The sequence below is a fragment of the Equus caballus genome, chromosome 13, assembly GCF_041296265.1.
Source record: "Equus caballus isolate H_3958 breed thoroughbred chromosome 13, TB-T2T, whole genome shotgun sequence".
In the NCBI taxonomy this organism is placed as follows: Eukaryota; Metazoa; Chordata; class Mammalia; order Perissodactyla; family Equidae; genus Equus; species Equus caballus.
This window is the reverse complement of record NC_091696.1, coordinates 4034136-4105071: the sequence shown is the minus strand read 5'-3', so window position 1 is coordinate 4105071 and position 70936 is coordinate 4034136. Positions and strand designations below refer to the sequence as shown.

Genomic DNA, 70936 nt, shown 5'->3' with positions numbered 1-70936 from the left:
CTTGAGCTGGCTCCAGCACCCCGCTGACCCCGACAGATACACACAGACACTCATGAGAACACACACACACACACACACACTCTCTCTCTCTCTGTACCTGCTGGAGTGGAGGCAGTCCTGGATTCAAACCTTGGCTCTGCTGTGTGCCTTTGATCACATTTCTCAACCTCTCTGAGCCTCAGCTTTCTTGTAAAATGGGAAAAACCCATGCCGTGCTGTTGTGGGGATCAGTGGTTGTTTGGGAACGCCCCCACTGGAGCCTGTACATGGTGGCTGCTTGGTAAAAATGGGGCTTGGCCTCGGAGGAAGAATGCGCTCTCTTGTGAGGTCCACATGCTCCTGGAGCCCATGGCTCTGTGCCGATGCAGATGTCCGTCCCGCTGCCAGCGTCCCAGGGCCACACCCGGCGTGTGCCTGTGTTGGCCCCTCGATGCCTAGGACTGTGGATCTCAGCTGCTCTTGAACAGGACTCGGGGTACATCCAGGGGTGCAACTTAGGGTCGTGCTGGCCTCTGAGCCTTGTCTCCTCCCTCACCGTGCCTTCCGCTCCCCAGAGCTCCCAACACACAATGCGATTTGTGCCCCGGGCCTTTGCACAGGCTGTGCCTCTGCCTGCCTGCTCTCCGCTCCGACCATCGAGGCCCAGCTGTCGTCTCCTCGTGGACGTTTTCTTGACGCCCGCCTGCTGGCCTCAGAGCAGGACCTGGGGGTGTGCTCACAAATGTCCCCAGCTGGGCTGGGGTGTCTCTGTCTGTCTGTCTTCCCACAAAACCGCCAGCCCCAGGGGACAGAGGCGGGGCCTGGCTCCCGGCCCCAGAGCCTGACACTGCGCTCAGCATGCGGCAGGAGGACACTGTGGTCAGGTTGGATCAAATGGGATCAGCGACTCAGTGACCCAAGAAGATGCAGGACACCACTTTGGAGGTGACACCGGGCGGGCGTGGGGCGGCTGTGGACCGTGATGGCCCAGCACACGGCGCCTGGCTCCGAGCAGGCCAGCCACAGACAAAAGCAACGCCATGTGCTGCTGTCATGATGCCCCAAGCCAAAACGTGAGGTCGCAGGGGTGCCGGGGTCCCAGGTCCTGAATTCCCCGTGGAGATGTCCATTGCTCGTGACCCGGTTCTGCTGGCTGCACCCCCAGAATTTGGGGGAGTCCTGCACTAGGCCCCAGCTCTGGCATGGCGGCCCAAGGGGGCTCCAGACCTCTTGGCAGCGCCATCTCCGGCACCACCACGAGACCCCGACACTGAGTCCCCTGCTGATGGAGGATTTCACGCGAAGGCCTCATGTTCCGGAAACACACGGCCATTTTACTCAAACCGACTGGCACGCCTGCCAAACTGGCCGCGGGCCGAGGCATTAAATGGGCCAGGAGTGACCAACCTGACCTCCGGATGAGTAACTTTAGTGAATTTTGACCAGGAAAAAAAATCAGCAAGCCGGATGCAAAGTGGTGCAGCCACTTGGAAGACAATTTGGTGGTTTCTCAGAAAACTAAATTTCCTCTTACTGCTCGATCCCACAATGGCGCTCCTTGGCGTTTACCCAAAGGAGCTGACAACTTCCGTCCCACAAAAACCTGCCAGGGGATATTTACAGCAGCTTTACTCATCATTGCCCAAACCTGGAAGCCACCGAGACGTCCTTGAGTGTGGGATGGATTAATAAACTGCGGGCCATGCAGACAGTGGAATATTACTCAGCCCTAAAAAGGAATGAGCTACCAAGCCGTGAAAAGACACGGAGGAACCTTACATGCATATGACTAAGGGAAAGGTGACATCCTGTGTGATTCCAGCTATGCGACATCCTGGAAAAGGCACAACTATGGAGACAATGAAATATCAGTGGTGGCCGGGGATGAGGGGAGGCAGGAATGGAGAGGGGGGCACAGGGGGTCTTTAGGGCAGTGGAACTGCTCTGTGTGGGACCATAATGGTGGACACATGTCCTTCTACGTTTGTCCAAACCCATAGAACGTCCATCACCGAGAGTGAACTAATGTTGGGGGATGCTGATGTGTCAGCGTAAGTTCACCAATGGTAACAAATGTCCCCCTCTGGTGGGGGACGTTGACAAAGGCTGTGGGCGCTTGGAGGCAGAGGGTATACGGGAAATCTCCGTGTCTTATTCTCTGTTTTGCTGCGAACCCAAAACTGCTCTAAAAAGTAAAGTCTTAAAAAAAAGATCGGCACGTCGGTCTTTCTGCTGATCCAGCCACTGAGCAGATGTTTATTGCCTGAAGCCCTGGTCTCCGTGGAGGTTCCTTTTTTTTTTTTTTTTAGGAAGATTAGCCCTGAGCTAATATCTGCTGCCAATCCTCCTCTTTTTGCTGAGGAAGACTGGCCCTGAGCTCACATCCGTGCCCATCTTCCTCTACTTTATATGTGGGAGGCCTGCCACAGCATGGCTTGCCAAGTGGTGCCATGCCTGCGCTCGGGATCCGAACTGTCGAACTCCAGGCCGCCAAAGCATAACGTGCAAGCTTAATAGCTGTGCCACTGGGCCGGCCCTCAAACTCTCTGACACCCTCCCCAGCAGGTCCACGTCCCCTGGCCTTGAACGTGCATGGGCCAGCGGCCTGTGGAGGATGGGATGCTGATGACATCTGAGGCTGGCTCCGCCCACCTGTGTCTCTCGCTGGGACCCTTGCTCTGGGGCTGCCAGCTGCCATGTGAGGTGTCCGACTATCCTGAGACCACCATGCTGGAGAGGCCCCGTGTGGGCGCCCTGGGACCACCCCTGCTCCCTGCTGATGGCGGCGTCACCTGCCAGCCTGGACGTCCAGCCGTGTGGAGCCCTCAGAGGATGCAGCACCTGGGGGACATCTGACTGCAACATCATGAGACCCCAGGTGGGGAACCGGTCGGGCTCGTCCTGCCCTGTCCTGCCAGGGTCCTGGAGGACCGTAGTCTGAGGGACATCAACTAAGGCTGCCACCTTCCCTAACAGTGATGGGCAGCTCACTGTCCAGGACCCAGGCCTCAGAGACGCCAGCTGTGCCCAGAGTCCCACAAGGTGGCGTTTCCCAGGAGGGCCTGGCGGGACAAGGCCCTGCGGCCGCTGTTCCACATCTATCAGTCAGAAGGGGCGCCACCTGCTGTGCTCCTTGTCCTGAGAGCAGCTCCCATCTCCCCCGAAGAGGCTGGTGCCCCCCGAGTGAGTCCGGGGGAGAGAGGGAGCCTCAGGCAGAAGGGAAGGATGGGGTGAGAACGTGGGCCGCAGGTGGGGGCGGGGGGCTCCCCTCCTCTGAGGGCCCTCCTCTCTGGAGATAGGTGTTGAAGGGTCTACGCTGGTGGTCCCCGATACTTTAGCCTGTGGTCATCCTTGAGCCTCGAGGTCACTCTGGTTCAGAAGGCCCCGGCCGTGTCACAGCCGCTCTGGGCTGGCGATCCCAAGGGCAGTAATGGGGGACACACAGGAAGGTGCAGCCGCCTGGACCCTAGGCCACAGCCTCTGAAGCCAGGTGACCTCAGCCTCCTGTGGGGACCTGGGGAGTCCCCTTAGGAAGGCAGTGGTGCCCAGAATAGGAGCCGTTTCAATAAATGGAAGAGTCTGGACAGAAACCAGGCACAGGGAGTGGCGGTGCATTTGTCTGAGGCCGGATGGCGCGCTCAGAGTCAGCAGCGCCGTGAACACCAGACCCGAGGGCAGCTGCCAGCCTCTCCCTCACCCCACATTCCACCAGCAGGACCCCTGCAGCCCCTCAAGGCCAGGGCGGGGCTCACCGCGGCTCTTGAAAGCCCACTGTTAAAGTTTTAGAAATGTCGAAGTCCGTCGTGAAACAAGTCACTGTTAAGAATTAAATTACGTAAACATCTGATTAAATAAATGATACTAAAGATAAGATGAGAACTAGGTTGGCTAGGCCCTGGTGGGACGAAGGTGCCGGTGGTGGTGTCACCAGCTGCTTCCTGTGCTCCCCTCACCCTAGCTTCCGGCCTGGGAGCATCTGGCCGCCCCCCTCGTGTCCCTCACGTGGTTTCCAGCTGCTTTCAGCCGGAAATGCCGGGGAGGAAGCAATGTCTTCTGAGATTTTAGAGGCAAAAGAGAATTCTCACCTCTTGGAGGAAGGACAGAGGAGGAGGGGTGTCTCAGGCCGGGGGAGGCCCAGTGGGAGGCACAGGTGGCCCCAGGTCCCCAGGTGACAGGGCACAGCAGGGCTCCGGGGAGGGGCGGAGGTTCCGGTCTCAGAGGGGTGTGGCCAGGTCCCCTGTCCCGGGGCGGGCGACCCCCCACCAGACTCTCCTGGTCTGCCCCCATAATGGGGGACCAGAAACGGCTCTCTCACTTTCCAGCGCAGCCAGGAGCCGTGGTGGGTGGGTGGGGAGTGGGGTCAGTCCTCCCCAGACACCTCCTGCTGCGGCAAGCTGGGACTCCCGGGGTGCAGGCCACGCGGCTGGACCGGCGAGGGGGGGGGGTCAGAGGTAAGTGGCTCCCAGGGGCTCTCTGAGGGGTCCCTGCCCTCCAGCAAAGGCCCAGCAGCTCCGCTCAGAGGGAGAAAGGGCCTCCTGAGCAGGGATGAAGACAGCCCCCGGCTGCAGCGCACAGGCGCAGGGCCGCCTGCCCTGCCGAGGGTACCTGGGGGGACCCGGGGGTGCAGGGGCGCCTGGGCGACGGGGAGCCCGATGCGGCATTTGCTGGGCATTTTAGCCCCCCAGACCCTGCAGCCCCCGAGAAGAAGCCCCGCGCTCACCCCTGGGTGGAGTCGCTGTCCAGCTATGCCAGGGCAGGGACAGCAGGCGGGAGTGGAGGGCGGTGGCCGGCCGGGTGACCTCTTCCCATCTCGGACTCCAGGAAGCAGAACCGTGTCCTGGTTGCCGGTGACCAGGGCGTGACAGGAGAGCAGGGCGCTGCATCTGAGCCAGGATGGAGCTGGGAGCCCGAGGGTACGTCCCCTCTGCTTGTCTCTCTCTCTCCTCACACCCACCCCATCCCTTCTCCCTCCCGCCCCCCACTGCCCCATCTTGCCCCTACAGCCAGGACGAAATCCCAGTGTCCCACCTACCTGTCCTACCTGCAACCTCCACCTGGGGGCGCTCCCGGCCAGGCACCCAGAAGAGGCTGACCGTCCTGGGAGCTAATGGCCCTGGGAGTGGCCCTGGCCCACGACAGGTGGCAGCTGGTGGATCATTCTCCCAGCTTCCTTGTCCCTGGGGTGGGGTGTCTCAGAGGCCTCCCCGGGCTGGGTTCCAGCTGCCCACTGTGCGCTGGCACCATAATGAGCTTGTCTGGCTCCCTCAGACTTATCCCCGGGAGCATCCTTCTTTCAGGTTCTGCTTCTGGGGCCCACCCAGCTGAAGGTGAGCACCTCCATGTGCCTTCTGGGGCTCCCCGCTCCTGGGTCATTCCTGCTACAAAGAGTCTCAGAGAGTGGCTCTGTTTTGCCCCTCATGTGCCCTGATGAGGACCAAATGTCGTGCAAGGATGGGGACAAAGCACAATGACAGCAGCCTCTGCACCTGTTGGGTGAGCCCGAGGCTCAGGGGCCCGCTTTGCCCACCTTGTTCTGCAGGAGAGAAAACAGAAGCTGGGACAGGAGATGGCCCAGTGGGGAGGGGACAGGAGGTCTGAGCCTGCCTGGCCCTAGCCCTGGGAGGCAAGGGGGTGGCAGGAAGCTGGCTGGCTCTTCCCTGGGAAGCATAGCAACTGAATGCCCAGGGCGTTCAGGAAGAAGCTCCAGGACACGGGCCGCTGTGGAGCCGGGCGCAGCCACACTGATGAGGGGGCTGCTGGCACCCCTCGGGGCCGCGATTGGCCCCTGTGCACAACTAGGCATTTTTGCATCTTACACAATCAACGGCAGGAGCAAGGGAGAGGCCCCTGGGTGGGCTTCCTGGTCACCCGCTGGTCAGGACTCCTTTCATTCAACATATGTGAGCACTCACGGTGTGCCGGGACCCGTGCTGGGCACCAGGACAGCGAGACAAAGCAGACAGGATCTCCGTCCTCTGGGTGGAAGAGGGGTGCTCCCTGGCTACTGGGAGGGCCTGTGATGGGCCAGGTGGAGGGCCAGCAGACCTGGGAGCCGAAGGCTCTGGGGGAGACTGCCCGGGGCTGCATCTGGGATCTCCCACTCTCTTGCAGTTTTTTCTTCTCTCTGTGCCTCAGTTTCCTCATCTGCAAACGGGCACGTAAGAGCACCCCCACAAAGGGCCGTGGTGAGGATAAACAATTCACTTTGTGTAAAGCACTTGAAACGGTGCCTGGCACGTGGTCAGGGCTCCATCACTTCGAGCCATCTGTTTTAGGAACAGAGCATGGGGAGGGAGGCAGGCTAGCTCTGTTGGGGACCCCAGGGAAGGCTGCAGGTGGCCCCGGAGCGGACAAAGATACCGAGAGTGGGTCCGCCAGGCGGACGGCTGGGCATGCAAATGTGAACAGAGCCCCCTGTTGCAGGGCCCTGCTTCCAAGTGGGGCTCACCAGGTTCTTGGTGGTGAGACAGGAAAGCCTGTTAGAAAGAAATATTTTTGATAAAAGGAGTTCCTCCCTCTCCCCCATGCAGACCTATCAAGAGCTCCGATTGGCTCCACGGTTTTCTGCAGAATGTGCTATTCTTGCGTATGTTTATTTCTGGGCTCTCTGTTCTGTTCCATGGATCTACTTGCCTTTTTTTTTCACCTTACCACCCTGTCTTGATTACTGTAGCTTTCCAGTAAGTCTTGACGTTGGATAGTGTCAGTTGTTCAGCTTTGTTCTCCTCCTTCAAGATTGCGTTGACCGTTCTGGTCCTTTTGCCTCTCACATAAACGTCAGAATCACTTTGTTGACATCCACAAGATAACTGGCTGGGATTTTCATTGGGATTGCCCTGAACCTAAAGATCCAGATGGGAAGAACTGACGTCTTGACAAGATTGAGTCTTCCTGTCCATGAACATGGTCTCTCTCTCCATTTATTTGGATCTTCTTTGCTTTCTTTCATCAGAGGGTCCTCATGTAGGGCTTGTACATATTTTATTAGCTTTATATCTAAGTATTTCATTTTTGGGGGTGCTAACACAAATGGCATTGTGTTTTTAATTTCAAATTCCAATTGCTCATTGTTGGTATATCGGAAAGCAATAGTCTTTTGTATATTTACTGTGTATCCTAAAACCTTGCTAACATCATTTATTAGTTCCAGGAGGCTTTTGAGTTGATTCTTTGGGATTTTCTGCATAGATAATCATGTCATCTGCGACCAAAAACAAAGTCATTGACTTTAAAAATCTTCTTATTGTGGGAAAATTCAAATATATACAAAAATCAAAAGGACAACATAATGAACCCCCATGTGCCCATCACCCAGCTTCAGCCATTGTCAGCTCACGGCCAATCTTATTTCATCTGCACATAAACCTATGCACCTTTCCCTTCTCGCCCATCCCAGACTTTGAAAATTCCTGATGCCATATCATGTGACCCCAATATGCTTCAGGATATACTTCTAAAAGAGAAGGACACTTTGGAAAACTGTCACCATAATACCATTATCACACTGGAAAAAATTAACAATGTTTCCTCGAGACCATTGGATGTCCAATCGATGCTCAAATTTTCCAACTGTTTCATAAATTTTCCGACTTTTAATTTTGAAAAATGTCCATCTCACAAATGGTTGAAAGAATAGGACAATGAACACCTATCGATCCTACACCTAGATTCACTCATTAAGATGGTTGTCTTTGATTACTGATGACCCGTGTTTTATTATTAGATACACATCATTTTTAACCATCCCAAACAAGTCATTATTACTGTTTTTATTTTTTGGTATAGTTACTATATTCAACCAACAGGCTTATCAATTTCTTTGCTTTTTGTTTTTTTTCTTTTTAAACAGGGTACATCTTGTTTCTTTTATCTCCCTCTGAAAAAATTTCTAATTATTCATTCATTCAGCAAGTATTTCTTGGGCAGCTCCAGCCATTGTGACCCTTTCATATGAATCCCACTCATTTCACTAAGTGACTTACTCAGGGTTTTAGATCTTTGCTACTATTGTGAGTGACACCCTGAATTGTTACAGTGGCTTCCCTTCACCATTGTGTTTTCTAACTAAGAATTGCTGAGACGTAGAAAACTATTGATTTATGAGTGCTGCTTTCATAACCACACACCTAACCGAGCATCCTTATTGGTCCTAACACCTCCCTATTTTGTTCTTGGGTTTCCCAGGTAGACGTTATTTTCCATAATTTCCAAATTTCCATAATTCCAGTCACATCATTTGCAGAGAATGATAATTCTGCCTCCTCCTTTCCGATATCTTTTGTTTTTAATTGCGGTAAAATATACATACCATGAAATTTCCTATTTTAACCATTTTTTAAGTGGATAGTTCAGTGGCATTAAGTACGTTCACATGTTGTTTGACCATCTCCACTATCTATTTCCAGAAACTTTTTATCATTCCCAACAGAACCTCTGTCCCCATTACATAATTACTCCCCTCTCCGCCTCCCCTGGCCCCCGGCCCGCACCCCAGGCTCCTGGACATAGCGTGTCCTGAGTCTTCTTCAGGGCTGGTGGCCATGGCTGCCTTGTCCCTTGTTGCTGGGCTGCTCTTCAGCGATTCGTGTTGGGAGCAGTCTCTGTTCTTGCTTTCCATCTCAAACAGATTCCAGATCCAGCCCCAAGCTGGGGTCCGCATCTGGGGTCCACACCCTAAGCGCCCGTATTGGAAGCCCAGTTTCACTGCTCTGCCCTAAGTTCCCCAAATCTGAGAATTTCTCCTTTTTTCTTTTGAGCCCCTTAGGCATTTCGTTTACAGCCGAGAGGTGGGATCTGTGTCCACCCAGTTCATTCCTGTTGCCAAACCGCTCCCCGTTCCCCCGGCAGCCCACACGGCCTCCCATGGCAGCCTCTCCATTGACGTGACAGAAACCACGGTGCCTGCTTCCCGGTCCAGGAGCTGACACCCTGGGCGTCTCTTTTGGAAAGTGGACACCGTATCCATTCAATGCCCAGTTGAGATGGAAAGTCGGGTAAACGACATCAGATTTGAGGGCTGAACACGAATTTTAAATGACGCTGGTTAACCACATCTTCTCTTAACTGGCCCTGTTTCTTCACCAGGTTCTATTTTAAGCGCTTCAGAACATTTGTGTTGCTATTGCGAACCTTTGCTCTGAGCTCTTTCGCAGCCAAGCCCTCCCCCGGCTTATGCAAATATAAACCCCCCCCAGAAGGCAGCCCCCACGCGACTGCCAGTGACAGGGACAACGTTCTGGAGCCATCAGGCCTGGAGCTCGGGCCGGGGTGGGGCGGGCAGCCTCTCCACTGCCCACCGGACCCTAGCTCAGCTCTCCTGCAGTGGACTGGGCACATCCCTTTGGACATAGGGCTTCTGTGGTGCTCTCCTGTTCTTGCATTTTAAAAATATGAGTGTATTAAAGATGTTCAGTGTAGCACGGGGCTGGGGAAGACGTGAATCAATTAAAACTCTCCCAGGCTGCAAGTGGGAGTGAACATTGGGACAATCCCAGGGTGGTCTCCAAAATGGCGGCCAGCACTCCCCTTCCCGCAGGTGGCTGCTGGTCCACATCGTGGCGGGGAGTCGATTTCCCTCCCTTAAATCTGCCCTGACCTTCTGACTCGTTTTGGCCAAAAGAATGAAGTCAACGTGACACTGTTCTTTTTTTTTCTTTTCTCAAGAAACCCGGCAGCTTCCACTTTCAGTCTTTGGATGTGAGCCGCCATGCATGGAGTCTGACTGCTCAGGTGCCGCCATGCTGCGAGGAAGCCCAAGCAGCTACGTCAAGAGGGGGATGCCTGGGCGTCTCGTAGCAATTCCAGCCCAGTGAGTAAAGAAGCCTTTCTGGCTGCTCGGGATGGAGAGCAGCTGGGTCCAGCGAGATTGCAGAGTCGTGAGAAATAATTAAGTGTTTTCAGCCAAGTTTGGGGTGATCTGTTACGTGGCAGAAGATCTCTGCAACAACCGTTTTGGAAAAGAGTTTGCTGCTATCTTCTAAAGCTGGATGCTTGCAAACCTCATGCCCCAGGAGCCCCGCTTCTAGGTATTAACCCCACAGGAATGCCCCCAAATATGCATACAAGAATATTCACAGTGCGACTGCTTGTCATGGCCCCAAACGGAAAATAACCCACCAGTCCACGAGCAGGAGACCGGGGAGACGGGCAAGGCTGCTTCCACACAGCGCAGAGCTGCGCTGTCGCGAGAACACTCGGACTCCAGCGTCACGCCAGGATGAGTCTGAGTGAAAGAATGGGACGCAGAAGAGCATGTGGCTGGGGCTCAGTTTCTAGAACCCAATGCAATTCCTCACGGACAAGGGGCAGCCAGAGGCGGGAGGTGGGCCAGGAGGCCTTGGCAATACCCAGGACAGCCGAGAGGACAGTTTGCCAGGATGAGCCTGTTCATCGCTCCCCACGGGCAGAACCTCCTGGTCACTGATCCCGCCCCCCATTGCGGACACTGGGCACGAGCATGCAGGTGTCCATCCTGAACGGTTAGAGGGGCCGCGAGCTCTGTGCTGGGCACCACCAGAGCCCGACTGCTGAGTGTGTCCAAAAGATCGCCTGCTCCCCCCCTTTTTTGTGGGGTGTGTTCAAGCCTCTCTTTTGCTCTCAGGACAGTGGTTATCCAAGTGTGGCCCCCCACACCCACAGCGTCAGCATCACTGGGGAACTTATAGAAACGCAAATGCTCCCCGCTCTGCACCCCCCAAGGTCAGAATCTCTTGGGTGGGCTCTGATGGGCCCTCCACATGGCTCCGATTCATGCTCACCTTTTGGAGCCAGTCTTAGGGGTCACACAGAGAGAAGAGAAAATAGAACCAGCTTCTGCCCTGTTCATGGCTTTGTCCGGCAAGCTTCCGTGGGAAAGCACAGTAACATTTATGGGAAGCCGCGGGCCGAGGGCCGGGCCAGGGCCCTCCCTACATTATTTCGCCCGGCGGATGAGCTAGCCGGGTGAAGTGGGAGGGCTGCCCCCAGGTCACCTGTGGGGAAGCTGAGGCTGAACTGACTGCCTCCACCCGTCCATGGCTGGCGCAGGGGTCTGAACAGTATCCTCCCCAAAGCCCTGTCTGTCTGGAACCTCAGAGCGTGACCTTATTTGGAGAAAGGGTCATTGCGGATCTCATTAATTAAGGATCTTGAGATCCTCCTGGATTTAGGGTGGGTCCTAAACCCAATGACAGGTGTCCTTGTAAGAAGAGGAGACGACAGAGACACACAGAGAGGGAAGGCTGTGTGGCCAGGGAGGCAGAGATGGGGGCATGCAGCCACAAGCCCAGGAACCCCAGGGGCCACCAGGACCGGAAGGGTCGGAGCCTCTGGAGGGGCTGCGATCCCGCTGACCCCTGAGTTTGGACTTCTGGCCTCCAGACGGTGAGGGAATAAATGTCTGTTGCTTAAGCAGCCCCGTCTGTGGTGCTTAGTTCTGGCCGCCCCGCGACGCTGACCCACTTGGTAAGTGGTGGGGTTGGGATTTGAACCCGGGTTTGCTACATCGGAATGGACAAAAGAACTGCCAGACGCCTGCCGCCTCGCGACTTCCTGCGAAATGCTCCCGCCAAACCAGCGCCCAGCCCCTCCTCTCGCAGGCCAGCGAGGGAAGGCGCAGGGCGCATGCGCGTAGGGGGCGGAGGGGCCTGCCCGGGACGTCTGCGCCACCCATCGTAACCAGGACCCGGCGTGGACAGACGCGCAGGGAGGCCCCGGTGGTGGTTGGCTTTTCCATGCAATTCAGACCAAATCTGGATTCACTGTGGCTGCAGCCCGCGGTGCTTTCTGCACCAAGCCACGTGCCAAGCGGGTCCAGGGGGCTCCCAGGAGACCCCGTCTAGGTAGCGCTTACGTGAAGGATAACTTGGCGAGGACGCGTTTTTGTGCATCCTGCCTGTGGCCTTACGGAGTGGGAGTGGTCTGATGCTGGACGCATGGGGTGCTGTCGCCTGCCTGGAGGGGGGTGTCCTGTCCCAGGACGGCGACTTGGTCACCTCCCCTGGGAGCAGCTGTCCTCCGGCTGGTGTGGGGAGGCTGTGGGGGCTGCAGGATGGCCCTCCTCCACCTGAAAGCCCGCCGAGGTCGTCCCCGCCCCGGGCGTCTTCTGCAGCCTCAGAGCGCAGATCCAGCGGCCCTGCCGTGCCCGGCTCTAGGACAGCCCTCTCCAAGCGGGACCCACCGGGAAACGCACCCCTGTGCTTCTCCCTTCCCGCGTCAGTCCAGAGGCGCCATCCAGTGGCTTGCAGTGTGTGCACGGATGTGTGCAGCCATCACGGCAGCGGAGCATTCTGATCATCTCAGAAAGAAGCCCTGCCCTCTTTAGCTGTCACCCCATCTCCCTACCCCTAGCAACCACGGTGTGCTTCCTGTCTGCGGATTTGCGTCTCCTGGGCCTTCCTATAAATGGAATCATACAACTCATGGCCTTTTGTGTCTGGCTGTGTTTAGTGTCTTGTTCCTCAGGTTTGTCCACGTTGTAGTGTGGATCAGTACTCTGTTCCTTTTCAGGGCTGAGTAGTACTCCACTGTATGGATGGGCCACGTCTTGTTTATCCATCTGTCCACGATGGACACTGGGGAGTGCGTTTCTTTACTTCTGGCTGTTGCCAGCCCCCTCCATCCTCGTGGGGTGCCAGAGCTGGCCTGAGGTTTGTCCTCATGAGTGATGGGGCCACGCTGAATTTGTCTGGCTCCTTTTCGTCATTTACTAGTCTGAGTTTAGCAAGGCTCAGCCTTCCCGTGGGGAGTGTTATTTTATAGGAGAAACACGAGAAGGGACCAGTTCATGGGAATCTGAGGGACGCTGTGGAGCAGGGCCGTGGGCCACCTTCGGAGACCTTGCATTTCTCATTTAGAGTCACACTGGGCCTTGGCTGCTCTCTGCTAGGATGGAAATATAATCGTAGTCACCATTTATTTAACAATCACCTCCCCGCACGGGTGTCCCCAGGCTCCGCCAGGTTAGGGGGCACAGGTGGGGCGGGGTGGGGTGGGCAGGGGGCAGGTCCAGCTTCCCTGGGCTGGACTCTCTGCTCCATCCACTCCCAGACGGGACCCTCCATGTCCCAACCTTGTCCTTCGGCTCCTACACACAGCTGAGTCTCATTACTCCCAGGTGTTCCGTTCTATCAAGTCACCTGGGACACTGAGCAAATTCGGATCCACCGCTCCCAGGAAACATGGGGCTCGGTTCCTGGGAGCCTCTGGTCACAGCATTTTCATCAACCGATCAATACACAGCCTCATTTTGCATGTGCTTCTGTTAAGGACTCCTGACTTACTGAACACACGCTGTCGCTTCATCAGGACTGAACTCAGGACCGATAGTGCTGCGATTTGCACCGGATGAAGCCGGCCTCCCACACGTGCTGGGTGAGGGCATCGCTGCCTTCCCACGTCAGGAACACGGACGGCCCCCGCGCTGCGCTCGGGGCCATTTTAAACAGTGAACTCATCAACGGAAAGCACAAAGCCGCAAAAAAAATGTGGCCCTAAGTGGACCATAAAAATGACACTTGTTGACAGTCCGAGCTGAAATGACAAGGCGGACGCGGCCTGCTCCCCCTCGTCTGGGAACACACGTGTCAGGCGACTCCGCTCTGCGTGCGGCCACAGATGAGCACGAACGCACGGGGAGTGTTGATTTGGGGTTACAAATAAATTTTCAGGAGTAGGCAAATTCGGACATAGGGGATCCACAAATACTGAGGATCAACCAGATTTTTCCTCAGAGCGGGTTTCTCCACCCGGACACCACGGGCTCCCGGGGCTGCACCATTCTCTGCCGTGGGGCCATCCCGTGTGTTGTGGGATATGGAGCAACATCCTTGGCTTCTACCCACGAGGTGCCAGTAGCACCTTCTTCCCCCAGGTGTGCCAACCAATAGCATCACCTGGCATTGCCACCTGTCCCCTGGGGGATCAGGAACTCTTCCCGTCCCCTGGGCCGCACTGACCCGTTCTCACTAGAGCTCCGGGAATCCTTGTCGACCTCTTGAACAGATTACCGGGTGAGGTCTAGAAGCGGCCAAATTCCCAGTCTTGGCGTTTTCACTCCTGTCCTCTTTGCCACCTCTCCTCGGTCAGCCTTGGGGATTTGCATGCAGAACAGAGAAGCCGACGCTTTCTTCTTCACTCACACGCTCTCCTCATCTGTTGGCAGCAGGCCGCGAATTCGGAGGCGCTAACTGATAAGAGAGAAGACGGAAATCACATGAAGATGCTCGAATCACATATGGTCCCTGATGATTTGGCTATTTGAACAGTGAGACCGCAGGGGCTGGGAGGGGCCCCATGGGATCCAGCATCCCCCTATTCCTGCAATAAGGAAGGTGTCGGCCCAAAGTAAGATGCAGAAAATTGCCAGGTTCTCCAGGAAAGGACTGTGTTCAAAATAAAACAAACAACCCCGGTCAGAAAAGAAGAGAGAGTAACGGATAAGATGGGGCTTTGAGAAGCAAGGAGGAAAGCAAATTCAGAGTGTGCATGAGCAAACTGCCTTTCGAGTTTATAGGCAAATTGAGCTTATACCATTCTATATGGCAGATCACAGGAATTTCTGAAAAACCCAAGAGAAAAATGTATTTAGATGTTATGTTCTAAATACTTCCTCTGGGATAACATGACTGTGTCTGCAAAACTCGACAAAAAGCCTTTAAATTCCTTCCACCCATTCACAGAAGCGACTGAATATTTATGGGTCATAAATAAAGGAGGAAGTCACCTGCTTGACTTCCACGTCCAACTGCCCAGGGCCACACGGCCACTGAAAGCCCAGACCAGAATCCTGCTAGCTGAGACGACAGTGGTGATCTTTCCACCACACACACAAATGCACACACATGTGCACAGACAAATCGCACACTGAGATGGACTGAATGGCTGTGCCCCCAAATTCGTATGTTATATCCTAACCCCCTGTGTGATGGCGTTAGGAGATGGGGCCTTTGGGAGGTGACTAGGCCATGGGGGTGGAGCCCTCATGAATGGGATCAGTGTTTTTATCAAAGGGACCCCAGAGAGCTCCCTTGCTCCTTCCACTATTTGAGGACACAGGGAAAAGATGCTGTCTGTGAACCAGGAAGCTGGTCCTCGCCAGACACCAAATCTGTTGGCCACTTGATCTTGGACTTCCCAGCCTCCGGAACTACAAGAAAATAAATTTCTGTTGTTTATAAGCCACTTAGTGTATTTTTGTTATAGCAGCCTGAATGGACTGAGACACACACATGCATAGACACACACGAATCACACACGCACACACACCCCTGCCATCCTCCATACATTCTGGCTGTCTTCCTACAGGCTTGGTTTCAAACCCTCTGCACTGTGGCCTCGAACCTTTCAAATGCCCTCACGTGCCCACGGCTCAGCAGCCACCATTTCTGGGCGGCCTCTGCACCCAACACGAAAACTCCTCCGTCAGAGAGCCGGTTCCAGTTTGGGGACTGGAAAGTAAGATCCCCATGAATGGCGCAGGGAGAGAACACGACGTGGGTGCAGAGCTGCATGCTAACTCAATGAAAGCAACTTAGGAAATGACCTCTCTGTTAGACGAGCTGGAAGGGAACACACTGAAGCATTAACCCTGCCTTAGCTGGGGTCGGGGGCGGGGTTAATCCCAGGGCGGGATTAGTGTCCTCGTTGGGAGGACACCCAGGCCGTGGTGGTCAGTTATGTCGGGCAGAGCCAACAATTGTCCCCACCAGGGTCATCCTGCCTGGCTTGACCCCTCCGGCAACAGGGGCCTCATCATCCCCGAACTTCGCCTGTTATTTATTTATTTTCATTGAGATGAAATTCATGTAACATAAAATTAACCCCTTTAAAATTGACGATTTAGTACATTCACAGTGTTGTGCAACCACCGTCTCTATCTAGTCCTAAACATCCTCACCGCCCCCAAAGGAAACGCCATCCCCATTAGCAGTTACTCCCCACCCCCTCCCAGACCCTGGCAGCCCTGACCCTCCTGCCTGTTTCTAAGGCTTGACGTGTTCTGGACGTTTCATATGAACAGAATCATCAGCACGTGCCCTTCTGTGTCTGGCCTCTTACACTCAGCGCAATGTTTTTGAGGTTCATCGATGTTGTAGCAGGAAACGGTACTTCATTCCTTTCTTTTTTTAACAATTTTTTATTGAGTTAATGATAGGTTACAATCTGGTGAAATTTCAATTGTACATTATTGTCTGTCAGTCGTGTTGTAGGTGCACCCCTTCACCCTCTGTGCCCCCCCCGCCACCCCACCTTTCCCCTGGTAGCCAGTAATCTTTTCTCTTTGTCCACAGGTTTAAATTCCTCATCTGAGTGGAGTCATACAGAGATTGTCATTTTCTATCTGGCTTATTTCACTTAACATAATTCCCTCAAGGTCCATCCATGTTGTTGCAAATGGGACGATTTTGTTCTTTTTTTACGGCTGAGTAGTATTCCATTGTATATATATACCACGTCTTTATCCAATCATCTGTTGATGGGCACTTAGGTTGCTTCCACATCTTGGTGATTGTAAATAATGCTGCAATGAACATTGGGGTGCATAGGGCTTTTGGAATTGCTGACTTCAAGCTCTCTGGATAGATACCCAGTAGTGGGATGGCTGGATCACATGGTAGTTCTACTTTTAATTTTTTGAGGACTCTCCATACTGTTTTCCATAGTGGCTGCACCAGTTTGCATTCCCACCAGCAGTGTATGAGGGTTCCTTTTTCTCCACAACTTCTCCAACATTTGTTACTATTAGTTTTAGTTATTTTTGTCCTTCTAATGGGTGTAAGGTGATATCTTAATGTAGTTTTGATTTGCATTTCCCTGATGATCAGCGATGATGAACATCTTTTCATGTGCCTATTGGCCATCCGTGTATCTTCTTTGGAGAAATGTCTGTTCATGTCTCCTGCCCATTTTTTGATCGGGTTGTTTAATTTTTTGTTGTTGAGTTGTGTGAGTTCTTTATATATTATGGATATTAAGCCTTTTTCGGATGTATTACTTGCAAATATTTTTTCCCAGTTAGTGGGTTTTTAGTTTAAATCCTGTTTTCCCTTGCCTTGGAGACGCTCTTTAGTCTGATGAAGTCCCATTTGTTTATTCTTTCTATTGTTTCCCTTGTCTGAGAAGACATGGTGTCCGAAAAGATCCTTTTAATACTGATGTCAAAGAGCGTACTGCCTACAATTTCTTCTAGAAGCCTTATGGTTTCAGGTCTCAGCTTTAGGTCTTTGATCCATTTTGAGTTTATTTTGGTGAATGGTGAAAAAGAATGGTCAATTTTCATTCTTTTACATGTGGCTTTCCAGTTTTCCCAGCACCATTGGTTGAAGAGACTTTCTTTTCTCCATTGGATGCCCTCAGCTCCTTTGTCGAAGATTAGTTGTCCATAGATGTGTGGTTTTATTTCTGGGCTTTCAATTCTGTTCCATTGATCTGTGCACCTGTTTTTGTACCAGTACCATGCTGTTTTGATTACTGTAGCTTTGTAGTATGTTTTGAAGTCAGGGATTGTGATGCCTCCAGCTGTGTTCTTTTTTCTCAGGATTGCTTTAGCAATTCGGGGTCTTTTGTTGCCCCATATGAATTTTAGGATTCTTTGTTCTATTTCTGTAAAGAATGTCATTGGGATTCTGATTGGGATGGCATTGAATCTGTAGATTGCTTTAGGTAGAATGGACATTTTAACTATGTTTATTCTTCCAATCCATGTGCATGGAATGTCTTTCCATCTCCTTATGTCGTCATCCAATTCTCTCAGAAAGGCCTTGTAATTTTCATTGTATAGGTCTTTCACTTCCTTAGTTAAATTCACCCCGAGGTATTTTATTCTTTTTGTTGCGATTGTGAATGGTATTGTGTTCTTGAGTTCTTTTTCTGTTAGTTCGTTATTAGAGTATAGAAATGCTACTGATTTATGCAAATTGATTTTGTACCCTGCAACTTTGCTGTAGTTGTTGATTACTTCTAAAAGTTTTCCAAAGGATTCTTTGGGGTTTTCTGTATATAAGATCATGTTATCTGCAAACAGTGAGAGTTTCACTTCTCCCCCCCCCCCCCCATTTGGATTCCTTTTATTCCTTTTTCTTGCCTGATTGCTCCGGCCAGGACCTCCAGTACTATGTTAAATAAGAGTGGTGATAGAGGGCATCCTTGTCTCGTTCCTGTTCTCAGGGGGATGACGCTCAGTTTTTGCCCATTGAGTATGATGTTGGCTATGGGTTTGTCATCTACGCCCTTTATTATGTTGAGGTAGTTCCCTTCTATCCGCATTTTCTTCAGAGTTTTTATCATAAATGGCTGTTGGATCTTGCCAAATGCCTTCTCTGCATCTATTGAGATGATCATGTGGTTTTTATTCCTCAGTTTGTTGATGTGGCGTATCACGTTGATTGATTTGCAGATGTTGAACCATCCCTGCGTCCCTGGTATGAATCCCACCTGATCATGATGTATGATCCTTTTGATAAATTGCTGAATTCTGGTTGCCAAAATTTTGTTGAGAATTTTTGCATCTATGTTCATCAGCGATATTGGCCTGTAGTTCTCTTTTTTCGTGGCGTCCTTGTCAGGTTTTGGTATCAGCGTGATGTTGGCCTCACAGAATGTGTTAGGAAGTGTTCCGTCCTCCCTAATTTTTTGGAATAGCTTGAAAAGGATTGGTATTAAATCCTCTCTGAAAGTTTGGTAGAATTCCCCAGGAAAGCCATCTGGTCTGGGGTTTTATTCTTTGGGATGTTTTTGATTGCAGTTTCAATCTCTTTCTTTGTGATTGGCCTGTTCAAATTGTCTGCTTCTTCTTGACTAAGCTTTGGGAGATTGTAGGAGTCCAAGAATTTATTCATTTCCTCTAGGTTATCCATTTTGCTGGCATACAGTTTTTCGTAGTATTCTCTTATAATCCGTTGTATTTCTGCAGAGTCTGTTGTTATTTCTTCTCTTTCATTTCTGATTTTGTTTATTTGAGCTTTCTCTTTTTTTTTCTTTGTAAGTCTGGCTAGGGGTGTGTCAATTTTATTTATCTTCTCAAAGAACCAGCTCTTTGTTTCATTGATCCTTTCTACTGGCTTTTTTGTTTCAATAGCATTTATTTCTGCTCTGATTTTTATTCTCTCTCTCCTGCTGACTTTGGGCTTTGTTCTTCTTTCTCTAATTCAGTTAGTTGTAGTTTAAGATTGCTTATTTGGGATTTTTCTTGTTTGTTAAGATGTGCCTGATTGCGATGAATTTTCCTGTTAATATAGCTTTTGCTGTATCCCATATGAGTTGGTATGGCATGTTATCATTTTCATTTGTCTCCAGGTATTTTTTGATTTCTTCTTTAATTTCTTCAATGATCCATTGCTTGTTCAATAGCGTATTGTTTAGTCTCCACATCCTTGTGCCTTTCTCAGCTTTTTTCTTGTAATTAATTTCTAGCTTTATAGCATTATGATCGGAGAAGATGCTTGTTATTATTTCAATTTTTTTAAATTTGTAGAGGCTTGCCTTGTTTCCCAGCATATGGTCTATCCTTGAGAATGTTCCATACGCACTTGAGAAGAATGTGTATTCTGCTGTTTTTGGATGGAGCGTTCTATATATGTCTATTAAGTCCAATTGTTTTAGTTTTTCATTTAATTCCAGTTTCCTTGTTGATTTTCTGTCTGGATGATCTGTCCATTGATGTGAGTGGGGTGTTGAGGTCCCCTACTATTATTGTGTTATTTTTAACATCTTCCTTTAGGTCTGTTAATAGTTGCTTTATGAACTTTGGTACTCCTGTGTTGGGTGCATAGATATTTATAAGCGTTATTTCTTCTTGATGAAGTGTCCCTTTGATCATTATATGTTGTCCCTCTGTGTCTCTATTTATCTGTCTTATCTTGAAGTCTGTTTTGTCTGATATAAGTATTGCGACACCTGCTTTCTTTTGTTTGCTATTAGCTTGAAGTATTGTCCTCCACCCCTTCACTCTGAGCCTGTGTTTGTCCTTGGAGGTGAGGTGTGTTTCCTGGAGGCAACAAATTGTTGGATCTTGTTCTTTAATCCATTTTGCCACTCTGTGTCTTTTTATTGGAGAGTTCAATCCGTTCACATTGAGAGTGATTATTGATGCATGTGGACTTAATGCTGTCATTCTGTTGCTCGTTTTCTGGTTTTCCTGTGTGTCCTTTGTTTCTTGTCCTGTGTGCTTTAGCCTACCCATTGACTTCTGCAATTTCTTATTTTGGTTTCTTAGATTTTTCCTTATTTATGTTTTGTGTCTCTGTTCTGTTTTTTAGTTTAGTGGCTACCCTGAAGTTTGTATTCACAATCTCGTGTATAACAGTCCATTTTCTGGCGGTCTCTTACTTCCTTAGCCTAGACTGATTCAGGCCCTTTCCTCCTCCCCTCCTAAATTATTATTTTCATCTCTTATTCCAACTTGTGTTGTGAGTTTGTGGTGAGAGTGATAAGATCGTCTTTGCTTTGGTGATTTCCTTCCCTTTATCCTAATGCTATAGTTGAATATTTGCTATCCTATTCAGATTCTATCTATTTGTCTCCCTACTCTTTGTTTTGTGACCCCTTTCTCCCTTTTTTTCTGTTTTCAGGTATGAGAGCCTTCTTGAGGATTTCTTGTAGTGGAGGTCTTTTAGTTGCAAATTCCCTTAACTTTTGTTTGTCTGGAAAATATTTAATTTCTCCCTCATATCTGGAGGATAGTTTTGCTGGATAGAGTATTCTTGGCTGAAGATTTTTATCCTTTAAAGTTTTGAATATGTCACTCCAATCTCTCCTAGCTTGTAAGGTTTCTGTAGAGAAATCCGCTGAAAGTCTGATGGGGGTTCCTTTGTAGGTTATTTTCTTCTGTCTTGCTGCCCTGAGTATTCTTTGTCATTCATTTTTGCCATTTTTACTACTATGTGCCTTGCAGTAGGTCTTTTTACATTGACAAATCTAGGAGATCTGAAAGCTTCCTCTGCACACATTTCTCTCTCAATCCCTAGATTTGGGAAGTTCTCTTCTATTATTTCGTTGAACACACTTTCTGGTCCATTTTCCTTTCCCACGCCCTCAGGAATTCCAATGATTCTTAAGTTGCATTTTCTCATTGAGTCAGCTATTCTCTGAGATTTTCTTCAGTTTTTTTTTAATTCTTAGTTCTCTTTCTTCCTCTGGAGCCATTCAGCCTGTCTATCTTCGATTATGCTAATTTGCTCCTCTATGGTGTCTACACGAGCATTCAGGGAATCCGTTTTCTGTTTTATCTGATCCATTGTATTTTTCATCTCTAGTATTTCTAATAGATTCTTCTTTATAATTTCAATCTCTCTTGTGAAGTAACTCCAGAACTCGTTCACTTGTTTCTCTATATTTCCCTTTACCCTCATTGAATATTTTGAGCATAGCAATTTTGAACTCATCCTCACTTAGTTTACCCATTTCCAAGCCCTCAGGACCTACTTTTGTATTTTTACTGTTTTCCTTGTGGACTGGAGCTTTTATAAATTGCTGGATGGTAGAGGAGCGGTTTTTGCGCATGATGCTATTATTCGGTTGCAGTCACAGCCTGTTGCCACTAGATGGGGGTCGAGAAGCTTGTTTTCTTAGCCCTCCGCCTTCAGCTGCGATGGTAGCACGCAGCGCAGGTTGGGGGAGGAGGGGCACCTTCACTCACGCCGATCTGTATTGGATCAGCTCTTGCTTTCTGGTCTCCTGGGGCCCTGGCTTGCTGGGGTTCCCCCGCGTGAAAGCTTTGCCCTGTTAGAGGGTTTCCGCTGCATGGGCGGTGGGAGTCCCGGATGATCCCCCGACGTGCGGCCCCTCACCCACTCCTTCCCGCACCCGCGGCAGTGATCCCAGTCTCTAGGGGCGGGAGCGAAGTTCTTTCCTACCCGGTTCCAGCTCCTCCGAGGGCGGCTCCAGCCTCTCCGCCTTCTGTCTTTTGACTGCTGTGGGTCTCTGATGATTTCTGTTGTTAGGATTTTTTTTTTTGGTTGGAAAGCAGTTGCTCTTTTTGGTTGTAATTTGGAGGGGAGAGAGTCCCGGGTGAGCTCATGCCGCCATGTTGCTGACGTCACCCTCATTGTCCGTTTTTTGATGATCCTCTCCCAGTGGGTGTGAAGGGTTTGCTCATTGTTTTCAGATTGGGTCAGATTATTAGAATCCCAGAACTGACGAGAAAAATGATGTTTTGTTGAGTCTTATTCTGCCAAGGGGCTAACAGGGCGGAGTCTCATTCTTCCCCCAGGACAGCCATGTGGGTCTGCAAGGGGAGGGTGCAGGTTGCCCCCAAGTTGCCTCCACCTTCCTGGGCCAGTTCCAGGTTCCCCCCCTTCTCGGGGCTGCCATTTCATTTGAGTAGCCCATGCAGGTACAGGGTCTGACCAGCTTGGTGGCTCCGGTCAGCGCCACCGATCTGCCCTGACCTGGCAGCTCATCCCCTCAGCTGGCCACAAGGCATAGCTGACTCACAACTCACAAACGAGGCAGGCCCTTATCCACCATGTTTCCCATCGGACATGGCCAACATTCCAGTGACTACCTTGGGGGATGCTGGCCCCAGGACCCAGTCAGGCACAGACTTCCCCAAGGACCCCAGCTCGTGCCCTCTGCTGTTGAAAAGCCCTGGAAATTGTGTCCCAGGGGGACCACTCAGCTGGAGCCCCCACCCCACCCCCAGCTCCCTTGTTGGCGGCCTCAGGCTGGGATGCCCCTGACCTCCCTCCTCCAGGGTGACTCAAGGACAGAGGCCACATGGAGTGGGACGCAGAGCCCCTTGGCCTGGTCCTGAGGGGCTCTAAGCCCAGGTCACAGAACCCTATTTCCTCCCCCAGCGATGACGCCTCCCTTCTATCGCCCCTCCCCGCCGCGGGGGTCCTCCTTCTCCTCCCACTGGGGCTGTGGGCCACGGTGGACAAATGGGGAGCTGAGGGGTCCTTCCCTACCCCCCATCATCCCTGTCGATGACACAGGAGCCTCCGGGAGCAGGGAGGGCCCCAAGCAGACCTCTGAGTCCCCACTGCTGCCTGATCCAGGGGCTAAGTGGGAAGGGGAGGGTCTTCCCAGAGAGACCCCCAGGTAGCACCCCCTCCCCCGGGCCAGGCCGGGCTGGGTTCTGCCCTGGGGGATTGTGAATGAAGGGGCAGCAGGGGCTGGGGGCGGGAGGGGGTTCCCAGGGTGAGGCCCGGCCCTACGGTCTGACTGGATCTGCAATCCCACTGAGCACGTACTGGCTCCGTGTCCCCACACAGGTTACTGAACCTCTCTGGGTCTGTTTCCACATCCATGGACGATGACACTCCCACCTCATGATAGATGAATGAGGAAATGCACCCGGTGCTGGCACAAGATGTCCTGCACACAGTAGGTGCTCAATAACTGGAGGCCACTGTCACCAGGTCCCCGGTTATCCAGGGCGTGGCCTTTGTCCCTTCAGCCCAGGCTTAGTCCTTGATCTTGCCACCGCCCTGTCAGGAGCAGGAAGGGTCCTGGGACCAGCCAGCCAGGGGCTGGGCTGGGGGGCCCACGGTTGAGGGGCACACGCCCCCTGCCCAGGCTGCATTTGGGGTGCTCCTGATGCAGAGCCCGTCCACCCTGGGAGAGGACGCCGTGTTCCCACCCTGTCCGTGTGCTTGTGGGTGGGACACTGTGCCAGAGAACCAGCTCTGAGCAAATGGATCGAAGCGGCCCTTGGAGCCCGAGGGCCCCCCGGGCTGGGCCCACCCCCATTCCGCATGAGAATGGACCTGGGGACCCCCAGAGCAAAACGATGGGCTCATCCTCCAAATCCTCAAAGGCCTCCATGACGGGAATTGTTCAATTATGTAAAACACTGTGTCTTCATCTCCCCCAGGAGCCCAGCGGCTTCTACAGATGAGGAACCCTTCCTCCTGCCCACCAGGCCCCTCCTTCCCTACGTGGGACCCCAGAACCCTCAGAGCCCCACCTGCCCCCTGGAGACGGAGGAAGGGGGCGAGGGAGGGGCTGACCTCTCAAACTTCACCCGTGGTCCCAAGGAGCAGAACACCAAAACGAACCAGAAAAGACATCGCCCAGACCCTTCAAGAAGGGGGCCTGTGGGGGTGAGGTAGGTGCAGCTTCTGTCCCCAGGGCCCTGTAGCATCACCGCTCACAGCCAGCCTGCTGCGCCCATGTAAGAGACAAAGGGACTGCCGGTCACAGCGACACGCTGCTCTTCTGGAGCTTGGGGGATGGAACGGAGTTTCCCAGAGTGCACCTGCACAGAGAAGCCAGGAGGTAAATAACCTCAGTGCTGCGAGAAGAGAAGCCTGCAACATGGGGCCGGGGTCAGGCTCCATGGGGCCAAGCTGTCTCCTGGGAGGCAGCGCCCTGGACCGTGGCCATGCCGAGGACTCACCCCGGGCAAGGGTGCAGAGTCTGAGGTGGTGGCATGGGGACAATCACAGCCCCTGGGAGGTGTCTGCATCTTGGAAGGTGCTCAGGGAGGCCAGGGTGGGGTGGGGGCCAGGAAGGGTGCCCCAAATAGGGGCCGGCTTCCTTCTCCAGCCCCTGCACCCCATCAACCCAAGATGCCCAGCCCCGGGATGGCAGCGGGGACAGAGGGAGCCAAGGCTGGGCCCACCTCCCTGGAAGTCACATTCGCTTCCTGGCTGGGTACGTGCTTGAGGGTTTTCCCCTATCCCCTTGTGAGCGGCTCTCTCCTGTAGAGAAGAGTCACTGGCCACCGTCCCTCCAGGGGACACTGCACACGGCATTTGCTGGTGGGACCGCACTGGGCAGGGAGCACGGCTGTCTTTCTCAAGTCTGAGGTTGCGCGCTCCAAGTCACAGCAGCCAGCCAGAGGTGACAGTTGGACGGATGTGTCCTCCTTTGTCCGACAGGCTGAGACATGGGCACCACATTCCATTTTGAAGTGGGGACACATCAGATGTCCCTCCGCGAATGGCACGATGGGAGACAAGAGCATTGTGATGGGAGGGGAGCCAGTAAGAAGGCAAGCTTTCATGTGGCGGCCACCACTGCGGAGACAAAAGGGGACAAGTGGAATGAGGTTCCAACATCACCTTCTGTCAATGGCCCCGAGGAGGGATGCCCCTGGAGACACAGTGGGGTGCACACGAGAGAGGCGGCACAAGAAGCAGTTTCCGTTAGGAGAAGGCGTGCTTCTGCACAGTGTAATGAAACTGGTCACTCGTGCATTTTCTCACTGGCAGTTCTTTCAAATGAGTGCACTGGCCAAGCTCCTGGGGTTTGACCGCTCAGCCCCAAGGACAGCAGCCTGGCCAGGGCCCCAGCCCGGGGTGTCACCCCTGCTAGCCCCGCAGACACCTGCACATCCTAGTGGCTAAGAGAAGACACCGGAGGCACTCCTCCTGCCCAGCAGAGCCCTAGCTCCCGGCCTGACAGCCAGGTTCTCGCACAGTGAGCGTCTGCAGACGCAGAAAACTGAGGGTCGAGGGGCCGGGGGGGGCATCTCCGGCCCAACCTCACCGGAGGGATGAGGAGAGGGACCCACAGCGCATCAGAGGTGTGGCATCTCCTGCCTGACAACCGTCTGATAATGGTCCACCCCATAAGGAAAAGCTGACCCCGGAGAACTCCGAGGAAGCGTCTGTAACCGCAGCAGAACTGCAAACAGAAGGAGACTTTTCTATTTTCACAGAGACTCACGCATTTTAGTTAGAAATGAGCACTGCAGCTGTGGCACAAGAGGACTTCTCACCCCGCTGTCCAGGACGAGCGAAGCGAGCTCGAGAGTCGGGGGTCTAGTCAACTCGAAGCACAAGTGGACATACTGAGTGCAGAACCAGCAGGCAAGCGATGACCTTTGCACCTCCCGGGGCCCCGCCCAGCTCCTGACAGAAGGGGCGCGAAGGCAGGTGCCCCAGGAAAGCACACGGGCCGTGACAGCCCCGTCGTATGGTTTGCCCCACTAGTCGCTCCTTCTACTCCTTCTCCTACTGCCTACCCTTGGAGGGGTCACGACCTCCAAACCCCTTCCCCTTCAGGAGCCTGGCTAGTGACGACGCCACCATGCCCTGACATTTCCTCCTGGGTAAGGCCACCGAGCAGCAAGAACAAGTCCAAGGAGAGTGGGTGACCAGCAGTGGCGAGGAACTCATCCATGGGGGAGGCGAGTGCTCTTACAGCCGCCTACATCTCGGGTCGGGTTACCCGGGCATCGTGATGATGGCAAGGGCAGGCAGGGGGCCTTCCAAGGCCTCCTTTGTGACATCTCACTTACTTTACCTCAGGCCTCATTGTAGGGCGCTCGCTCTGGAAGACTGGTTTGAACAGGGCATGCCAAAGGCATTTGGAAATGATTTTCAAAAGATGGTCAGCGTCTCTAACCTTCTCTACCTGATCAGCATTCTGCCTCGTTACGTCCAGTTCCTTAATCCCTCCAGGGTTGGATCCCTGACAGCTGCAGCTCAGCACGTGCCAACGAGCTCAGTCCCCACCTGGGCGTCACCGCCCTCGTGGACTGCAGGCTGACCCCTCCCGCGGCCCGGGCTCTGGGGAGACCAGGCACTGACTAGACGGGGCAAGGCCAGTGGTGAGGAAGCATGGGGCTGGGGGTGGCGAGGGGGGCCCTCCAGGGAGAAAGAGGTGGCAGGAAACCACACTGCTCTTCTCTGTCAACCGCCTTCACGTGCCCTTGAGGAAAAACGCCTGGCTGTCCTAAAGGAACTCAAGTACCTCCTCATCTTCACCCACTCAAAAAAAAAAAAAACAGTAGAAAAGAAAAATCACAAATGCTCTCTTCAACCAACAACCCAAACCAGCACATAGAAAGATTCGTGGATCCTCACGTGCGTTTCCCTGCAGAAGGAAATGTGGCACCAGCGTCCCCTCAAACAGGCTGGAGGCTCCGAGAAACACAGACTCCACAAGTCAGCTTTGGATCTCAAGGAGGGAGGCGAGTGACCGCCATGACTGGCACCCGGTCAGGGACTCACCGGCTGCGGTCGCTGCACGCCTTCGGTAGCAGGAGCACACACAGCACACGCTTCTCCGCCTCTGAAACAGAAGGAACAAGTTCTCCATCCCAGAGGGAAATCTGTCACAAAGCAGCTCAGTCTACAGGAGGACATGCTTCTGAAAGACGCCGCCAAGCTAGCGCTACCTTTCGAGTGGCACTTGGCTCGCAACACGACAGCAAGCGGAGTGAGTTCACGCGGCCCCCGTCACAGGCAGGCCGCCCCTGGCCCCCTGCGAAGCCGGGCTGCTCAGGGAAACGAGCGTGCCACCGGCCGCGTCCTACCCGTGCCTCGATCTCTCACGTGAGGCCAAGATTCTAGTGGAGAGAAGGGCGCAATCTATCTCACGGAGGACAAAAACCAATTCTGGATGAAAACCTTTCTAAGAGTTTCGTCAGGCTGCAGGATTCTGACATTTTGCTATAATATTCTAGGGAGAATTACAGTGTGTTTAAATACGGTACAAAGGAGATGCATGGGCCTATGAGAGGCAATGAGTCAATGAAAAAAACAATAACACAGGTTTTAATTTCCTAATGCAGTTATAAAATGCTGACAGCAAAGGGCTTTCTGGTCTGATTAGGTCCGGAGGGTAACAGTAAGCACATTCACCTGGGGCTTACACACACACACACACACACACTCACACTCTCTCTCCCCCCCTACATACTGGCAGCACACACAGCAGATTCACCTAAAAAGGAAATGTAAGGAGTTAAATTACAACTCAGCAAAGAACGGAAGTACAGGAATTAAGAATCGAAACAGCCCCTTTAAATCCTGAGCTTTAAAACAATCTACTTTTTCCAAATTAAAGACCTTCCTGGTCAGATACCAGCGCAGGAAAGAAAGGCTGGCCACGCCTCCAAAGCTCGTTTGTTTCATGCTTCACAAAATCCGCAGAAGGACGCGGGAGGCCCCGGGCCAAGGATCACGACCCGGTAAACCCCTGAGCGGCCCCGGCTGCTGCGCCCGACCTATCCGCCTACGCTTGCCGTCAGAATAAGTTACTCCCGACGGAGAACTGTGTAAAGCACTCTCCCCAAACAGAAACCAAGGGCTCGAGTGTATCTGCTTTTCACAACTCTGACCACAGACCAACCAGAAGTCTTCCGCCCGTCCATCTGGAGTTCCAGAAGGATCCAGCACACCTGTCAAACGATGGATTTGGATTTCCAGCTGTGCGGGCTGCTGTGTCACGCAGACAGCTGAAACGAGGGATTCCGTCACGCCCTGCCTGCACATGTTGGATCCAGGGAGACGCAGGCTGGGGGCGGCCCGGCTCACGTGTAGCTTCTTGCCGACGCCATCACCAAACCCTGAACGACGGTGGGAATCAGCCAGGAACACGCTCTCATCACTGAGTGTCCCACTGCGCTTTGCTAAGCCGTGACCTAGGCACCCGTTGTCTTGTCTACACATGGCCCAGTGCTGGCTGCGGGGAAGACAAGAGGATTCTTTCTCTTCTCTCCTCCCCAAATGAACCTGTGCCCCCCTCTCCCCCGCCCCCAAGCCCCACTCACATGTCTGCTCCCTGTTCCTGGAATTGGGGGCAGACAGGCAGGGACGACCGGAGCCACACACACCTCCTCCTTATACCCGTTTCACCTTCCCCACCAGCTCTGGATTCAGGAACCAGAACGCGGTAAGAAGGGTCGGCTCAATTCTAGAAGAGCGGCCCGTTTCAAGGTTTACTGGGGGCCCCCACAAGCCAGGGCTGGGCGCCTGCAGGACACATGTCATGCGACACTTCACACCACCCCGTGAGGCAGGAGCAGCCCACTGTCCAGGCCAGGAAACCAAGGCTCCCGGGTGACGGCCCCAGGCCCCACCACCAGTGAGGCGACTGAATCCAGTCCTTTTAACTCCAGGTTCAATCCCACTCTTGGTTCCACTGGATCAGAAAATACAAAGGTTTGGCCCCGACTGGCACGACTCCATTAGGCGAGTTTCCGGGTTTTGTTTCCTAGGCCCCTGCCCCCATAGCTTTTCTCAAGTTTGGAAAAATATGACACAAGAAGAAGTTAACATTGGTGTGTAGTTTGGAGCACGGCCGTCAGTGCGTGGTCCTGTGGGGCCCGTTTGAGTCCCTAGCACGGAAGCAAGGGCCCCCTGCGCCCATGGCAGCTTCGACTTCTCTCCTCTCCCCAGCTCTCTGCACAGGCCTCAACCTGGGGACAGTTGGCACAAGGAGGAGGTGCCCGGCAATGAAAGCAAGGAGAGCTGGAGGCCGGCTAGTCCTCAACAGTGGTCAGTCGGCGCACACAGCCGCTGAGGCTCTCAGCCAGGGATCGCGGGCTCTCCTTGCTGGGCTGGACACCTGGGGCAAGGCCTTTCACGGCTGGGGAGAGAAGCCCTGGCAGGGCCGCTGTCATCCCACCTGCCAGCCCTGCCCGGGCCCCCTGAGGGGGCAGGGGTCACAGCACTCGAGACACCTTTCCCATGTGCCCACCTTGAAGTCGAGGCAACTGAGGCAGAAAGAGGGAAGAGGACCCCGGCATCTTCTGGGACGACCAGAGAAAGACGAACCACATGCCTTCGACCACGAGAAACCCGTGGTCTCTCCACTCTCCCTTTTACCAGCTGCTCAACTGCCACAACCGAGATACAAACACGACCCGCCACGCACCCCTCTGACCAAAAAGCCAGAAAAAGCGAAATGGGAGGGCAAACACAATGTTTTTGCTTTTTTACTTCTATCCTTAGCTGTCACCATTCCAAAGAATCTAGAACGATCTTTCCTGCCATTAAGTCCACTTACACTCCCTCAGAACTTAACAGCGGTGTGTCTTGGTTTGGAACGCAGAGTGTGAGGTATCTGAAGTTGTTTAGATTCTGTAAAAATGACAAGGGAGGCCAGGCAACTCCTGGAACTTGTGACCAGAATCTCATGACTTCGCCGAACACCTTTCTCAGACTCAAACAGAAAAGGCACACGCCACCCAGGAAAGCAGGCGCTCACAGCCCACCTCCTCCCTCTGGTGCCTCTTTCTACCTGTGTCCCGATTCCTGACCCAGGCGACAAGGGCCCGGCAGACGCTGGGCTCAAGGGAAGAGGACACCCGGGTACCCATCGCATTAATTCTGTGCCTGGTGGGCGCAGGAAGAGCTACAGGCTTTCCTAGGAAAAAAGAGTCACACAGTTATCGAACAGAAAGGTTAAAGTGGAGACCAGACAGTTTAATCAGAAAACGTGCCCCCTCTCCTTCACTCCCGGTTCCCGGGCACTCTTTCAAGTTCACCTGCTTCCAGAAGGAGAAGCTTTTAGCATCAGCAAGAACCTCTCTCTTCCAATAATCACATGGAAAACGAGCTCAGAAACAAAAGTCCACCCTGGAAAAAACCCCAGAAGAATCCAATTTGGAAAGAATTTAATTAACAAAATAAAACAGGGCAAATGGTCCAGGAGGGGCCCCAGGGAGGGCGGACTTGGCCGAGGCCCACGCCGCGCCCGCCCGGCAGGCCCCGGGGAACTCTGGAGCAGAGCCAGCCTCGAGCACCAGGCCCGCTCGGCCGCCACCAGCTTCTCACGCGTGCCTCGTGATACACATTGTCAAGACCCAACAGCCGGAGTTGCTCATCAAGTGGCCTCTAGCTCTCCTATGCTGGCTTGGCACAGTAACGCATGCAAAGCAAGGTTCCAAGGGCTTCACCAAACAGTTAATTTTGGCAAAAAGAGAAAACAAACAAAAAGCTACAATTCATAAGCAGGATTAAAAGCCACTGAAGTGAAAACAATGTACTTCTCAACAGTATGGAATGAGACTACGGCTACAATCTTTTTTTCTTTTTAAGTCTCTGCCATCCTCTCCCGCAACTCGGGTCAAAGTTCATAGCAGCATATCACAAAGTCCTCTGTCAAGCTAGTGTTCTCTGCTTCAGAGGTCAGAGTTCACAGGTCAAGTTCAGTCCGTCCGAAGAATCATGGGAGGATGCTCGCTGTCCTCCTCCAGCCGCAGGGCGCTGGCTTCATCTTCCAGACAGGCGCCGCCCGCCGCACCCAGCTCGTCCGTGTAGGCTGCAAAGAGACAGCGTGGTCACCCTCAGAGGCTGGACAAGGCAGAGTCCAGCAGCCATGAGGAGGCTGGACTTGGGGACATTGGGAGGGTTTATAAACCACAGCCCACACTAAGACTCAATTTTAATCTCTCTTCTAACGAGCTTTCTGCAGCTTTAGGCAGCTCGAGATGAAGTCATTTATTTTCCAAAAGTCATAAAGGTCAAAAAGATGCCTGCACAGTAAAGAGGGGCTTCCTGGTAGGCAGGCTGCTGCGTCCCCAGGGAGGAGGAAGAGCGGAAGCCCGGCCTGCACTGGTCAAGTGGGACATTCGCACACACAGACTCCAGGGCTGCCCCTAACCGGAGGGCCATGAATCTCAGAGAGCACCGTGAGGAGACCCCTCGCGTGGGAGTAGGGCTGCAGCGTCACCCACTGAGGTCAGGCTGACTGCGGCAGGGGGAGGGGAGGAGACGACGCACAAGGAGTGGAGAGGCCGCAGCCCACAGGGCTGCCCTGGCCTGGCTGCAGGGCTGCCCAGCTCCCTCAGCGGGAGGCCCCGATCGCAGGCCCGCAGCCCCGTTCCTGCCTCAGCATCCCCTCCTCGCAGGGCACCTGTCCCAAGGGGTGTCCATGCACGCCTGCTGGCGGTGAAGAGCTAGGACACACCCTGGGCAGGGTCACTGAGGGCAATGGTGCTTCATCTGAGAGGGGGCGAGCTGGGGGACAGTTCACCTGCGCCCATGACAGCCTGAGCCACAATCACTACTTTTTCTTCATGACAAAGAAAACGAACTCAGCCTGTAGAGCTGACGAGAGCTCGCCTCTGTCTGGGCGCCACTGCTCTGGGCCCGCTGCAAAGTGGCAGGTGGGCGACGCAGACAGGGCGAGAAGCTCCACGCGCGCGGGAGTGCTGCGGGAGGCTGCCCTGGGCCCGCTCTCACCCAGTCTCACCCAGTCTCGTGGGAGACGAAGGCGCGTGAGCCCCGGCCGCGCTGTAGGTCGGAGTCACGAGGGGGCAGTCGTGAGAGGCGGAATCTAAGATTTCATTGGTCGTCTCCATACTGCCGTCCAGCCTGGGAAGCGGAGGGAAAGGGAAACAGTGAGGACGGCCTGGGTGCCAAGCCAATGCCGCCTCACGGCCTGGGCACCAGACCTGCGGTGACAAAGGCAAAGGCCCCCATCAGACGGACACTCATGTGTGCCTGTCACACCGTGGTGACTTTAACACGACCCCCTGGGTGCCTGTGCACTGGACTTTTACATGTAAGTCTGATGGAGAAAGTTATACCTAGGGAGGCAACCTTATTGTTTATTTAAGATTAATGGTCATAAACAGAATTCTAGAGAAAACTCACCTCCCATCGAACAGACGAGTACTACAGTCTCGTCAGAACCTTCAGATGATAGAAACAGAAAACCAGACTGCACCGCATCCCAGTGCACAAATGCTCACTCCTTCCTTCCAAGGAGGAAGCGTGTCCCTCACAGGGAGATGGCACCCTCCGAGAATGTGCTCTACACTCTGGGCGGCCCCACAGGCGCCACCCCCGTCTTGCAAAGTGCTAAGTTCCATCCTTAGCCCCTCCTGAAGAATGGCCCCCGTCCACAGGGAGGGATGGTGTGGCGCTGGCCACATCTACTCCTCTCTGCGCCCAGGGACTGACTGGAACATGAGCAGGGAGCTGTGGCAGGGGCCTGCACCATATCACCTGCCTGGTGGGAAAGTGAAGCCCCTAGTAGCACAGGCCTGCTCCTGGAGCGTGTCCCTCTGTGTCCCCAGCCCTGAGAGGATGAGCGAGCTTGCGCCAGGTGGCTGACAGCAGCCTAGCCGCAGCGAGGAGGCGACAGCGGGTTGGGGCCGACTTACTTGTGCTGTTTCATCAGGGTGCACTCGCCCCCCTCCTGGGGGTCCAGGTTGTACATGTAGAGGTACCCGTCGGAAGCCCCCACCAATAATCGGGGAATCTTCTGAATTCTAGCGAGAATGAAAAACAGCCAAATTCTAGGAGAGTGACTTTCACACCAAGTTCTTTTTAAACTAGCAGCCTCACCTTTGGCACGGCCGGGGAAGAAACAACCCCCCACCCTCCCAAAGCCAGCACAAATTTAGTTTCGTGTGCTCCACGCGACCCACGTGGAGGAGGATATGGACCACGCCCACTGTGCTCCTTGAGGCCGGAAGGGCAAGGCCAAGGGGGTGCTCAGTGTGGATGAACGCAGCCCACAGGAGACAGGTGGGAGCCACAGCAGGTGCACGGTTTCTCTGATTGCCAAGGGTAGAGATCATCATAAACTTTTCAGCTAGCTATGGCAGTTAGCTAAAAGGATGTAAAATCACGGGCCCACAAAGACGTGCTATCACTGCGTTTTCAAGATGGTTTCCCCACGTGCCCTACTGTCCCGCACGGACGGTCCCAGTGCGGTTCCGAGGGCTCCTGTGTGTTCCGAGGCGGGAGTCAGGAGCCCTGAGCCGGTGAGGCTGCCAGCTCCGCAGCCTTGAAGGTTAAATACTGGAGATCTCACATGGTTTCTGACTTACTGACGTTTCTCATTAACACTCCACAAGTTCCCAACAGAAATGGAAGGAGGAAGAGTTTGGGATCAGAACACCGCAGAGAAATCCCTCAAGTCTCCTAATGGCGGGGTGCGCCCCGTGACTCCCTCCGCTCCGCCTAACTGACCAAACCAAGGGCCTAAGTTTGCAGGGTGTTCTCGGGCTGCCCCAGGCACTGTCACTGGCGCTCTGCGACTCGGCTCCTGACCGCAAGCACACAGGGCAAATGGCAGGGAGGCAACGCCCGGCTCTACTCACGTGGCCAGCGAGCAGATGTTTTTGTGACCACAGAAAGGCAGGCGGACTGTGGCAAAAGCTCGGCCCTGGTTGAACATCTCTGTTACTTGGGAGGGCAGGTAGCTAGTGGAAGCCATGAGCACCTTCCCGAAGTAGCCAGTCCAGGTGGTGGGCTCCTCCTGAGGTCTGCAAGAAGGGGACAGCAGCAGATATGTAACGCTGGACTCGTCCCTCCAAGAACGGCCACATCCCACTCACAGAGACAAGTGTCAGCCCCGAAGCTTGAAAGAGAAATTTCCCATGCTCAGGAGAAAAAGGGGGGCCGAAAACAATGACCTCTTGAGATGCCAGGGACGTTGTCTGGGAAGGGCCAGAGGAGGCGGGCTCTCAGGGAACAGAAGCGGGAAGAGCCATGCTCCTCCCAGGCGGCCAGGAGAGATTGTGGCAAGCAATCAGGCTCCCCGTTTATAGCAGGTGTGAGGACGCATGGGGCCAAATTCATGGTCCCTCCACCCTTATCTTTTTAACAGGAAGTCTCAGAAAACCGTATGAGCACAAATCTCAAAGAGTGATTTCCCCGCGGCCCATTTGTGTTGCTGCTGTCCATCCTGGGTATATTTTGTACGTGGTCTTAAGTGCTCCTTGAATGAGACAAAGCATAAACTAACAATACGGATCCCAGTGGGACGTTCTTTCTAAAAGTCAAGAAAAGACCACCCCTTCACTACACATTACCACTGCGGTAATACACAATTCAATCAGCTGCTTCAAAACCGAAAGCCACCTACGGCAGGGGGAGCCGCGGGCTCCTTCCCACGGGCAGTCCGCTCACAGATGCTTTCGTGTCAGGGAAGCGCTAAGAGGTGGACATCCGTACTAACCAAAAGACGTCCGTTTTCACCCTTCGCGCCTCACTCACACCTTATTCCTTTAGCACACTTCCCACACCAGAACGTCACCTTACGGGGGAAAAACTCGTCTTACTGCCGAGCGGAGAGTTGGTGACACTTATTCTAGAGCCAGCTCCAGGGTCTCTAGTGGCAAAAATGACTCAAGGCAGAACAGTGTCTGCGCCCGCGTTTTCATCCAGTCAGTGGAGAAAGTGCTTTATTTTTTAAACAAGCGCATCTCTGCGACTCACTTTTCCTTCACGGCCTCGAGTTTGAAGATGTGCACAGTCTCCGTGTTGCTGGAGGCGGAGAGGAACATGCCGTCCATGCTGAAGGCCAAGGAGCAGATGCTCACGCACCTGCGGGAGGAGGCGAGGAGGTCTGAGCCACGCTGTCACCCGAGACACCGGGGGCTGCCAGCCGCCTTCCTCCAGGGACTTCAAGGTCCCAGAGAAGGAAGTTCCCACGACAGACACGCTTGGTCTACTGATAGCTTTCCTGCTCCTCTCTAGTCGTCTTCTCAAAAACTTTTCTTAAGGAAGGAAACTGTTTGACAGGTAATACCACGTAAGAGTAATCTTTTAGTATATCCTTAAACAGCCAATTTTCTTTGCAATTCCAAATGACAAAGGGAATCAGGGCTTCACTAAACCATTTTTAGCTAAATTAGGCTGGATTTACAGCACTAAGGTTCCTAAAAGAAAACCCAACAATTTGAATTACAGCAGGTCCTAACATGCAAGAGGGTGAACCAGCAGCCCTCAGAAGGTTGAACAGAGCAAAACTTGCAACACGCTGAGGCTCTGCAGTTCACCTTAAAAACCCCAAAGCCGTCGGGTCAGTCTGCATTTCCTCAGAATCCTAGGAACACGAGGTACGTTTAGCCCTGTCGATCGTAGGGGTTTTATTCAATTTGCTCCGCAGTCACGGAGTGCTTACAAGGCGCCCAGCCCCGCACTAACGCTTGGGGGCCCGCGGGGAGCGGCTCCTGCCTCCGTGGAGCCCCGGGAGGGGAGGCCGTGCAGACATGGAGTCTGCTGCAGGGCAAGGAGCTGTCGAGCAGGGAGCAGAGGGCTACGCTGCATGAGGGAGAGGCCGCCTGAGGCACAGACCCTCCTCGACTCCAAGGGTTCAGGAGGCCGCCAGGGCACAGACATGACATTCCAAGCACAGCAGATGCCTGTGCGAGACCCTAATGGAGAGAGCGCACTCTTCTGCAGAGCTGGGAGAGATGGGGAAAGGGAAATGACAGACAGCTGGAAAGGAAGGCGCCGGGAGGCCTTGTAAAGCAAGGAGTTGAGGGGTTTGTAGCTGACCCTCTAGGCAAGAGGAGGGCAGTGGAAGCTTCCAGATGGGCGTGGGCTCCAACTGTGTTTACGTCCTCCAACGACAGTCCGGCTGAGGTCTGAAGGACAGAGCGAGGGGGCCAACAGCAGAGACCAAGGGAGCACACAGTTAGACGGGGACCCGACCTCGGGGCGCAGGGGCTTGGGGGTTAGGGGAGTGACCTGGGGGCTGACACCTGCGGCCAGACTGGGGGTGTGACGTGCCCAGGGGAGCCAGTGTCGAGGCCCTCCAGCCCTCCAGCTTGGGCAAGGGGCGGTGCTCAGGGAGGTATTTACCAAGATGGGTGTGTGAGAGACGTGGAGTGGACGGGCACATTGTGGTGGCTGTTTCCCAGGGGAGACGGGAAAACCTCAGCAAAGCAGCTGGGCTGCACGTACAGCTGTGTCGTCGCCCGCACACAGACAGGAGAGACGGTTTCGGAGGGCGTGTGGCTGAACCGAGGGGAGCAGAGGCTCCAGGGCAGCAACGAGGCACAGGAGGAGGACAGGGAGCGGGAGCCGCAAGAGAAGAGAAACCCAGAGAGCCACGGTGTCAGGAAGCCAGGGAGGGGAGAGGGAAACCAAGGAGACGGTAAGAGGGGCTGGGCGTGCGGCTCTGCCGACGGCCTCGCAAACCTCTGCGCCCTCCGTGCGAACGACCCCTGGAGGAGGGGAGAGCGACAGATGGAACGAGGGTCTCAGGGAAGGGGGGGTGACAGCTACAGGCTCTGGAAGACTTCTCGAGTACGGCACTTCCCGGTCCAACTCCCCACCTCGGGGAGGTGGGTCATGTTAGCTGCCCGTGTGCGACGGGACCAGAGCCCCAGAGGTGAGGTAACGCTGAGCAAGGTCACACAGCTACCGGGCGGGGGGGGGGCGGCGGCCCTGGGATCTGACCCCAGAGCCTGAGTCCTGTGGCAGATGGTCCAGGACTAACCAGGACCAACATCCCTTCCTCCTGAACAGAAAGAGCCAAGTGCAGGCAGCAAGGTTTGCAGACAGATGGGGAAGTGGACGGAGCTCCACACTGTGACTAACGGGTTTTTTTTTTTCATTTTTCTACTGGGAAAGATTGGCCCGGAGCTAAAACCTGTTGCCAATCTTCCTCTTTTTTTCCCTTCCCCCAAACCCCAGTTCATAGTTGTATATTCTAGTTTTAGGTCCTTCTAGTTCTTCTATGTGAGCCACCACCACAGCGTGGCTACTGACAGACGAGTGGTGCAGTTTGGAGTGCGCTGAATTTTTTTTTTTTCCCCTGCTTTATCTCCCCAAATCCCCCCGGTACATAGTTGTATATCCTAGTTGTGGGTCCTTCTAGTTGTGGCATGTGGGACAACGTGGCCTGACGAGTGGTGCCATGTCTGTGCCCAGGAACCAAACCTGCCAAACCTCTGGCCGCCAAAGTGGAGCGTGTGAACTTAACCACTCAGCCACAGGGCCGGCCCGTGCAGAGTGCTGAACTTTAACACTAGGCCATCAGGGCTGGCTTTTTTTTTAAAGAAAGAGCCAAAGCCATTTGCTGGGGTGAAGCGGGGGGATGGGAGAGCTGGTGACAGGTTTTCAGAGCAGAATAAGGACAGGAGCGTGCAGACTAGGCAGGAAGCTCTGAGCCTGTCGCCTGAGAGGAGGCCGAGGAACCCACACGGCCCTGGAGGGCCTGGCTGTGACTTCTTCCACACTCGCCGGCTACGTGGCCACGCTCCACGTTCAGGTGGGGTCCCAGGCAAGTGAAACCCAGCTTGCTTATAAAAACGCCCCTTCACCTCCCAGGACAAGGCTCCGACACCTCAGCTGCCCACCCGGCTGGGCTGAGAACACCCATCTCTCACCTAGGATCCCAGCACTTCCTTAGTGTCCACTTGTCTGTCACAGAGAACGTGAAACTGAAACCCAAACAGACCTCCAGAAGCAACGCTGGAGGTTTATGCACTTTACCTCTTAACTCCTCTCCGGAACTCGAAGAGTTTCTGTCCCTCTGGAATGGAAAATACCCTAATCACAGTCCCCTGGGGCATGGAGAAAAACAAAGAAAAAAGAATTTCAGCCGAGTAAAAATAGACTCCTATTTTTTTCACATCAGACTATAAATAAGACGTGGCCCGTCCTCCGACGACACTTGCACTGGGCGGTGCAGGGGTTTCTGAGGCCCCTCCCGGCCAGTTCCCCAGCAGGCCCTTTACACAAACACCTTCACACCTTCTTGCCACAGCACACCAGAACATTCCCCTGTTCTACTGTTTACTTAATATTAATCTTTACTTTAAATCGACTCATGTGACTGACTTGAAACACAAATAGCATTGTAGTCAGATGCGGAATATAATAACTCTGTTTTCTTTAAGTCATTTAAAGTTTAAACTATTAAAAACAAACGCTGTAAGCGTGCACCACGTGTTGGGAAGGCCCACCTAACTGGACGTCTGACAGGGCTGAGGCCCGGCTGACGTCCTTTCCCACCACTGTTAAGCTGAGTTACTGATCAAGGGAACTGATTAGCTGGAAATGTTATTTAATTGCCTAAAAAGGAATAAACCCAAACTAACAAAATGGTAAGACCTGCATTAAGAAAACTTGTGCAACCCAGACAAAACAAAGCGTGCAGAGATGGGGAGGGGTGGCACGTCCCTGCTTGGAAATGGAGCACTCTGAAGACGTCCGTTTTCCCTACCACCCCACAGGGGATCTGGGACCAGGGAGGCAGGACCCGAGCATCTGGGAGGATAAGGAAGAGAATGGCCAAGAAGGTGAAAATGAGCGCCCCTTTCAACAGCTAATTATTAAAAGAACACCAGTACGCTTCAGAAATAAAGCAGCACAAAAAGAAACAGACTGCTAGAAGGGAAGGCAAGGCCTTAACACAGGCAGCACGTCAACTCTGGGCGGGTAGGGAGAATTATTCAACACCTAACCTCACGCTGTACAAAATTTACAAGGTTCAAACTGTTAAAGATAATAACCATTAAGAATAACTGACATTTATAAACAGGAAAAAAAAACCCCCAAACCAACACTTATAAACGGCCTGAATGTGGACCACCAGCAACTTTTTAACAAACGACAGTAAATCCCTACAGTGGGGTCCTGTACAGCCGTTAGAAATCAGGCTGCGGATAAAACGGGTCCCTCTGAGAAAAGGTTAGATTTCAGGACAGTGATTCTCTTTGAGTGGAAGGAGACCGACTGGGTTTGTAACTCTTGACAATTAGGGGGATGAAACGGTGCATTCGTATACAAAACCACCACGGCAAGGTTTTGCTCTCTGTGGCCTGAGCTTGTGGAGTTAGCTGTAATCTTCAGCGGCACACCTACTGTGTAACGCTCAAAAATGACAAGTTGTTGGTCACAGCTTGACTGTAGCTCCCTGAAAGCAGGATTAAGCCACAGACGCAGGAGTGGCCCCAGCACCTAGGAGCACAGTAGGGCCGAGGCCACTGGGGGTCTAATCCCACCAGCTAAGAGGATTCTGTTAAAAAGCAATCAGAAGTTTGCTCTTTGCAGTCCAGAAAAAAATCCACTGTACTTTTACTGGCCTTGAAATTCCATAAAGCGTGTTAGGGCCTTTCTAAGATTTAATAAAAAAACATAAAGATAAAACTTTGATTAATCTAGGGATAGAATTTCACAGCCATTTCAATACTCCCAAGGGAGAAGAAAAGGACAGATGATATTGCAATTGCCCAGCACAGTGTTTAAAAGCAAAGTCAGGGTTAGAGTCCAAGCCTCTGTTACCGCCCAGCCGGGTGACCCTGGGTAAACTACTTAACCTCTCTGAGCCCTCAACATAAAATGGAAAAATGTTTACCTTGCTGAGGGGATCAAATGAGGCAATGCATACAGAGGATCTAGCAGAATTCATGATGTTAAGTGATCCATAAAGTGATCATTACTATAGAAACTGGGTCTGAGAAGCAAGAACAAAGACCCATGTGGAAAGTTAAAGCGAAACTGGGCAGCGAGCAACTGAAGAGCAGGCACCAGGGCTCAGGAGAGAGCAAGAAGCCAGGAGAACGGAGATCTCCAAGAGAAAGAAGACCGAGAGTGGGGTTTTTAGGGAGAAGAGTGGAACAGCAAAAGACAAAGATGCAGCAGGCGAGTGAGGAAGAGACTGAGGAGCCCTCAGCGTCAGAGAGGCGAAGAGAAGTGGGTTAACGGAAGGGACGCCGAAGCCACTCTGTCCCACGGGGGGGAGCTGGAGAAAGGCCACACTCTTCTAACCCAGAAATTCTGCTCACTGGACGCTCTGAAGTTAACAGAGAAGCACAGAAAAGATTTCTATGTAAGACAAGCACACTATTATCTATATAATATACATGAACATATTATTAACATATTACTCTAATATATTCTAAATATTAGAAACAATATCGACACCCCCCCAGGGGGAACGTTTAAATAAATAAATCACAACTGAATCCTGTACAGCCTTAGAGAAATACAGTATCATGCAGAGTGAACAAAGGATGATCAATTCCACACACAGTGTGACCACACTTTGTTAAATAACTAGAGAAAGAATGGAAGGTAATTCACTGAAGCATGTTCGCGTCCCCGCTTCTCTAGCATAGCGCGTGAGCGCCACGACCTGAGGCACACGGGCGAGCGCGTGGGCATGAGCGCACCTTCGGCTCCTCTCCGTCCCCGCATGTCCCGCCACAAACCCGCACTAGCTGGACCGTCCGCGGAAGCCCGCCCCGTGCAGCGCCTCTCACGACATGACGAGTGGGCTGCTATCTGGGCTTCCCCGTGAGCCGGTCAATACAAAAGCTCGTCTGGTTACTTGACTGTGTGAACGGAACTGAGAGTCAGCTGGAACCTGGGACTAGTTTCCCACGGGCCACGGCCGACTCACCTTCTCAGAAGCAGTGGCGAGCTTGGTTCCACTGGCGTCGAAGGCCAGCGCTGCTAAAGGACTGTCGTGAGCCGGGATCATGTTTGCAGCTCTCTGCAAGGGTCAACCAGCAAACCGTGAGCGCCAGGCAGCGAGACCAGGGCCCATGCCCCCACGGTCATCAGGCTGAAAATGCCAACTAGCTGTGGTGAAGACACCAGCACGGTTAACAGCAATACCAAACCCACTTGATTTACTGGGGGTGGGGGGTCCAAGGAAAGACTGCTCAAAACCTTCAAGGAAGCTAGCAACGTGTGCAGAAGGCCGGGTTGTTTCCGCCAGGCCTCCAGGCACGCGCACTGCGGAGCTCAGCACTGCGGGGACGGGAAGCCACCCAGAGGCAGACTGTCCCAGATGCTTTGCCATTAGGAGGAAGCAGGGAAACCCTACTGCTGAGCCGAGGACGGCAGGATGCCAGAGGATCCACAGCACTCGTTTTTGGAACAAGGCCCATTTTAAAAAGCAATCCAGGTCCAAAAGGAACCTCACCAAATTAATGGTATCGAAGACCTGCACCTCCCCGATGGTGGCACTGCCCGGGTACGCCAGGTAGCAGTTGTCGTTGTTTATGGACAGCGCACATAAGCCTGCGAGCAACACAGGAGAACAACGCGGAGTTAGGTGGGGAGGGTCTCCGTCTTAGCTGTCAGACATAATCCAGCATTCACCTCACCGAGAACGCAGAAACCAGAGAGCTCTGCCACAACCCGGGTCGGGGCACTGCGGGGTTCTACGCTCCACCCCCTATGCCGCCACCTCGGTGACAGCGGGATGGTAAGAAGAGATCAAAGGCCTTCGCCTGGAACTGATGAGCAACCCCACAACTGGAAGCCGCCCAGCCCAATGACTCGTGGTCACCAGAGCAGCAGCAGAAGGCAGGCAGCCTGGTTTCAGATCAACACTTCAAAAACCTGTCTCTATCTGCGGACCCTGCAGAGTCAGCTCCCTCCCGCCCGCGGCCAGCGGGAAGAGGCAGAATCCGAAAGACAGGACACCTTCCCAGTCGACTCACCTGCAGGGTTGGGGGGCGTCTCCCTGATGGTGTGCAGGACCTTCATGTCCCGAATGTTGTGGATGTAGAGGGACTCCTCCAGGCACACTATTAGCCTCTGGAACACAGAGACCGCAAACAGAGAAGGGCAAACATGAAGGGCGAGGCACAATGTGCGCTCCCCACCTCACAGACGCACTCTGGGACAGACAGCAGCGGGCCTCCCAGCGCCACGCACACTGTACCCCGGGGCACTGGCCTCATCCACCAACTGAGCGGCGCCCAGAGCTGGTGGCCCGCTCCCGCGACCAGTCCTGCCGGCTGTGCTAGGACTTCCTTCCAGCTGCGACTGAATCCAATGCCACGGGAGGTGGCCAGCTGCAGCTGAGAACCCGGGGCTTGTTCGGTTTCGCTCTCGCGACACCTGAGCTGCTTTCAAACGCTGCTGTCCACTCAGGGTGGCAAGAGGAAAGTAGAAGACTAGGGGTTTTTAAAAAAGTGCACAATTTCTTCTGCACTCAGATTCCTCTGCAGGAGCCTCAGCTCTTGCTCCATTTTAAAGACGAGGGGCGCACTTGTAGCTGACGCCCCACGGGGATGCTTCACGCAGGAAGGACAACTGGGCACGCACGCGGCTCCCCTTCAGCTGGTAGGTATACGTATACCTGAACGTTTTACAGTTAAAAAATGTTCAACATGGTATACCTTCTAATTTCCCATTTTAACCAACTTCTTCAGTTAACAGGTCAATTCCCAGTTTCCACCATGTTGGGGGCCTCCCGTGGGACTACGTTCCCCGGCCACCGCCCTGCAGAGTCCCTAAGAGAGTCACGTGGGCCCCGCGTCGGGCTGCTGGAGGAGACTTCCCTGCACAGAACACTTCGCTGCAAACACAAATGCTGAAGGACCTCAGGGGCCGCGCCGTGTTTGTGAGTAAGCACAAGCCATGTGACAGCCTCATGAAATACACTCACAGGCTCGTCACCAAGTCCATACTCTGGGCCAGACATTCTTGTGAGTTTTGGGGAACATACAGAAAAGTAGTAAGTCCTTCATTTTAAATTAAAAGTTAAATAAATGAAAGTTTAAAAAATGAAAAGATGCTAACAGATTTTTTTAAAAGTAACGTTTATAAAAGGAGAAGCAGGTAAATAAACTGCGATTCGACTCTTGGGATGAACATGAGGATATAGAGAGACAGAAGGCTCGTGTCTTGAAGGATGCGGGACACAGTCTGGCAGAGGCTAAGGGCACTCGTCAGAATGGAGCGGTCTGCGCAAACTGCTGAGAAGAGAAACAGAGGCGAGTCCGGGGCACGCGGGGGAAGGCGAGCAGGTACAGGGGCCAGAGGGCCGAAGGCTGCGACACGGCCGGCTAAGGACCCTTGGTTTTGTCCTAGAGGCACAGGACGCTCTGGGATGGCAGGCACAGTCGCGGCCGGACTGAAAACACCGCGGGTGGGACAGAGCCCACCTGGAGGTCTGCTCCCCCGAGCGCGTCACCCACCTGCCTGTTCAGCTTCACGGCCAGGATCGTGTTGGAGTAGCTGTAGTTGCAGATCTCGGTTCCTTTCTTAAAGTGGCAAACTTTCAGCTTCCTGGGAGCTTTGAGGCTAACGATGGCCACTAAGCTGCTTGAGAACAGTCTTTCTACGATGCACACATCTTCAGTATCAGCTGAAAGTAGAAAAGAAAAAATATATGTATGTATCCACGTCAACAGGCACCATGCGCTCACACACGCGAACAAGGGTCTAACGTAGACTTATGGAGAGCAGGGCACCGCTGGGCTACAGGGCGGGCGCTTGGTGACGCAGCCCGCTCCCAGAGCACAGGCAAGTATGAAGAGGGGCTCTGGGGCATGCAGACCAGGGTCAAACCCAATGCTTACGAGCCACCACGCGCAGAGTCTCCCTGCATTCTGCGTGGAGGGCCCCCTCGGCTCCAGCACTGCATCCTCAGAGGCCTGGCCCTCGGTCCACTCTGTCCAACAGGGGCGGCCCTCCTCTCTCCTCCCGAGCATCGTCCTCTCCACTGCCCCCCGGCCTCACCTGTAATCCCCTTCGTTATGTGCTCCCTGGGTGCTCCTGGTGCATACGGTGGGACAGGAGCTCCATTGGGACAGGGGCCTCACTTTCTGCTCCTAACTGGATCCCTGGCCCTAACAACAGCAGCTGACAGAGGACGGGCCCCCGCACAGTCTTTGAGTCTCCTGATCGTTCTAGTCTCGCTTTCCTTGTGTGTAAAATGGGGATCACAGCTACTCCATGGTACTGTGAGGAGGGAATTATGGAGGACAGCCCACAGTCAGCACTCTACGCCCATGAGCCCTGCTCCCACCGAAAGCGGGGACACCCCTCCTCAGAGACTGCGGATTAGAAACGCTGTGTGTACAGCGTCTTGCACAGAAAGGAGCAGACGCAGCACACCCTCCTCAGCTGCTCCTTCCCTTCACCCCATCTCCACTGCCGTCTACACACGCTCCGCTCTCCTGAGTCCTCCCTTTGGTTTACGAATAATTCCCTGGGGTAAGTTCAGATCTAGGAGTAGAGAGGATTCTGGAATGTAGGGAAATCAAGAGGCAAGAATCTAGACGATTTCCACATGCAGCCTGTCTCCACCCGTGCTACAGGAAGTCAGTGGTGCCAGGTGTGTCAAGTGTGCCCCCATTCACTAATCACACCACCATTAGCTGTGGAGGCCACACTCTCTCTACCTGGATCTGAGTGGGGCACAGAGGACAGAGACAACCAGACGTTACAGCCCTGGGGGCCGGGAAGTTCTAGCAAAGTTTCCACTGTGATAAGAACCCCCTGTATGAAGACACACATCAGCTGCGGGAAAACGCATGGGTCAGTCACTCCAAGGTGGATCTGATAGCCTCCTGTGCTCAGCACAGCGCAGGCGCTAACATGCTGGGTGCTGGGCAAAGAGTCACATCCAAAGCGACAGAACACACACGTGCAGAGAACAACTCTAAGATTCCGCTGTCACTTAGACTGGTCAGGCAGTGAAATCAAGGGCAGGAGTCTGAGCTCTCACAGTAGTTTATTCATGGTCACTGTGACACAGACATTACCGCTCCTCTTTCCCGCACAGCAAACTAACCTTTCTCCAAAAATAACAGGTGCAAGCCCAAAGCTTCCCAGCCTGGCAGCATCTGAGAGCCGCCAGGCCCTCCCAGGACCCGACCCGCAACGGAAGCGGGCAGTCAGAGTGAGCCCGGAGCACACGACGGAGGGATCCTGGCCCGTTCTGACTGACTGACGTGTCTCGCGCGGCACACTGCCCAGCCCACGGCAGTGCTCAAACACAGGCCAAGCAAACCCAGAAGAGACGATACGTAGCCCTGGAATGTTGATTACTGCAGTAAAAACAACTTCCCGCAGGACCAGACACTCATGTTCTTTGATCAGTCCCGCCTTCCCTCAGGAAGTCGACGGGGATACCAGATTATGACCAGAAGCCTGCCTGGTGAGCAGCGGGCCTGGCGGATCAGGAGCCCGGCGGATGGTCTCCAGGGCTGTGCCCCAGGCCGCAGCCCCGTTTCTCCAAGGCAGCTGGCCACTCTGGTCTGGCGGGAAGAGGGCCCTTTCTCCATCACTGTCCAACGTGTCACTCTTCAGGCTCCCCCTTTCCGCTTACCTCATTCTTTCTTTAAGATTCAATAACTGTCTGCGGTGCCCTTAATCAATCGCATTCCCTGCTCATTGTGGCAGTTATCACGTTATCTCTGGTGATCTGGACAACTGTTCCACAGTGGTGTCCCTGCCAGGCCCAGGGTCCAAGGACAAGGCACGTGTCTGCCTGTTCACACTGTACCCCAGATCTGGCACCGCCTGGCATTAGAGGAGCTAACTACACATTTGTTGGGTGACTGAAAATGGACCTCGTGATTCGATTTTGGGTATTTCCCAAACTCTTCAAAACACCAGTAAAAAAACAAAAAACCCCCAATAATCTCTTGAATTGGGTCATATCTAAAAAATGGGCTAATCTCACCGTGATATTCTGTTTCAGTGGTGAAGTGAAATGACCGCGGGGGGCGACATTGGGTAGCGAAGTTGGCCTTGGCAGGTTCAACTGTGCTCCTCCTCACACCGGCCCGGGTGAGCGCACGGCGCCACACACCTTGGTGAGCAGCGGGGACGCCCCGGGGACCGGGAAACCACAGCCTGACAATCAGACTCTCGCCTTGGCACCGCTGTTGACTAGTTATGAGACCTGGGACCGACTTCCTCAATCGTGGAATCAGAGCCGGCCTTCCAGCTTTATTAATTCTAGGACGGGGATGTACTGAAGGGATCACACATATGCAAAACCGAATTTTCATTAAACAAGTAAACTTTATTTAAATTCACTGCCCCCATCAGTTAATCAGCGGTAAAAAGAACCTTCTTCCAAATACAGCCGATCCTCGTCATTCACAGATTCTTTATTGCGAACCTGCCTGGTTGCTGGTGTTCACTGGCAATCTCTGAAGCGAACAGCTGCGGTGCGTTTACAGTGATCCACGGACGCACAGGGAGCGGTGAAGGGCTGGAGCTGCCGGACGCAGCTCCCAGCTGAGGCGGAACCAGGTGACACTCTGCCTTCTTGCTTCTGCTCTCATACTGTAAACAGCTGTCCTTCTCGTGGTCTAGTTTTTGCATTTTTGTGCTCTTGGTTGGTGACTTCACAGTTTAAAACGGCCCCCAACCAGAGTGCTGAGGTGCCAGCTCGTGCTCTAAGTGCTCGAAGGCTGCGACGTGCGCCAGAGATGGTGCGCGTCAGATCAGCTTCCTTCAGCATGAGTTACAGCGCTGCCGCTGAGCGTTCACCACGGACGAATCAACACTGTGTGTTAAATAAGATGCCTTTAAACAGGAACACATGGAAAACAAGGTCACGCATTCATGACTCGATGCAAACGCCGTGAGCAGAGGCTCACCGGAACCCAAGCCCAGGAGCAATGGTCAGGATTCGCTAACTCAGCGTCCACGGCAGCTTTACAGAACAGAACTACCACGCCGCAGAAGCCACTGCATGTTCTTCAAGGACAGATGCCCCCTGCGTCGTTTGATACAACTGTACTTATTCACTTCACTCCTTCCACACGTCATCACGTGCCCACTAGAGTCTGCTCCAGGCAGGACGACACACTGAGTGGTGAAGATGACCAAGGGCCGGCCACCATGGGGCCGAGGCTGAAGAGAAATGGGCCCAGGGCTCTGGGGGGCACTCGCACTTCCAGGTCGGGCAAAGGAGGGCCAGCAAAGGAGACTGAGTAAGAGGGGAAAACCAGGACCACGTGACCTGGAAGCCAGCAGGAGAGAGTGTCTGAGGAAGAGACAAGTGGTCACCTGTGTCCAGTGCTGCTGGGGGCTCAGCTGAGACGAGAACATCCACCGAACCTGGTAACATGGACGCCATCTGGAGACCTTGACCAATTCAGATTTTAAAAATCATTTTATTGAGGTCATGTTGTTTATAACATTGTGTAATTTCAGGTGTACATCATCATATATCAGCTTCTGTACAGACTGCATCCTGCTCCCCTAACAGCCCAGTTTTCGTCCGTCACCATACATACGCGCCCCTTTACCCCTTTCTCCCTCCTCCTCTGGTGACCACTGATCTGTTTTCCTCGTCCACGTGTTTGTTTACCTTCCACCTGTGAGGGAAAGCATACGTTGCTTGGGAGACCCTGACCAATTCCGCTGGCGAGGTGGAGGCAGAATGAATGTGACAGGGAGGTAAGCAAGGGAAGAAGAGTGTGGGCGCTGAGCAGAAGTTGTGTTATGAGAGATGCAGAAATGCAGGGAGGAGCTGGGGGCCATGCGTGCTCATAAGTACGGTCAAACGTAAGATCTGTAGGGTCAAGGGAAATTTCTGCTTTGAAATACACAGGCTCCTAGATACACTGATGGCGAGACTGACACCGCAGGAGACGCAGGCTAGCTGAGGGAACAAGCCACTTAACAAACTGGAAGACGACGGCATCCAGTAGGACTGGTCTTCAATAGGATGAAATCTCCTTCTCCCCATTTGAACGGGAGGGAAAGGAGAAGATGGTGCAGATGCAGGTGGGTTGGTCATTTGAAGGAGGAAAGGTAAGGGATTCCCCACTCAAAGTATCAGTTTCTCTCTGAGGCATGAGGAGTGGTTATTAGCTTTGAGGGGCCCAGAGGCAGGAGGTTTAAAAAGTGAAAACAGTAGGAAACAATCACCTCGGAGATAAGCAAATACAGTTATTGGAAACATGTAGGACCACTGTAGGAAACATGTGTAGGCACTGGTGAGTTTCCATATGATGTTGTGGTAATAAATTCAAATTCAACCAGTCAGGAGAAAAATCATATCTATACAACAGATGCAGAAAAAGCATGACAAAATTCAATGCTTATCCTTGGTGAAAACTTAGAAACCTAAAAATAGGAAGAAACTCCTTCAATTGAAAGGACATTTATCAGAAATCTAGAGCTAACATCATACTTAATAGCGAAAATAATGAAGTCTTCCCTTTAAGACTGGAAACAGGGCAAGGATGCTCACTCTCTTCACTCTGTACTGGAGGTCTTACACATTGCAATAAGACAAGAAAATGAAATAAAAAGCACAAGGACCAGAAAGATGTCAAACTGTCTCTATTGCAATCTTAAGGAATTTACAAAGCAACTATTAGAACTAATGATTTAGCAAAGTCACAGGATATAAGCTTAAAATACAGAAATTTTTATAGACTAGCAACAAACTGGAAAATGAAATGAAAAAAATTCCATTTACAACACTGTCAAAAACCAAAATATTAGTAATAAGTGTAAGAAAAGATCTAAGATCGTCATACCAAAAGCCACACAATATTACTAGGAGAAATTAAAGACAATCTATATAAATAGAGAAATATATCATGTTCATGGATTAGAATATTCAACATTGTCAAGACAGCAATTCCCCTCAAATTCATCTCTGGGTCCAGTGCAATGCCCAGCATAATCCCAGCAGACGTTTCTTGTAGACAATGACAAACTGATTTTACAATCAGAAAGGCAAAGGATCTAGAACATCCAAGGCTATCTCGAAAAAGAACAAAGTTGAAGGGCTTACACCACGTTATTTCAAACTTAGTACATAAAGCTACGGTAAATCAGACAGTGTTTTACTGATATGGACTGACAAACAGATCAATGGAGAAGAATAAAGAGCAGAAACAGACCCACTCTTCCAGGATTGTTTTTAGGCACCAAAGCAAGCCAATGAGGGAAGAAAAATCTTTTTGACAGATGGTAGAACAAGAAGAATCCATCAGAAAAAAAAATAGCCTTGACTTATACCTCACACCATACACCAAAATTAACTTGAGATGTACTATTAAACTAGACATTTTAAAATTAAAGCTTTCAAAGAAAACATTGGAAAATAGCTTTACAGCTTGACGGTAGGCAAAGGTTTCTCAGAAAAAACACAGAAAGCAGAAATCATAAATGAAAAAAATGGATAAATCAGACTTCATCAAAATTCAAAATGTTTGCTCAAAAGCCAAGACAAGTCACAGACTAAGAAAAAAATATTCACAAAACTTATCTGACAAACGGCTGGTATCCAGAATATTTAAAGAACTCTGACAAGTCAATAATAAAAAGACAACCAAATTTAAAAAAGGACAAAGGTCTGAACAGACATTTCACACAAGATCTACAAATGGACAACAAGGACACGGAAGTGCCCAACATCATTAGTCATGAGGGAAATTCAGATTAAAGCCACAGTGAGCTATCAGGATACACACATCAGAATGGCCAACATGACAAAGACTGGCCGCACCAAATGCTGGTGAGGACGCAGAGCAGCCAGCCTGTCCCATACGGCACTGGTGGGAACACACACTGGGATAGCCACTTAGGAAACTCTGACAGTTCCTTATAAAACAAAGCACACGCTCCACTCCTAGATGTTGACCTAAGATAAATGAAAACGGGAGCCCACCAGAAGATCTGTACAAGGATGTTCACATTTACTCATAACAGCCAAAGACCGGGAAAAGCCAGATGGCCATCAACAGGAGAAAGGACCAACTGCCACATATTCATGAACTGGGCAACTGAGACACGTGACAATAGGGGTAAATCTCAAAAACACTACCCCGAGTGACAGAAACCTTATCTAGAGCACATGCTGCATTTATATGATGGTCAAGAACAGGCAAAACAAGCTTCAGTAGAAAAACCCAGAACACTGCTTTGCCTCTGAGGCGGTGAGAGAGCGGAGACCAATGGCGGGAGAGTATGAGGAACTTTCTGGAGTGATGGTGAACCTTGATAGGGGTTCAGGTCACACAGATGTATGCATGTGTCAAACACAGAATGTTTACTTAAGACTGTACATTCCGTTGTATGTAAATATTACCCGAAGAGAAAAGAATGAAAACACTCAACTCTAGTTAGTAATATTCACGCTGAAGCAGCTAAGGGAACATGTGCTGACGTCCGCCACGTACTGTGCAAGGCAGACACACAAAAGAAGACGGGCTGATGCACGGACGTGTGCGAGGATGAGTACAGTGAAACGTCAAGGACAGACCCTCAGTGGCGGATTCAGGGCTGTTAGCTGTAAAGTACTTTCAACTTTCCTGTGTGTTTGAAAATTTCCCTTAATAAAATGGCGGAAAAAGAGATTATTATTAACATAATTATTATATAATAATATATAATAATATTAATATAATAATAATATATTATTCATTTGCTTAATGCAAGTGTAGAGAAAGTGAAAAACTAATGGGTTATGCTTATCTTTTCCACCTAACTATAAGTTTGAAAATTTAGTTTTTAGTTTTTTTTTTTTTTTGGAGGAAGATGAGCCCTGAGCTAACTACTGGCAGTCCTCCTCTTCTGACTGAGGAAGACTGGCCCTGAGCTAACATCGTGCCCATCTTCCTCTACTTTATATGTGGGACGCCTACCACAGCATGGCGTGGCAAGCGGTGCCATGTCCGCACGCAGGATCCGAACTGGCGAACCCCGGGCCGCTGAGAAGTGAAACGTGAGAACTTAACCGCTGCGCCACAGGGCTGGCCCCTTGTTTTTAGTTTTAATGAAAAAAAGAGCAGATGAGATTTCTTTTAAAATTTTAAAAACGGGGAGGAGGGAAGGTAGTCGCAGCATAGCTATTTTTACTGCAAATATTCATCAAAGAGAACAGTAGAGGGAACCTCCACATACTCAACACCTAGGTTTAACAAATACTAACTTGTTGCCTCTGAGTTTCAACCGTTTTTTTCTTTTCCGAAGTTAAAAAAGAGCAGCTCATCATCTTGACACTCACCCCTAAGCACTTCAGTACATCCATCTAAAGAAAGAAGGACGTAGCAAAATATCTTTTCCAGCTTATGAATAACAGTGGGAGATGTCTTACATCAAAACCATTCCAGGTAGATCAAGCATTTACTGTAGACACAACAAAGAAGAGAGGAAAACCCCAGAACATTCTATCACCCGGCACAGGAAGCAGCTCCTGCACTCAGAAGCCCCACAGGAGCGGACAGGTGCATCTGAACACACAACACTCAAGGATTCAGACAGCAACCAGACCACAAACAAGGTCGCAAGGCGAACGGCAATCCAGAAGACATATCTGCAATTCACGACAAACAGCTAATTTGCTAGAAGTCAGAAAGAGACAAACGATCTAATAGAAAAGCAGGCAAAGGAAAGAAGGAAGCAGTTAAAAAAAAAGCCAACGACTACATGAAAAAAAGAGTTCCATTTCAGCTATGATTTAGGAAATGCAAAAAAGGCGAACGCACGTGTTTTTATCTCACCCGTGTAAATATTCAAACGCTTGCTACCGCCTAGTGCCGGGGGCAGCACGGACGCACAACTGGCACTGGCAAAGAACACTACCTGCTTTCAGGGCCCCCTGGCAGAATCTGGCAAGTTTACAGTGTTTATCTGTCCACTGTATCTTGCCAACTCCAGGAATTTCTCTGACAGCTGTACTCACAAGTGGGCAACACAAAGACGCCCAGCCAGCACGCCCACCCCTGGGGTACCTGTCTACTCAAGGGCGGTGAAAACAGGTGTCCACACAGTAACCTGGACACAAACGTTCACAGCAGCACTAGCCACACAGCCCCAAAGAGGAAAAGACCCGAACGTCCACTGACAAAACTTGGGACATCCATGTTGTGATATTGCCGAGCAACAAACAGAGAGGAAGTCCTGATACGTGCTCCAACACTCTAAGTGAACAAAGCCGGCCACATGCGGCGGTGTTTATCTGAACCGCCCAGAGACAGGTCCACACAGGCAGAGGGGAGATTAGCGGCTGCCCAGAGCTGAGGCGCGTCGAGGAAAGTGGGGAGTGACTGCTAATGGACTCGGCTTCTTTTGGAAATGATAAAAATGTTTTCAAATCAGATTATGGTAGGTTGTACAGCTCAGTCAATATACTAAAACCCACTGAAGTGTACACTTAAAACAGGTGATTTTTATGGCATATAAATTACATCTCAAAAAAAGCTGTTAAAAACACATACACACACACAGGTAGACTCTTGCTGAAATCTGAATTTTGGCCAATATATTCAGATCTGATGTAAGAAGCACTGGGTGGCAGGGACTTTAAATACTGAGGTGTGCACCTGTGAGGAAACAGGTGACAGAGACGGGGCAGAAACTAGGTGTCAGGGTGGGACCACACTGAGATCTTTCCAGAGACCACGAGGCCCTGGATGCTAGCGCACACACACGTGAGCTGCATGGGGTCTCCCAAACTGCCGAAATCATATACTAAACCCTGGGTTTTCTGCGGGAAACATCTGTAACTCTTATCAGATTTCCACAGGAGCCAGGAGCCAGGAGCCAGAAGAAAGCCCAGGCCCAGGGTAGGAGGCAGATGAACCACCACACCGTCACCCACACATTTTTGTCACTACTTAAGAAGTGATAACAACACAAAAGGATGCACTTCAGAGTTCCCATAAGTCCTAGGAGCCAACTTGCCTAGAGCTTTTTAGGAATACGCCTTTCATAAAGACTTATCATAGACACTGTTAGTGGTTTGGGTTGGTTATTTTTCTACCGTGTTATTTCAAGAAGCTCTTTACCACTGTTGGAGTACACCTCACTCCCAAGAGAACTTTAAACACAGAAGCACACACGGAACCCAGAGACCGAGAGTAGTCACTACCCACTAAACTCAAGTCCACACAGCCTGCCCCTCCCACGAAATAATGGCACATGACTAATGAGGCTGATAACTAAGGCTGCTGCAATCAAACGCAAAGCATGAGAAACAAGGCTGCTCGTCTGTAATTATTCAAGGTGGCCTCCCGCCAAGACACCAGCGCCAGGGAGCACTCAGGCTGACCAGGAGGAAAGCTGGAACGTAAACTTCAGTGCCCTCGCTGTCTAAGGCCTCGCTCTCACGGCCTATTCTAGATGGCCTCTGCCAGTTTCTGCCAAACCTTCTTCCTAGAGATTGCCTACCCAAAATGTAATTCAAGAAACAAATTATGTGATTCAAGGAAGCATGCAGTTCTGCTTCAGCTGGCGCTAATGAGAGCTGGAGACGATGCACTTCTCCAGTGGGACAAGGGGAGAACAAAGCCATGAGACAACCGAGAGGACACGCTTCCAAACAAGGCCGTCTGCCGGAGCCTGGAGCTCCAGAGAGAGGCGGGCCGAGCGCCCCATCTCCCACTACACCTGATTCAGGCAGAGAGCGGCTCCCGGAGTTTCTCCTGGCACGAGTCACTCCCATAAACCTCACTGAAGTTCACAATCCCACCAGCGCACGGTCTGGACATCTCTCAGACCTTAAGCTGCAGATGACGGCCTGTAAAGTCTTGATAAAAGGTGCGATGTGTCTATGGGGCATTTCTGTCCTTCAAGCAGCTCTGGCCCCTTTTGCTAAGGTAAGGAAGGTCAGCTCATGGTTAGTTTCACAACTGAATGCCTCACGAACTATGTTTTCCTGGCTCAGAAACTTTTAAAACGCAAAGTACACAATGTAAAATCTGAAAAGCCAACTTTTCCTTCTAAACTTCTGTGATATTTTATAAATGATAAATCTATAACCTTTATTTATTTTCCCTAACAATGTAGGGTTTTGTTGCAGTACTATTTCAGGGAGAGAGACCGCGTAATTGCACATTACGTATCTTCAAACAGAGGACACAGGAGAGAATGATAAAACAAACAGGGCACACAAACAACAGGAAAGCACTGGGGGTTCTTGCAAGTTTCCATTAAGTTTGAAATTACAATATCGATAGAAAAAAAAAAAAATCTTCCACTGCTGCTGGGCAAAGGATTTTTTCTGTTTAAATAAACAAAAGAAGAACGAGCAAATGTCAACCTTGCTCTTCCCCAGACCAGCTCTGGCTCCTCCTTTCTGTCACGAGAGCAACAGTGACCGAGCAGAGATCTGACTATGGCGGAGGGCTGGGAGGTACGAGGGACAAGCCGATCCTGAGCCTGGGCCAAGGACCGGGGCATCAGGATTGCTCTCTGCTTTGAGTCTGTGTGCAGAAAAAGCCAGAAAGCAAGCCTGACTTGGTAGCTCAGCTGTTTTCTAAGACACAATCTGTTATCCACTCAATGAAAGCAGGTGAAAGAGGAAAGGTGGATAACGTTCCAGGAGCAAGACTGTAACAGCTCCAGGTTAAAGGCTCAATCCTCGAAAAGTGCTTTGTCCACTTCACCACCTATTTTTAAGAGCCAAGGTTCATTAAGAAGAACAAAGCAATCTATGTGCCACCTTACCACGTGGGTTAGTAAATACCTCCTGTTTTAACACCGCTATCAGGACATCACCTTTTGTTCCATCAAAAACCATTGAAAATGAGGCACCAAAAACCAGTAAACTTCAAGGAAACAGACTAGTCATTAAACCGATCGATCTGAGGGAGAATAAAGACCAGGTTTTGGTATTCCTACACCCTTTCTAAGCACTGGGTCTCCAAATAGGGGGCAAATTCCTGTGGATTTCAAAACAGATGACTCCAGCCACTGCAGCAACAACTTCACAGCACACTTCCGGGCCTCGTCTGGAGGGAGATTTAACAAAGGTTTCAGTCATTCATAAAGGCCCCACGGAGTCCTTTTTCCAGAGATCAGCTGGCCCTCTTTGAAGGAATTCCCCGTAGGGAAGACTCCTGTGTGGGATCAAGGGAAGGCAGCCAGTGTGGAGACTCAGAAACCTGACACCCACTTGAGATTAGCAAGCAGAACAGTTGACAGCCATTTTATCACCCAGACCACACCTTCCAGCCACACACCAGAAGAAAGGCTTTTGGGAGAGTTAGTAAGCGTCAGGAGGCAAGCCTGAGGATAAAAAGGAGTAAAATCTAAGGCAGCGGCGGCAGCAGCCACGGGTCCTGACAACTCCCTACAAGGACACACAGGGGCCTCGGGGAAGGCAGCCAGACGGAGGCAAGGGGGCCCCCGGAAGGCGCACCTCAAGAGAGCAGGCAGAGGACCCAACGCCCGAGGCAGGGCCTGGGGCTCCAAACACCTGGGACCCCTGGGGGGCCACAAGAAGTCCACAATTCCAAGTCACTGGCACAAAGAGACAACTTTTCTCCTGGTGTCTTCATCTTTTGTTAATGGGGGGGGAGGTGATACTTATGTCTGTGCTTGCTTGTCATTGTGTCCCCAGACTAACATCCGACACCAATATATTTACTTGCTCTGTCTTCCTCCATTTAAGCGTGTCATGAGAGCAGGAACTCTGTCATTCCAGCATCTCCACGACCAGAACAAGGCTGTCACACGACAGGTCCTCAATCAATGTTTACGGAGTGACTGGAACTAAGAGTGAATAACAGATGTCTATTCACATTAATTCACTGAACCTCCCCATCCTTAGGAGATATTAATGGGTAAGCAGAATTCCAAAATGGAACACCAAACCACAGTGACAGCAAAGTTGATAACGCTGGAACACCCAGGAAGGAGGTCCTGGTCTTGGTAATAAGGAGGAAACCCAACGCCCCCAAACTGCACACTCACGAAGATGATGAAAATGATAAGTAGCCAATCTCCCCTGAATCCATCCCCCAGTGTCACTAATCACAACAAATCCACTGTGAACACTGAACTCCTCAATTCTCCATAACAAGGATTCCTAACTCAGGTCAGGGCCCTGGGCAAGCTTCCGGGCTGCTCATCACACACAGAGAAACATTCACCAACCACACATCTGACAAAGGACGAATGTTCAAACATATACAGAACGCTCAAAACTCAACATTAAAAAAAACAAATCACGATTAGAAAGCGGGCAAACACAAGAACAGTCATTCCACCGAAGAGAATACGCAGATGGCAAATAAGCACATAGAAAGATGTTCAACATTGTTAGTCATTACAGAAATACAAATTAAAATCACAACGAGATAGCACTGCACACATCTATTAGAATGGATTAAGAAACCTGTGATAACACCAAATGCTGGCCAGGCTGCAGAGGAAGTGGATCACTCAAACAGTACTGGTGGGAATGTAAAATGGCACAGTCACCCTGGAAAACAGTTCGGTAGTTTCTTAAAACAACAAACATACAGCTACCATGTGACCCACAATCGCACTCTGTGACATTCATCCCAGAGAAACGAAATCAGCCCACACAAGCGCTGTATATGAATGTTCACGGCAGCTTTACTGGCAACAGCCCCAGACTGGAATCAGCCCAGACCCCCTTTACCAGGTGAACGTTTAAACAAACCTCGGTACATCCGTATCGTGGAATACTGCTCAGTAAAACGGAATGAACTATCGACACACAACAGTTTGCATGAATTTCCAGGGTATTTTATGCTGGCTAAAGAAAGCAATCCCAAAGGTTACATACTTCCACTCACATAGCATCGCTGAAATGACAACATTTTAGGACCGGGAGGCCCATTAGTGGCTGTCAGGGATCTGGGCTGGGGCTGGGAGAGGCAGGTGTGGTTATAAAAGGGCAACAGGAACGCCCCTGGAGTGTGGGACTGGCCAGGGTCTCGGTTGTGGTGGAAACAAGAATCTGCATGGGTGTTAAGACTGTAGAGAAGTTACACACACACACGCACTACTAGTAAAACAGGGCACAACGGGATGGAGACAGGGATGACACCAATGCCGCTACCCTGGTGGTGATACTGGATGACAGTTTTGCAAAATGTGGCCTGTGTGGGAAACTGGGAGAAGGGTACAAGGGATCTGTATCATTTCTCACAACCACATGGAAATCTACAGTTACCTTAATTAAGGGAACAGCTGTGTTTCTAAATATAAAAATAAACAACAAAACATATTACAAACTCATTTATATAAAACAAAACAAAGCCATACACACAAAAACAAAAGTATATCTTCACACGTATGCGGGAAGAACCCAAATGCTTTCCATTACATACTCCCTGGGGGAGGTCTCTGTTCAGCAGGCACTACTGTACACACATGCGCACACGCACACGAGAAAACCCAGAAGCTGAGGTCCAGAGATGAGGTACTCTATGTGACGTCACACAACAGTGGCTGTGCCAGAAGTTAAGTCCACGACCCCTCTGCAGCTCCACCCCGCCTCTGACACGTCAGGGGCTCAAATGCCACACAGTGACAACTGAACCAATCATTCCCACGGGGCTGTAAAATTTTCAATTTTCTGGAAGCCCTTTATGACAGAAACCTAAATGGTTTAAAGGGCATTAACAAAGAGGAGAAATTACGCAATAATACACACAGTATGATGTCACGTATTGAAAAGACAACCCATAAAACAAGTATTTCTCTAGGGACATTTCTAAGTATGCAGAGGCACAGAAAGACACCTGGGAGAACACAGAGGAACTGCTCTCTCTCGGCCCCGCTCGGTGGGACCGAGGTGAAAGAAGGGCGTCGGTCAAGGGGCATTTGGACATTAACCACATTCCAATGCAAGGATAACTTGTCTATTTTGTTTAAGAAGGGGGAAAAATAAAGCAAACACTTACTGCATTCATAGATCTGTTCCAGCTTATCCACAGAAGAAAGGGAGAAAAATTTATAACCGGACTTACTACCAACAGCTAGGGACCTGCAAAAAAGCCAAATTCAGAAATAAGAGCTGATGCGTGTAGACAGCGACAATGCACAGACTAGCTCCACGTTACCAAAGGGCAACCGTCACCTCTGCCACAAGTTAGCACAGCAAGGCATTGCGCGCAGTGTGCGCCAGGCGGGGGGCGGCTGGGCAGAAGGGAGGGACACGGCAGAGCAAGATGTCACACCTCGTAGCCAGGAAAAGGTGAAGGGCAATAAAACGGACAGTTTTTATTTAAAACCTGAAACACTTGAAAGATAAACGACACAGAAATGAAAGTAATCAGCCCTAAACTAACGATCCCCTCAAAACCAAGTGGGGTTTCTCAGGGGATTTCACAGGAGACACATGCCCAGTGGATGAGAGTCCATAGCTAAGCTAGCTCACACTCTAAATTCTAAACAAAGATGTTTACAACTTAGGCGGACGACGATATCTTGCTGCATTTCAGTAAGGCCATAATACACGCAGCTCAGCCACTACGTGATGCTAAGGCCGAGCAGCAGGATGGAAACTACACAGACCAACAAGTAACTAGACTCTGGAGCCCGAAGACTACACGGTTGGCCTAGAAGGAAACAGCGAAGACTCCATTTTGCTAGGGACGTCTGTGAGATTCACCGCCCAACACCAACACCTGCTTTTCTAAGAGGCTTCGAGGGACCTCCAGAGCTCTCCAGGTCCCCTAGCACAGGAGAGCTGGGACACTAAATGAAGTATTTCCTCTTCGAAGATTACTACTCTCCAGAACGTGACTGACCAAGGAAAAAAAACCACGAAGAAAGCACAAGTTTCAGAAACAGAGGGGATGAGAGAAGAACAATGCAGGAAGCGGTGGGACGTGCGAAGAATCGGGTACTGGGATCGTTTTTGTATTTGCCGTCTGGGAGAACGTGACAACAAGTGGAGGAAGAAGGTAAACCAGAAAACTGGTAACAAAGATGACAGACATTTCATACTACGAGGATTTGTACACCGTGATAAAAATCAGGGCTAGCTTAACGACCATTTCATCTATTAAAAACCTGAGATTTCTAATCTCTCTTTCACACACATGTAGAAGAAATATATTCCAAGAACAGAGTTGCTGTAAGCACTACGAAATTTTACATTGCTCCTGGTTCATCTTAGCAGTATAAACAGAAACAAAACTCTACCAGCTCACAATTTTTCTTTGCAAAAATACTTCACTATGTTGAATTAACGGATCAATGAAGTAATGCGATATTGATACCTGTAAATATTTTCAGAAGTAATAAAGGAACCAACAAAACTACAATATCCAGGAAGGCTAAAAATAAAACAAAATCTCAGCAATCTACAACTTTTGGGAAATTGGTGTACAGGAAAATGTTTCCCAGATAACTAAGTGTTGCTATTTTAAGCACCAAAACCTTTTTTCCCACCATTTCTGATTTAAAAAAAAAATCATTCTTGTATTATACACTTTCCTGTGTTAAGACAAGGGGACGGGAAATTCTCAACACTGTCCTGGACTCACATTATTCAACAACTTATTATACTGTCATAATATGGTGACCCACTCAGACCCTAACAGGAGCTGAAAGTTCCGTGCAGCTACCAAACAGGCACACTGGAGCCCTGAGTTTATAAAACAGTTTCTACCTTTTGCTTTGCGGACAGTTGTCACTTTTCCTGTGACCATCCTACCATCATTAATAGCCCCTCTCCCCTTCTACTTTCTTGTTGACTTGAAACCAAATCACCAAGCTTATTAGTCTTATATATAAAATAAGCTTAGAGAGGGCTTCTTCCACGGCCAAATTAATGAGCTTTAATTAATTAAAGAGAACCCAGCATCCAGGTTCTTAGCTGTGCTCCGATCAGGCAGAACTCATTAAAACTAGGCTTTGCTGCAAACATCAGAACCTGGTTGTGCTTCCAGATATTCAGGAACTGATTTAGGAAATCAAATACCTTGGCTGGAATTTTAATCATATGGTTTATAAAACTGTGCACCCCAATCAGTAAGAAATGTAAGCAAAAAATATCCCAGTTATGTTTTGGTATGTATATTTGGTATAGTAAGAGATATACTCTACCAATGAAGGCAGACATTTTTAAAGGGTTTGATATTTACATCTCAAACATCAACCATCAGGTTCACACAGCCTTCTTTGGAGATCCTGCTTTTAATAATTTCTCATGGTTTGCCTGACCTTCCAATGGCAGGCACGTTGGTGGGAGAGGTACAGTACAGATACGTATGTGATGGCCCTAAGGAAAAATCTTATTCTTCAATAAATGTTTACGTGGTAAGGTTTTTTTTGAGGTAATACAATGAGATCTTTTACTGACAAAGGGAAAAACTAGCAAACCATAACAGAAAAAAGGGATTTATTTACTTGCTCCCCCATTTCACTACTAGTCCCCCGCCTTCAATTGCGCCTGGTGTCAGAATCCAGAGACCCCGTCTGCTCTCGAGGCGAGGTCTCAGTCCTTCGCAGGGTGAGAGAGTGTGGCTGCTTCTGAAGCACACTCTGAGTGGCTATTTTCACCGCACGCGCCCTCTCCCCTTCGAGAGCTTCCCGAGACTGCCAACCCTGAGCCTTCTGGGGATTCTGCGTTTAAACTAGGTTGGTTCTCTGCTTTCTCCACTAGCAATTTAGGATCTGCTTTCCTTTACCACTTGCTAGCTTGCAACATTTTGTTGCTAGTGTCTTCTTCATTCTTCCCATCCTATGGGTCTAAACCTTTTAAAGTAGCTTTTTAAATATGGCAATGATTGACATTTTATTAGGGTTTTGGGAGGGAGCCAAAATAAATGCTGGTGTTTGATCTGCCATCTTTAACTGCAAGTCTCTGTTGCTGAACTTAAACTTGAGGGTTCAATATCTAAAAGATAGCAATTTCCACTAAAAAATGAAAATGTGAATCAGATCTTTTTCTTAACTCATTTTCCTTTTTTTACCCTCTTACCAATGATCAAAGGCCATAAAGATTTCCCTTTTCATTATCTTCTTCATGAAAGAGCCATACTTGATTATAGGGTTACGTGGAACAGTCCACACCCATCAAAAGGAAGCACCCCGAATGATGGGTTGTCTCCGGAGCCCCCTCAGTAAGTGTCTGGCTGTGACAGGCCCCTTCCCTCCAGCTCACAGCGTCTCCATCCCAGACTGCCACCTGGATGTATGTCCCTAAGGCCTTTCAGACTCCACAGAATCCAAAGCAGAGTTCCTCTTTCTCTGAGCCGAAATCTTCTCTGACCGCTCTCCAATCTTCACCAGGAACCCAAGCCAGAGACTTGGGAGCAAGCTGAACGTCTCCCTTACACATCACGCACGTCCACGGGCCACACTAAGTCCTGATGGCTGACCAGTCTCCTTTCCACTGGCCACGGCAGTTGGACAACATCCTCCTCAGTGCCTGCCCCACCCTCCTCAAACACATCCTCCACACGGCAGGCAGAATGATCCAGAGTGGCAAGGTTGAAGGATCCTGCAAGACCTCTACTCCCAAGGCCCTCAAAGCGCTGCTGAGGACAAAGAGGAGACAAGCGACCTTCCCCGAGCATTAACCAACCAGGGAGACCCCGCTGAAGACAGACAGGTGGCCCTCGCTGCTGCCACACCGTCACCCCCCCGGATGCTGACAACACCCACTCTGCAAGCAGAGGACTTGGAAAACCGAGGCCCTTTCTTTGGTCTACCCCTTTCAGAAATGCAGCTTCAAACAGACGCTGCCACACCACTGACGTCCCACCAGCTCGGTAGTGTCTACTGACGCTGCCACAGAAGATTCAGCGGGAATGCGCCACTTATTAGTTTGTTAACTTCGATTTAAAAAACCTAAAAATCCCTCCAAAATAAGCCTTCCAGTGTTACTTTCAGAAACTAGGATTGGGACTAACCAGTCCACAGCAAGATGCTATGTGCTATTCTTGGTGCCTCTTTCACTGCTCTAGCTAGAAAAAAAAAAAAAAACGGTGAAAAACAAAGAAAACTTATTTGCACTTTTAGAATAAGAACCATAGAAAAAACACCACAATATTTGAAACCATATTACTACAAAAAGGAAGGCAGGACAGATTTACTTTGGTGTGTAAGGAATATTCCGCTGTGATGCATTACTGTACAACATACATGTATCCTATTAAGTGAAATGGCTTCCAGATTTTCTCAGTGAATACAGTGAGTGTGGATTCTAGACCAATACTCTTTGTCTAGTGAAGAACCGTGTTCCTCTACTAAAATAAGTTCTGGAGACGGGCAAGGGAGGGAAAGGTATAAACTGTAAAGCCTTTCCCTGGGAACTTTTGTATTTCTTTCAAGTGTAGATTTAAAACAAGTTAAAGTCATTTTAACCAACACACCTTTAGTATAACCCGAACTTACTATTCCTTACAACTTATGTTCATAATATATCAAGGTCTCTTTGGCAAGTCAAAATCATGACAGAGAAATCTTCTCTTGAACTAATGACTTCAGGACTCACAGAGGAGTGGAGAAGCACATTTTCCAAGTGTGAGAAGGTCTTATGTCAGGCCAGACAGACTGACACCCTTTTATTATACAGGAAACCTGGTAGCCCATTAGAAATGACAGCAAAAGAGAATGCTTTCTTCTATCTGATTTCCTTTCAATAGGAATGATTAGTGAAAAACTGTATGAATGATGGAAAATGTTTTAGAAATTCTCTAATTTACACAAGACATAAAAAAACCATAAAGCTACAATTTCTTACCAGTCTCAAAATACTAAGGGCTCAAAAACCAAATCACAGTGCGTCTAAAATTTCCTATCCCCTACCTGGATTAATATAATATAGTCTATTCCAATTATAACCACCTGCAACAGGTTGTCCCAACTGTTTTTGCTGTACTGGCTTTTGGTCCTATAGAACACTACAGTATTCGGTAGTTTTCATCTTTAAAGACTGCTATAGTATGATGTAAAAACTCACTGTCCTCAGAATCCTACCCTGTTAAGTAGAAAAAACAGCATGGCAGAGTGGAAAGAACAAGAGAATTCAGGAAACCTAGCATCTAGTCCTGCCCCCACTCCACTGGTGACCAACTGTAAATCGCAGGCACAGCTCTGAACTTCGGTTTCCTCATCTGTGGCTGGAGCAGGGGATCTGCTCCCATGCAACTCTCAGGACAGCTCCACTGTGGGACCATCTGCACTGCTTTCACAACTCGGGGAAGGTGCGACCGAGCAGCCGCGGCGTGCCACTGACGGGCTGCTTGCCATTCTACAATTAACTTTTAATTAAAAAAAAAATATATATATATATCTCATTTTCTACTTTGCTGATTCAATTCGGCCAGTAACAACTGGACCAACTACTCAGTATGAAGCCAATGACCCACTCCTCCTCCTCTTACATCACTTCCCCTTACTCACTTCCCAAGATGGCTCTCCTCCCTTCCAGTCCCAACTCATCCCTCCTTCTCCGGAAACCTCCTCTATTAACTATCCTCACAGGTAACCTGAGACAGCCTCGGAAGAATCGGCTTCAAAGCCAGAGGGGTTTGGACAGCCAGCGTTCCAAATCCACGGGGTGGCATCAGGGGCCCATTCCCTGTGCGCCGAGACTCCTAGGGAATGACTTCTCTGCCACATCCCCCCACCCTGGGCTCAGTTTCTTCCCAAGTTGGAGGCCAAGATTATCGCTAAGTTATTCCTGCTAGAGGAGGACATCAAAGTCACCTGCCAAAAAGAACAGCGAGACAGGAAGAAAAGGACGTAAGAGCGGGGCAAGGGGCCCTGAGATGAAGAGCAGCCGAGGCGAAGGGCCTGAAGAGGGGAAAGAGCGGGGTGGGGGGAAGAGGGCTGAGGAAAAAGGGGGAGGCGGATGGCATGGAAGGAAGAAACCACTCCCACCGTTCCAGAGGCGGCCGAGACAACAGGTCAAGCCGCGAAGTTCTGCCCCAACTTTGGGAGAAGTGAGGGTCCCAAGAGAAAGCCTTCCCGTCGCCGGGAGAAATACCCACCCCCATCACCTCCCTCGCCCTGGGATCGCCGTCCCAGGAGGGCGCCCCTCCTCCCAGGCCCCGGGGACGCCCCTGCCCGCCTCGGGCCGCCAGCAGGCCGGGCCTCCCACCCCCAGAGCTCGGCGTGGGCGGCCTGAGACATCGGCCCAGCCCCCAGACTCCAGGCCCCTGACCCGACCCCGGCCCGACCCCAGGCCTCTGACCCTGACCCGACCCCCGACCCCGGCCCCCGCGCGGCCTTACGTGTTGTCCTGGTTGAAGTTGGCGAAGAGCAGCTGGCCGGCGCCGGCCTCGCCGCTCTGACTCGCCAGGTTCATGGTGGGCGCGCGGCGGACGGGCGGGCCGCTGGGCCCGGCCGGAGGCTAGCGCGCGGGAGGGCGGGTCAGGCGCGCTCAGGGTCAGCGCCGGGCCCCGCTCGCCGCCCCAGTGGCCGCCACTCGCTGGTCGGGAACCAACCGCCGCCTCATCCCAGCCCCGCTCTTGTTTATGCTCCGGAGCCGGGGAGCCCTGCGCGCCTGCGCGACCCCGCCCCCTCGGCGCACCGCCTCTCACGGCGCAGGCGTACGGCGGAGGTCCCGCCCCTTCACCTCTGGCCCCGGCTCGGGTTCCGGTCGAACACGCGCACGCTTGGGGACGCGCTGGGCTCTCTGGGCGGGGCTTTGGGGGCGTGTCGAGAACCGAGCATGCGCACGGGGAAGAGTAGGAGCTTGGTCTCCCCCCCCATCATTTTATTACCTTTAGGAGAGCCCGTCGTGTGCCAATCAGCGGCTGTTTCTGTGCGTTATCTTATTTGGTGTTTATTGCGACCATGTGTAGAGAATATTGTATTCCCGTTTTACAGATTTGAAAACTGAGGCTGCGAAATATTAACTTATTTGCCTAGTGCTAGATCTGAGACCAGAAACCCAGCTGCTTCTCCAGGGCCCAAGCTATCTGGGTCCTTTGGAGAGGTTTCCAGCGTAAATTTGTTCATTCATTCAATAATGTTTAGGAAGCGCCTTCCATGTGAACTAAATAGGCTTCCTCTTTTCCCTCAAAAAAGTTACATTGGGGAAGGTACTTAAACACGGAGCCAGGGTATGATGAGAGCACATAATTAGGTCTCTTGATCTAGTGCAGCCAGAGAAGGCTTCCTGGAGGAGATGAGACCTGAAGTTTGAGTAGCAGGTAGCTAACCTAAGGGAGCGGAAGCCTTCTGTATGGCAAAGGTCCACGGCTGAGAGTGTGACCTGTCCAAGGACCTCTGTGCTCAGTCTGAGCTTGGAGTATGATGGGAGACACAAGACAGGACTTGACTTGAGAAATAGGTGGCCAGATCAAGCCGGGTGTTGTTAAGATACCTTAAGCAAGAGATTGATCATTATCTGAAAAGCAATGTGCTGCCGTTGAAAATTCTTAAGCAGGAGAATGGGATGATCCAATTGGTGGGTGCACAGTTTGTGTAGCCACAGAGTCAAGAATGCGTTGAAAATCACTGGGGAAAGAATGGTCTTTTCCGTGAAAGGTGCTGGCTCCCCTCCCTCACACCATGCTCCGAAATTAATTTGAGATGGATAATGATCTAAATGTGAAAGGTAATAAAGCTTCCAGAAGAAAACATAGGAGAATGCCTTCGTGACTTTGGGGTAAACAAAATCTTCCAAAGAAGTTCTTTAAAAAGCACGAACCCCAAAATGAAAGATTGGTCTTCATCAAAATTAAAGACATCTGCTCGTCAAAAGAGACCATCGAGAGAGGTTGAAAAGGTAAAGCTCGGGATGGGATACGTACGTATAGTTGCAATACGTATTTTTGACAAGGGACTTATTTCCAGAATATTTAAAGAACTTCTACAAATCAACAAGAGAAATACTGTCAACTCATTTTTTGAATGGGCAAAATACTTGAACACAGGCACTTCATCTATGTTCGGGAGGATATCAGAATGGCTAATGAGCACCTGAAAAGGTGGTTGTCATTAATACTCATCAAGGAAATAACAAAGTTATACATATTCCCTATGACCCGGCCGTTTCACTTCTAGGTATATACTCAATAGAAATTAGTGCATATTTCCTCCAAAAAACACATATAAGAATATTCATAGCTGCTTTATTCATAATAACCAAAAATTGGAAATAACCCAAACATCCATCTACAACAGAATGAATAAGTAAATTGTATTCATAAATTCATATTCATATATTCATACATTCATATAAAAGAATACTGCACAGCAATGAAAAGGACATACATACTGGGGTGAATCTCACATATAAAATATTAAGTGAAAAAAGTGAGATACAAAAGAATATATACTGTATGAGTCCATTTACATGAAGTCAGAAACACGCAGAGTACTGGTTCCCTCTGGCGGGGGATTGGTTGGGAATGGGCACGAAGGAGCCAGCTGAAGTGCTGGAGCTGCCCTGGACCTGGATTTCAGTGGTTGGCCATATGGGCATATACATACCTAAATGTATAAATATATAGATGTGAATCCCCTGGGTTCTAGGCACAGTCCTTGACTCCATTTTGAAAAGCTGCCCAATTTTCCCTTGTTCATCAGAAACCATTATTCCATCCAGGAGAGTAACTTCCTTCTCTCTCTATTGGTTTGGCAAATGAAGATCCCCAAATGGCCACGGGGTAGACTCAGTTTCCAATTTACCAGAACCATGACTCTGTCCCTGGAGTAATAGGGGATCCTTTGGGCACTGAGATCTCAAAATGCAGTGAACCCTGAGTTGTGTGGATAGAAACAAAAAATTTCTTAAGTGGACTGTTAGATGTAACATACAAGGAAACACTACTACCTCCACTCCTAGTTTGCAGGCATGTACTGCATGTTGTAGAATGACATCCCAACTTCACAGGGTGTGGTCTCCTGGCTGATGCCACAACCAAGCCCTCAGCAGGCCATTGTACCTTCTATCTGGGTAATAGTTCACATGATAAGGATGGTGAATTCCAAGGGCATAAGCCCATTGCCAAATTTCCTTCGGCTTCTGTAAATTTCTTGGTCAGAAGAGATGTGATACAGACACCTGGATAACCCTATTAGAAATGATAACCTCCATCCTTCCACACATTCCCTTTATATTTCTATATAGCACTTATCGCCTTGCAATACATCATGTAATGCCTCCTCCCAACTAGAGCATAAGCTCTGTGAAGGCAGGATTTTTGTCTGTCTTCCCAGTGCCTGGAACAGTGCCTGAAGAACTAAACTCTGGGCCTCCATTCCTGGTGACCAGGCTGGGCTGGAGTGGAGCTGAGGGCTGCTGCCCACTCGCCCAGTTTTCGTTTCACTGCTTTCTTATCTGGGTGATATTGGGAAGCACTGACAAGTGTTGTCAGAGAGTAGGCTGGATTTGTGGCCGAGAGCTTGACCTGCGTATGACTCAGTAATGCACCTTCGTGCCCCAGCTCACCTGGGCACAGCATGAGCTGACATTCCTGATGTCACATAGAGCAGGAAAGATGCTCAGGAGCTTCTGTCACCACCTCAGGATTCCCCCAGGTGACTGACCTGATGCCAACCCCAAGGAGAAGAGGTTCCCTTCCTCTTGTCAACCTTAGAGCAAAATCGTCATCAACAAGTGCTTAGAACATTCCTCAAGTGTTCTTCTTCTTATGTGCCACATTCAGAGATGAGCAGTCCTCCCACAGGCAGTTCCCTGAATTAACTCGTGGGATAAACAGCTGGCAAGGAGGAAGGAGCTAAAGGCTAGAGTGAAAGGGTGGTGGAGTGCACCTTGCATGGGGTGAGACAGTGGGAGGGAGGTCAGGCTGTGTGGAACACTGAAATCAGACAGACATCACGAGGTTCAAATCATGACCAGTCCTCGCAGGGTGTGTGTCCTTAGGTAACTCACGTGACCTCTCTGAGCATCAATTTCCTCAATAATAACAAGGGCTAAAATAACTCACCTCCTGAGAATACTGTGAAGATTGAATGGATGGGAGGAAGCACTTCCAGAATAGTGGAGCAAGAATCTCTGGAAACCCGTTTCTCCAAGAAAGCAAAGGGAACACTGACAAAATAGTGAAATTCAACTTTTTCAGAACTCTGGAAATTAACTAATGGCTTGCAATAATCTGAGAAGTGTTTATTCAAGTAAAACAGCTGAATCTCAGTAAAAACGGTGAGGCTGCCAGCCTAGCGGCCTCTGGGAGGGGCAGAATGGACTTGGAGCTCCCCAAAGCCCCATTCCCAGGGGATTGTCACTATTTGACCTGTCTGGCAATCTGCTGAAAACCTCCATTCTCAAAGCTTGTCTTTATGTGATCTAAGAGTTTGCCCGTATCTGTGTGGATAACCCTATCCCCAAAGCATTTGTCAGAAACAATTAGTAGCAATTGTTTAGTGTTGCAACTGCCTGAGGCAGCATTACCAGTTGAGGTGAAGAAGAGACTGACCAAAAAAAAAAAAAAAAGCTTTAAGAAGAATAACTAGGGAATGAGATGTCCATAGGAGGCTTTGAAAAGCTCCTGGCATATTCCTGAGACTCTAGAGGGCTGTGTGTATGTGTAGGACTGTGTACATGCCCAAGAAAGACCTGAGGAGGTCCTAAAATCCCATGTCTGGCTGACCTTGAGGCTCTGTACAAGCAGGAGGTGAAGGCTAAGGCAGAGTTGCGAACTGCCTGCTGGATTGTTGAAGGCATACTCCAACATGGCCACAGAGACCCTCAGCAAAGGCTGAGAGACAGCTGACCACTAAGATAACTGAGCAAAGACTTCAGTGGTTCCACACAACAAAGAATACAGACTTTACAGAATTAGTTCAGAAAAGTCAATAAACGAACAAACCACAGCAACATCAAAGCCTGGGGTGGGAAGGGGGATATGATTTCCAGAGTTGCAATATTATATTATTTTAAATGTCAAGTTTTCAACAAAAAAACTATAAGACACACCAAGAAACAAGAACATATGGCCCCCATACAGGGAAGAAAGCAACTTCTTTTGAAATGGCCCAGATGGTGGATTTAGTGGACAAAGACTTGAAAACATCTGTTATAAATATGTTCAAAGAACTGAAAGAAACCATACTTACAGAATTAAAGGAAGGGCATGATGACAATGTCTTACCGAATAGAGAATATCAATAAAGAGATAGAAATCATAAAAAGAACCTAAAAGAAAGCTGGAGTTGAAAAGTACAATAACCAAAATAAAAGATTCACTAATGGGGTTCAACAGCAGATTTGAGCTGGCAGAAGAAAGAATGAACAAACGTAAAGACAGGCCAATTGAGAATATCCAGTCTGAGGAGCAGAAAGAGAAAGGAATGGAAAAAAAAAATGAATAGATCCTAGATATCCGTAGGATGGCACAAAACATACAAACATATAAACATACATAATGGGAGTTTCAGAAGTATAGGACAAAGCAACAGGGGCAGAAAGAATATTTGAAGAAGGGTGAAAATTCACCAAATTTGATGAAAAACATTAATCTGCACATCCTAGAAGTTCAATGAACTTGAAGTTGGATAAACTCAAAGAGATCTACAACTAGACGCATCTTAGTCGACTGTTGAAAGTCAAAGATAAAGAGGGAGTCATGAGAGCTGCAAGAAAAAAAGGACTCATCGCAAACAAGGGATCTTCAATAAAATTGACAACTGAGTTCTCGTCAGAAGGGATGGTCAGTGTTGGCAGTGGGATGAGGTATTTAGAGTGTTTGGAGGGGGGAAAGACTATCAATCAAGAATTCTACATCCAGCAAAACTATTCTTCAAAAAAAAGAAGGAGAAATTAAGACACTGCCAGATAAACAAAAACTCAGAGAATTTGTCACCAGCAGATTTGCCCTCAAATACTAAAGGCCATAGGGCTGAAATGAAATGACAGGAGAGATCTCGTCAAGATGGCGGTGTGAGCAGACGTTGAATTCGTCTCCTCCCATGAACACAACTGGGTTACAACAATTTTTGGAAGAATTACCCTGGATTGAAAACTGAAAACTGAATGAGAAGAACCCCCACGACAAGGGACAGTCCTGAATAAGGCAGAAGAGGCAGTAATTACTGCTGGAGAGGAAAAAAGCCACCTTTGGGAGCAGCAGAGCTTCTCAGCTGGCCAGGGGGGAGCCACCCTAAGGTACGCAGCCCTCCCTGGAGGAGTGAGGTCCGGATTGGGGGCAATATTGCTATAAGCATCCTTCGGACTCAGCCTAACTGAGATGGTCTTACTGTCTGCCTTTGCTGGCTATTGACTGCTGTCAGGACACCCCCAGAAAAGCTATCCACAGAAAGCCAAACAGACCTGGGTCTTAAAGGGCCCACGCACAAACTCACTCATTGCAGCAACCTAAAATCACCAGAGAGAAGGCTGCCTGTCCTTTGGTGAAACGAGACTCACCTGGTGGGCTCTGGGGGCAGCTTGGTGAGAGGAGGGACTCTCTGGAGACTGAGACATTGGTGGGGGCCATTGTTCTGAGCTGGTCCAGGCGTGCTGATACGGACACCGGTGGGAGCCATTGAGGTTCATCCCTTGGGCTGTTAGCCCAGGGGTCTGCCACACCCACTAGAGCACAGATTTAATCCAGTTCAGCCAGGGCAGGCAACCTGCCCTAGGGACCGGCCCCACCTAACAGCAAACCCTCAGGCTACTTTTCAACCTGCATTGACTGGGTGCCTTGATCCTCTACAGGCAGGCAAGAGTGTCTGCCTCTGTGGGGCAGGGCCTGTGTGAGGACCAGGCAAACTGTGGGGGACATTGGTGGAGAGGTGGGGGCCTCTGCAGTGTGGTGTCAGGGTACGCTCCAGGGGTTTGAGAAGTGTGCATGGAATAGGACTGTGAATGGAATAGAAGTGTGCATGTTGACAGTATATGTGGTCCGGGGGGGGGGGGGGTGAGGCTTATCAGTGGCAGTGTGCTTCACAAATAGCCATAAAAAGGATCAGCCCCACCTTCCAAAGCCTGAAACAATTGAGTGCTCCCATGCCAAGGGCCAGCCCCACTCAGCTGCACTCCTAAGAGAACTGACAACAGCTTTGTTGGCCTGAGGCCTATCACAACTGTACGCCCCTGAGCCTAGCAACCAGCTACACTGGGTTCCAACCCAATTAAGAGGAAAACTGCAATAAGAGAGTGCTGATAGACTTTGTAGCCAAAAGTGCTGAGGCTCCCCAAACCAGATTTACAAACAGCTGGCCAGGGAAGGAAAGATCAGACT

General features: G+C 50.8%; 1 protein-coding gene and 1 long non-coding RNA gene across 4 annotated transcripts; both read right to left on the bottom strand.

Annotated features, from left to right (window-relative positions):
* Nucleotides 1-30038: 30038 nt before the first annotated feature.
* On the bottom strand, nucleotides 30039-64360 carry WIPI2 (WD repeat domain, phosphoinositide interacting 2). Of its 3 annotated transcripts, none has more exons than XM_023655190.2 (12): nucleotides 64013-64360; nucleotides 57722-57804; nucleotides 43271-43440; nucleotides 41786-41882; nucleotides 41263-41360; nucleotides 40735-40827; nucleotides 37821-37891; nucleotides 34812-34919; nucleotides 33692-33856; nucleotides 32747-32854; nucleotides 31831-31952; nucleotides 30039-30897 (listed from the first exon to the last, which is right to left on the bottom strand). In XM_023655190.2, the coding sequence occupies exons 1-12, from the start codon at nucleotides 64084-64086 to the stop codon at nucleotides 30785-30787; spliced, it is 1302 nt and encodes a 433-aa protein (XP_023510958.1). In that variant the 5' UTR covers nucleotides 64087-64360; the 3' UTR covers nucleotides 30039-30784. The 3 variants fall into 3 exon arrangements, with proteins under 3 accessions (XP_023510958.1, XP_023510959.1, XP_023510960.1); XM_023655191.2 differs by having other exon boundaries at nucleotides 31821-31952; nucleotides 64013-64341; XM_023655192.2 differs by lacking the exon at nucleotides 57722-57804 and having other exon boundaries at nucleotides 64013-64330.
* On the bottom strand, nucleotides 46090-47183 carry LOC111776175 (uncharacterized). The gene is made up of 2 exons (XR_002812127.2): nucleotides 47106-47183; nucleotides 46090-46599 (listed from the first exon to the last, which is right to left on the bottom strand). It is a non-coding gene; the product is annotated as an uncharacterized lncRNA (long non-coding RNA).
* Nucleotides 64361-70936: the final 6576 nt, after the last annotated feature.

Bases quoted from the DNA above. Each gene is read 5' to 3' on its own strand.
- WIPI2 (XM_023655190.2), bottom strand. From the start codon at position 64,086: ATGAACCTGGCGAGTCAGAGCGGCGAGGCCGGCGCCGGCCAGCTGCTC. The intron at 41,883-43,270 runs GTGGGTGACGCG...TCTGTGTTCCAG, and splicing joins CCGTGAAGCTGAACAGGCAG to AGGCTAATAGTGTGCCTGGA. The intron at 34,920-37,820 runs GTAAAGTGCATA...CTCCTCCCGCAG, and splicing joins TTCCGGAGAGGAGTTAAGAG to GTGCGTGAGCATCTGCTCCT.